The following is a 70559-nucleotide window of genomic DNA, read 5'->3' on the forward strand; positions in this document are numbered from 1 at the left end:
TCAGACTTGTTTTTTAGCCAGATTGTTTCCATTAATTGTCCTTGTGATACTCTATCCTGCAGGAAACCCTTTGGTTGCACTACTCAAAGCTCTCAGTTCATGGCGGATTTGCTCATCCCATGTCCATAACCCACTTAGCACATCTCAGCAGGATGTGCTCCTCCAGCTCCTCTGCAGGAGGAGACCTTCCCTTCTCTGAACACTGGTTGTGTGCTCAAAGTCTGGCAGAGCACAGAGGGAGCTAGCACTGAGCTGCACGCTTGCACCAAGGTGCTCACTAGGACTGGTCCCCTCTGCAGAAGCACATTCCTGTTGAAGGTGGGGGGAAGGCTCTGATTCTGCTGAAACTATCAGCTGGAGGATTTTATTTCATTTGGGTTTGTTATATCTTTACAAGGGAATCCCGAGGATTTGGAGGGAGGAAGCTCAGAAGTCACCCCAAACTTTTGCATCGGGACTCTCATTTCTGCAGCCTAACTGGTATAAGACAAAATTTCCTTGTTCTTGTCTCCAGTAGAGGCTGGGATGCAGTTACGTTGGCTGATGGATTTCCCAGGGCTGCAGGAGGCATTCAGCTGGGTAAGCTGACTGCAGCCCAGTTCTGGCTGGTTCATGCTGCCCTTATCTCCAAGACCATCAGAGGACCTTTCTTTGCTCTTGCCCTAGGGAAAATAAAACACCTCTGAATGTACTTGCTGGCTGGTGGGAAGGATCACAGAATCACAGAATCAGAGGGGTTGGAAGGGACCTCCAGAGATCATCGAGACCAACCCCCTGCCAAAGCAGTTCCCTACAGCAGGTCACACAGGTCGGCATCCAGGCAGGTCTTGAACATCTCCATAGAAGGAGACTCCACCACCTCCCTGGGCAGCCTGTTCCAGTGCTCCGTCACCTCACTGTAAAGAAGTTCCTGCACACATTTGTGTGGAACTTCCTATGCTGCATTTCTGGCCGTTCCCCCTCATCCTGTCTCCACACAAAAAGGATCCCAAAAAGCAAGTATTATATATTTCCCTCTTGTGTGAAAGGGGTAGAGGTTTGGAGACAGAGAATTGCATGGAGCAGCAAGCACTATGTATTGAGCAAATTTCTCCTACTGCATAGAAGCGTTAAAAATAGTGTGAAGGCCACAGAAATTGGATAAATTCTTTTCTTGGTCTCAAGTGTGATTTTCTCTTGGCATCCATTTTTAGTAAATTTCTGACTTTGTTTTCCTCTTTAAGAGTAGCACTGGTGAGCATTGCCAGGGCACTCAGATGCTTCCCTTGGCAGCACAGCACTGGCTCAGACTCAGAAATGCAGAGTTTTTCTGTGGAGTGAGCCGTATTTTCATTTACCTGAACAATGTTATGAACAATGGAAATTAGAAGGGAGAGTTTGGTACAGAGTTTGGTGGAGAGTTTGGACTAGTCCATCTAGACCAGCTCCACTGCAATGAGTAGGGGCATCTACAGCTCAGAGCTTATGGTGCTCAGCGCCTGGTCCAGCCTGATCTTGAATGTCAGCATGGATGGGACATTTGCCATTTGGCAGTGTGGCTGACAGCATTTTACTGACATTAGAGATGGCTATAGAGAGACCAGAGACCTCAAGGCTCTCTGCCAGAGATCTGGGGAAGCCTAAACTGGACTAGACCTGCTTGGGTGTTCATTAATTGCATAAAACACTTCCTTTTTTTTTTTTTTTTTTTTTTTTTTTTTCTGTGAGGGTCATTAGACATTGAAACATGCCTCCTCTCAAGGTGGTTGATGCCCCAAGCCTGTCAGTGCTCAGGAGGTTTTTGGATGATGTTCTGAGTAACATGCTTTAATTTTTGATTAGCCCTGAAGTGGTCGGGCACTTGGACTATCTTTGAAGGCCCACAACAAACTAAGTTTATTCTACTCTGTTGAGTTCTGTTCTGTCCTATTCTGTCTTGTCCTTGATCCTACTCATTTTGTTCCACACTACAGGAACAAGAGGGGAGATTTGGAATTTCTCATGGCCAGGTCAGAGCTAGATCTCCTCTCCTTGTGTTATCTCATGGCCTTCAGGCTCGGCACCTCAGCAGCTGGTGCTCTATCAAGCTTCTGCAACAAGCGATACCCATGCTGCTCTATCTTGGCAGCCAGAACACACGGCTCCCAGCAGGTGCTATCTCCTCTCCCCACTCACGCGTGCCTCCCAGAGATGGTTGCCCAGCTCTGCAGACAGAAAATGTCCTGAAGTTCTGGACCTGAAACTGCCAGGGCTTTGAGTTTTGCTGGTGCATGTCAGTGTCCCTCATCCCTCAGCACCTTTGCTCTTCCAGCTCTTTATAGAGCATCTCTCTCTGTCTGCATGCTCTTTTTATTTGGGAAGGCTTCACCTGATTGTGCTCTGATCCCAGCAGGCTCTGTGCCTCAGTTCTGGGCTAAGCTCCAAGACTGCATCCACACAGCTGGATAACAAACTTATCATGACCAATGTGGTGTTTCAGTATTGGGAAACTGGGACCACTTTACTGCCTGTGGTTAACTGATCCCATCTCCTCTTACAGCACAAAGAGGGATTTGCAATGGTGAGTGCAGAGAAAAGGAAATCACAACCAGTCCTGGAACATCTTCCTTTTATTGAATGCTGAAATAGTCTGTCAAACCCAGTGCCTCTCTTTGTGAAAGTCCACCTTTTGACAACTATGAAAGGATGTTAGAAGATGTGATGCTTCTCTCCCTGAGTCATGTATGTCCTTGTATGTAAAAGTCTTTAGTAGATTTTTTCTGCCAGGAATTTGTATGGTTATTTTTGAAGCTGGGTAAATTTTAAGCATTTGCAACATCCTGTGGCAAATAGCTGACCAGTCTAATGACCTGTTTGGGTGCAGAATCATTTCCTTTGGTTTGTTTTGATCCTGCCACCTTTTTGATGCCCTCATCCTTACGTTGGAGGAGATGATGACCAGCCCTGTACTACACAACTGTTTTCTGCCCCTCAGTATTTTACAGACTCTTCCATAACCTTTCCCATGCGTATCTTTTGTGAACAGGAGAGTCAGCCTGCACAGCTGATCCTTCTATGGATGCTGAGACCTTAGGGTGTTAAGATCACCTGGAGATGGCTTCTCTTTTGTCTCCATCCCTTTTATAATAAGGATCATGAGTCTTGGGTGCACCCCCCACTCCCACCCTCAGATAGTCTAAAAGACAAATAAAGAGAAAATGTCTCAAAGTAGATGTCACCACCCAGGTAACTTCAAATTATCCCTGCCTTTATTTTCTCCTTTGGATGCTGCTGCCCTAACCCAGACTGTAATACTGGATAATTTGTCTCTTTGTGTTGGCATACAATGGGCACTGGGAAGGCAAGGGAATACTGAAATGACTGGAGAGTACAGAGAACAGTGGTACCTGTTCACTTCTGCAAGATGCTCCTGGGAGGCAGAGCTTTGAGACCTGGTTTCTACTAGCACCCTCTTGTGTATAGTCTCCTGCAGCTGCTAATACAGTTCAGCACACTCCACAAGCTCCCTTGCAGTGGAGTGACTGCCTTAGGTTCTTCTCCTCCCAGCTGAGCTGCTGCTCCCACAGCACATCTCTAAATTGTCTGCACCTGAGGGTGAAGCTGCTCTGTGGATTCAAAGCTCAAAGCAGAGAAGAATCTGGCAGGGATAACAGCATAGCTGTATCATCTCTGTTTCTGTGGGAGGTGAGAGCAGAATGAGAGCTGCAAGTGAGCTGCCTGACCACCTGTGCCAGCCCTGGCTCAGCTCTCCTGCACCCTGGCAATCCCTGCCACTGCTGTTTCTCAGTTTCTCTATCTGGTGAGCAAAAAGGATGGACCACAGTGGTCTTGAAGGACTACAGAGAAATAGGACAGTGATGAAAAGAGCCAGAGCTGTTAAATCTGAACCAAGCATGCTTTCAATGAATCAAGTCATCAGCATCTTCCTCACCCTGTTGATGTTTTTCTGTATTGCTAAGGTGATCCCTTTTCTAGCACCATTCACCCCAGTTCAGCACCATTTGCCCACTCCAGGCCCAAAACATCACCACACAAAATGAGGGAGGGAATGTTGTAGGTGTGCATCACTGAGTGCCCTGGGACTGGCAGGTTTAAGCCATGGTAAATAAGAACTGCATTTCATCTTCCTAATTATCTCCACCATCTCCCAGGAGCTGCCATAGAGATTGAATTATCTCTTTGTTTTGGAAAATGGAGCAATATTCTGCTATAGGGAGATTGCCAAGGGCTGTTTTGATGGTATCATGACAAAAAAAAAAGTGTAACCAACAAAGCTCTGCACTATGGCAAAACCAGAGGGATCAGAGCTCTGCAGGTCCCTTCTGTCCCTTGGTGTGATTTTTGGAGGCTGCAGATTGTTTCTTAGGATCAGGGAAAAAAAAAAAAGAGAAAAGGGTTTTTCCTCCTTGTTGCTATGTGTACAGCCCACAGCAACAGCAGGGAAATCTGTCAGGCTCACTCTCTAGCCTGTCACAGAGAGCAAGCCAAAAGCGGGCAGAAAATAAAAACAAGGACACAAACCCATTTATACAAAAAGCAAACTGGTGATTTAAAAGCAGATAGATGCTGCTGGCGTGCTATGAAATGAGAACTTTCCTTCCGTTCTTTGTGCAATTCTGATCATCCAAGTTTTGTGATAAAGCTGTTGGAGCTGCTGGCTTTGAATAGTCATGATTAGCCTTTCTTTTTCCTCTCCAACAATTATGGATTGGTCGTCTTTGGATTTTTGACCTTTTAGGCTTTTTTGTTGTTTTTATATAGGAGGAACATGTAATGCAGTCTCCTGGAGCATGGTCCACCTCAGGGGGGGCTCTGGATGTTGTGGGATCTCCTGGACCCAGTGCTATGAAGCAGGTCATAGTCCTGCCATGCCATCAGCGGTGGTTGGTGCTGGTGAGACGCAGCAGAGGATCTGCAACTTGTCCTCCTACAGGGACCTGAGTCCTTCAGCCGGACGTGGGTCGTCCTGAGTCGTTCAGCCGTCCTCAGCTCGAGCAGGATGTGGGACTGGGTGACCTGGGCAAAATCTACATCAGAACCAGGAGCCAAACACTACTGTGCTCCGGACTTTTTGACTTCTAGCTTGCATAGATCAGGCATGGGACAGTCACGGCCAGAAGTGCCCAGCCCTTGTGTGGCTGGGTTGTGACTTTCTGTGGCCATGGGGTGATCAAGGGGGCACAAATGGATGCAAAACTCAGGTATGGAGCCGGTTTTGCATGTGGGAAATGTGGGACATCTGCAAGTGATGCTGCCACTGGGTCTCAGCCCATCCAGACACCCTGCTCCCTGCTCAGTACCCCAATGCAGTTTCTATCTGCATGGAACAAAGAGATGAGGTTGCCCCAGGAAGGGTGGTGGCTGTATAATTTCTGGGATTTGGGGTCAGGTCACGTATTTGGGTGACTTGGCCAAGGACAAATGACGGTAGCCAGTGGCTACTAAACCACTGTGTTGTGGTTTCTTTAGTGCCCTCTAGAACTTTTTAAGGAACTACAAACTTTATTTTGTGAAGTTCTGTCATTTGTAAGATGCCATACTGACTACAGCATCTGGATAGCATCTGGATTTCCCTAGGGGTGTGCCGATTCTGGCTCTTTGTCTGCCTGCACCCCTTAGAAAAGCTCAGGGATGCTGTGCCAAGGAGATGCTGGCATCACTCTGGGAATGGCGTCACCTGGGCTGGAAAGCCCTGAGCTCCTGGAGATGAAGCCAGGGGAAGGATCCCTGCCAGTCGTGGTGCTGTCCGGGTGTTGGGCTGCGGCACAGCCTAACATGGGATCCCACGTCTTTTTGGGCTTGGGGTGGTGGTGTGAGGTGAGCAGCACTTGTGAGGGTGGACAGGGGAAGTGGCATACTAGGAAGTAATTTCTTATGATGATTATTAGTATTAGCATGTTAGGATGGGGCATAATTAATGACTTGCTGGTGCTGAAACAGTTTGTTAAATAGCCTGTTGTGGGGAAGGCATCACTGGCACTGCTGTGGGGCCGGCCAGGCCACTCTGGGACAGCATGTGTGTGCACATATGTAAGTGTATACGTGTACATATGTATATGTATGCGCATGTGGCAGTGTGTGTGTCTCCAAAAGGAAGCCCCTAGGGGCTGGGGAATGCCAATGGGCTCGCACCACTGATGCCCATGGGCAACCTTGTTATCCACCTTCCCTGGTGGCTACGTCCCTAGTCTCCTGTTGCTCTTGAGCAGCTTAGGGGTGTGACCTTGTGGGTAGCAATGACCCAACAAGTTCTACTAGCCTTCCTAAAAATCCTGAGCTGGGTTGTAATCACCCTCACCCTGAAGCAGGGGGGAACCTGACCCCATGGGCATACCCATAACAGCTGATGGTGTTGGGCAGTGCTCATGACACTCTGGGGTTGGGACACAGTGAATGGGAAATTTAGGAAAGGAGCTGAGCTGGAGCATGGAACCTTGGCACGTCATGACTGGGAGAGAATGGAGGAAGGAGACTGTTTCTTTCAGGAGTGCTGAGGATGAATTCCTGCTGAGGTAGGAGCTGATGCCATAATTCACACTTGGCAGTCACAGGGCCTGTCCACAATAATTACTTGCAAAATTGGCTTGGAGTCAAACATCCGCTCTAGCTGGAAAGTCGTTCCTTGCAGGTGATGTTGGGATCTGATGGAGTGCAGGGAAACACGTGCACATGGACAAATGGCATTTGTGTCATCAATGCTGAGGGGACAAGCATAACTGAGGCCAATCCAGGGTGATGACACTCAAACTGAGCATCAACTGCATGGCATGAGTGTCACTGCAGAGGGGACATCATTCTGGGGGTGAGGACATGTACCACTGCAGGGATTGGGATGCCAGACCCTTCCACAGAACCACGTGTCTCCATTTCTGAGTGACACAGAAGCTCTTCACAGTGAGTGGCACTCAATTGAGGGCATCAACACCCCTCTGTCACATTGCCACACATTGTCACCCACTGTCACACAACATGTACCCACAATCTGCCATCCCCCCTTTCTCTTTTAGTGCTCTTAATACAGGTGGAAGCACCATATCCCCCCCAGCCACCCATCTCTAGTAGTCCTGAGATGCTGTGGCCACATTAGTGTGGGGGTGGCATCAGGGTGTTCCCGTGTCACCCTCTGCTGGTGGCCCTAGGATCAGAGCCTGGCAATGCGCTGACACTGCTGTCCCGTGGTGGGCTATGGGGCTTGGCTGCATGTGTAATGGGGGTGAGGGCGTCCCCATGGGCTCTCTTTCCTGTCCCCAGCCCTGTCTATGTGCCCACCTCTGTCCCACCCCATCCTTCTGACTGTCCCCAGCCCTGTCTCAAGCTGTCCCCAATCCCACTGTTTGTCCTTCCCCATCCCCACCCACTTCCAATCTCCGTCCCCACTCCCTGTCCCCGACTCTATTATTGGTCCTCAGTCCCTGTCCTATTCCCATCTTTGTCCTTAACCCCATGTTTACTTCCCTACCCCGTCCTCACCCTTTTCTCCAACCTTTCCCACCGCGCACCCCACCCCGTCCCTTCCCGGGCGGCTCACGGCAGGAGGGGCGGCGGCGGGCGGAGTCTGAGTGGGTGGGCGAGGCTTGGGAGGGGCGGGGCATTTACTGGCGGGGGTCCCCAGGCGGCCGTGAGAGGGGCGACAGGATTGTAGGCAGGGTGCGGGCGCTGCAGGAGGCGTGCTTGAGTGAGCGTTGCTCAGGTGACATTCCTGTGGACAAGCATTCAAAGAGCCGGAAACAGAACCAAAATCATCTGAATGCCAGATCTTTGACGTCCCATAAGGGTTTGCACATAGAGTTGGCCTTTAAGTACCCCTACAACTCAGATGAGCCTGGCTGAACCTGAGATCTGGAGTTGCATGCGCAAAGGCGCCATGTTAAAAGGCCCAGAGAGCCAACCTTAGGGTGGTGCATCAGGCCCAGCACTGCCACCAGGTGGAGACACCAGAGCTCTGCTCTACATCCAGCACTGAGCGTAGGTGTGGAAGACACAGTACGTGAAAAAAGAAAAGTTTTACTTTGTGATTGTATGTCAGGCATTCTACAGGCAGGTGTGCACAGCCAAAAACACAGGACAACCTTAGACCCCCTATCCACTGACTCCAAGAATTCCTCCTGTTTCCTCCTTAATTGCGTACTCTAGGTCCACAATCTTCCAGGTGTTTACTCATTTATTGTGTTTGTCCCATCCATTTTCCTAATCTCGACAGTTGAGCCTCTCACTATCTGCTTATCTGTTTATCTAAACATACCCTAGCTGGTATGAGGGGTAGGGAAAAAAAAAACAAAAACAATACAGTTTTAACTCCCACAAGTACAGAAAAATACTAGCATCCAAAGGAGGGTTACAGTAGTGGTGAAGAATCTGGGGGAGTGGCTGAGTGCCCGGAGTGTGCTGGGCCCAGAGCAGAGGAGCTAAGGGGAGCCTGATGGCGTCTGCAGCTCCTCAAGGAGCGGAGGGCAGCACTGAGCTCTGCTCTGAGTGACAGCGACAGGGCCGAGGGAACGGCATGGAGCTGTGTCAGGGGAGGGCCGGGGGTGGGGAAAGGCTCTGCACCAGAGGGCGGTGGGCATGGAACAGCCTGCCCAGGGCAGCGGGCACGGCCCTGAGCTGCTGGAATTTTGGAAAATGCTCTGCTCTAGCCTTATGAAGCTTCATCTGGAGTACTGCATCCAGGTCTGGGGCTTTCCAGTACAGAAAGAACGCAGAGCTGATGGGGTAAGTCCAGGGGTGTGCCATCAGGGCTGGAGCACATCTCCAGGAGCACAAGTTGTGTTCTCCTCTATCCCTCCAGCTATAAGGAATAATGAAGGACTCGATATAATGGGCCAACGGCTTAATACCTGGCTCAGTGCTTGGTGGGCCTGGCAGGGTTTTTTTGACCTCGGTTCTGTTTACATGAGACTGGGTCGGCTAGCAGCTGATAGGAGTGGCTTCTCCCACCGGTCAAGAGGGGTCTTAGGACGGGAGTTGGCTAGGTTCATTCAGAGGACTTTAAAGTAGGTACAAAGGGGGGTGGAGGTGTAACTGGAATAAACTGGGAATATTTTAAGGAAATGGTTTTAAAGGTGCAGAACCTGATCATCCCCATGTCACGGAAGATGCTGATGGGCAAGGAGGCTGGGCTGGCTGAACAGAGACCTTTGGCTTGAACTCAAGAGCAGAAGGAAAGTTTATGGTCTCTGGAAGAGTGGGCAAGCTACTTATGAGAATTACAGGTATGTAGTGAAGCTGTGCAGGGAGAAAATTAGAAAAGCCAAAGTGCAGTTAGAACTGAGTTTGGCCACTAAGGTAAAGGAAAACAGTAAATGCTTTTATAAATACATTAATAGCAAAAGGAAGGCTAGGGAGAATCTCCATCCCTTGTTGCATGCTGAGGGCAACCTGGTCACCAAGGGTAAGGATAAGGCTGAGGTACTTAATGCCTTCTTTGCCTCAGTCTTTAATAGTAAGACTTGTTACTCCCTGGGAACACAGCCCTTCATAATCCATGATGAGATAGTTTTGGACCTGCTGCAAAAGCTGGATGCTTACAAGTCCATGGGACCAGATGGATTGCATCCTAGAGTGCTGAGGGAGTTGGCAGATGTGATTACCAAGCCACTGTCCATCATTTTTCGGCAGTCCTGGCTAACTGGGGATGTCCCGGTGGATTGGAAACTGGCAAATGTGACGCCCATCTTCAAAAAGGGCCAGAAAGATAATCCTGGTAGCTACAGGCCTATCAGTCTCACCTCGGTGTCTGGGAAGGTTATGGAACAAATAATCTCGGGAACCATCATGGACCAATTAAAGGTCAACCAGGGGATCAGGCCCATTAAGTTGCTTCCAACCTGAGCCATTCCATGATTCTGTTTCAGGGTGGGTTGAAGTTTGTTGCAGGCCAGCTTTTGAAAGGAAGGGCTTGGCTTTTCTGCCTGGAAGTTTGGAACAGATCTGTCACATGCCAAGATGATGTCTCAGCATGTCTCATTTCATGCTGAGAAATGGGACAAAACTACAGAAAATCCAGTTCTGAAGTAACTTCAGCTCTGGAGAGGCACGAGGTTTCAGGGCTGCAGACAACCTAGGAGTGCACCCGTCCCTGCCACACTTCTGGTGTACATGTCCCTAGGACTACATGTGTTGGCACGGTGTTTTATTGCAAATTGTACATAAGGCAGTGCAAGCTTTAATTGGGATTATTAACAGTGCATTCATTAGGCAGCACCTCACTTTGTCCGGGCTTCTTCACGCCACGCCTTCTTGTGAACACATCAGACGTCGCTGCCGCAAAGCACTCCCGGCACGACCTGCCGCAAAGCGACAGAAGACTCCTCCCAATCAATCTCGGCGGCCCCGTAGGCGGGGTGAGAAGCGCCACGCAGCCAATCGGAAGCCTTGCGCCGCGGAATGAGAGCCAATAGGAGGGCGGCCTGGCGCCGCCGGCAGAGCGGGTGGTGCTGCACGCGGCTGAGAGGGGGCGGCCATGGCGGTACGCGGGTGCTGGGGAGGCTGCGGGGATTGGTCCCGTCGGTCAGGCCGGGATCCGGCACTTTGAATCATGCTGTTTTCTCTTCACAGGGCTTTAGGGAGCCAGCAGAAGCGGCGGAGGCCGAGGAGGGGGAGCAGGCTCCGCAGCCTCCCGGGCGCGGCGCGGCACGGGGCAAGAAGAGGAAGGCGGCGGCCCCAGCCTCGGTCCCGGCGCTGCAGCCGGTGAAACTGAGCCGGGCCGAACTGTACAAGCCTCCCACCAACGAGGAGTTGAACCAGCTGAAAGAGACGGAGGACCTTTTCCACTCCAGCCTGCTCCGCCTGCAGGTCAGTCCCACGCGTGTTCCCCGAGCGCGGGCAGAGCTGGGGATTGGGAGCAGCGAGGCCTAGGCTCGGGGCTTCTGGACGTGGAGAAGCGGTGATGGCTACAGTCAGGCCCTGGGTCCTCCTGATCTGGTCTCTCCAGCGAGAGCTGTTCTGTTGCTTATTGGGGAAGTAACATTGTCAGGTGCAGCTGATTGCTGTGGACATCATTTTCTGTGTTCTGGGAAGATAGGTAGCCTGTGTTAGGAGGAGCAGGACTTGGAGAGGCTGAGTTGGGCGGAGAGACACCTGATGAGGTTCAACAAGGGCAAGTGTGAAGTCCTATACCTGGTGAGGAATAACGACATGCATTAGTACAGGTTAGGGGTTGACCTGCTGGACAGGAGCTCTGTGGAAGGTGCCTGGGGGTTTGGGTAGATGACAGGTTGACCATGAACCAGCACTGGCCAAGAAGGCCAATGATATCCTGGGTGCATTAAAATACACATGGCCAGCAGGGTGGAGGAGGTTCTTCTCTCCCTCTTCTCTGTCCTGGTGAGTGCTGTGTCCTGTTTGGGCTCCCCAGTTCAAGAAAGGATGGGAACTTCTGGAGAGTGTCCAGCAGACAGCCACAAGGATGAGGGGCTTGGAGTATCTCCCTTATAAGGAATGACTGAGAGACCTGGGGCTTTTCAGCCTGGAGGAGACTGAGAGGGGAATCTCATCAATGCTTAGAAATCTGTAATGTGTGAATGTCAAGTGGATGAGACCAAGTCCTGTCAGGTGTTGTCCAGTGACTGCACAATGGGCACTGGGTACAAGCTGGAAAAAAGAACGTTCTATACTAAAATTAGGGAAAACTCTTGACTTGAGGGTGACAGAGAACTGGAACAGAATGCCATGAGAGGTTGTGGAGTCTCTGTCTCTGGAGATAATGAGAACCCATCTGGATCCTCTCCTGTGCATCTTATTTTAGTGAACCTACTTTAGCACAAGTTGGACTTGATCTCTAGAGGTCTGTTTCAACCTCTTGTGATTCTGTGAGGTAACTAAATAGCTTTTGCTAGTTCTTACCATAGTGATTTTGATGAAGAGCAGCTCTGATCTCCTGATTCTGTGATTCTGTGATTGCTTGTGAGTTCTGTAGCAGGATCTCTAGGACCTTATTCATACTGTGAGCCTACCAAGGTCTTTTCCTGAACTTGAGGCTTTGTCATACAAAAACCCTTCTGAGAGCAAAGCCTGTGAGAATAATTGCACATCTTGTGACTAGACATCACACAGAAGTGAATGGGATGGAGTTGATTTCCATTTGTCACTTCTCCAGAAGTGGTAGGGCTGTGTTATGGGCTGATCACAGTCTTGCAGCTCTGATCAGGGTTTTCAAAGAGACTTGAATATTGCTTTGCTCCTCTGCCACTTTGCTCGCTATCAGTGCCAGAAGCCAAGGTGAAGGGCAGCTGCAGTTTCAGTGTTGCAGCTCTCTTTAATTTTCTCCTTTCCTTTGTAGATTGAAGAACTTCTAAAGGAGGTGATGCTGAAGGAGACGAAGAAGAAGAAGATCGATGCTTTCCTCCATGAAATTAACAGCTTGTTGAGTGCCATCCCAGAGACCCCAGAAACTGATGTAGGTCCTAGAGGGATGGAGGAGGCATCCCTTTGGAGGGAAGAGGGGAATGCTCCATCACCTGAGTGCAGGTGTTTGCCAGCACTGATCTGTACCATGTGAGATGCTGGTCTCTGCTGTTAGTGATGCTTACGTGTGTCTTGTCCTCAGATCACTGACCAGACCTGGCTTCCCAAAGGTGTGAAGGTGCCGTTCCTGCAAGTGCCTTTCAACGTGAAGGGGAAGTTTCACTTCCTTCCCCCAGACGAGCTGAGTGTAGTGGGCAGCTATCTGCTAGGCACCTGCATTAAGCCAGAGATCAATGTGGATGTGGCGGTGACCATGCCACGGGTGAGTCTGGATGTGAAAGTCCCTAAGCAGCTTGGTGCCTATCTGCGCCCCATCCTTTCCTGTTCCCTGTTGTCCTTGCCCTGTGTCTCAATTTGTGAGTGAAGATGAAGTCAGAATGTCAGCTTTCCTGACAAGGACAACTTGTGCTAGATCTAGAGCTTTCAACTGTTTTGGCTTTAGCTCTTCACAATCTTCATTCTTTCTGCGTCAGCTGAAACTTCTATGCTGCTGGTGAAGTAGAATGCAGTTTGGCTTTGTATGAGACTGCACTTTGGCCCTAATCCCAAGTCTATGTTAAAAGGAGAGTAATGTTTGTAGGCTGTTAGCAGAGCTCTGTCCTCTTGCTGTCCATTCTTGTTCTTAACAGCATTTCATATATCATAATGTCCTGTTAGTTTGCATGGCTCTGATCTGTGCTCCTAGAGCCTCCTGTGCCAGCAGCAAAACAGTGTTCCTGACTGACTTGAGGCTCTCTGGGACAGTAGGTGCGCGTCTGAGGTAGGGCTCTGTGGGGCTGTGGAGAGCTGTAGGTGCCATAGTGCCTTAGGCTTAATCAGACTCCAGAGGCAGGAAAGGTGTGATTCCCTTTTTCCTCTCTTTGCAGGAAATCTTCCAGGACAAAGACAACCTGAACCAGCGCTACCACCGCAAGAGAGCTCTATACCTGGCCCACATTGCCCAGCATTTATCGAAGGAGAATCTCTTTGGAACTGTGAAGTTTGCCTACATGAACAGCAACCATCTCAAGCCCATTCTGCTCCTGAGGCCACAAGGTAGTGCTTGTCTCTTGCTCCATCGGGTTGTAATCTGGTGCTGGCACTGGCTGGAGAGTAGTGGTCTTGCACTATGTAAGAGGCTCCTTGAGGAGGGGTCATTTCAGAGTTGTCCCTGCAATTGGTGATAAGTTTTGGAGCTTTGATGCTCCTGGTTCTCTTCTCTCTGCACACACATGTGACTCTTGAAGGTCTCTTTCCCTCTTATGGTTTCTGAGCTGTCTTCTGCAGTTTGGCTGTGCTCCCAGCCTTGCTGGTTAGACCACGCTTTGGGTATTTCATGAAGTGAAGCAGACAGAAGCGTGGCTGTGTCTCGCATTGTTCTTCCTGTCCCTTCTCCTCACCCCTTGTTCACCACTATCCTCTTGCTTTCACAAGGCAGTTATATGCAGTCTGGCACTCTCTAAGGTGATGTGAAATGTGAAGACTACCAGGTGTTGCTTGTGTTTTCCATATGCCCAAAGAGATAGCAGGTGTGAATCTGGCAGGTAGTGGCATGACAAGGCCAGTACAAGCAGGAGGGTCCTGGGGCAATGCATGTGTACCTGGCTGGTCAGCAGGGATGTATGACTGGACTTAAGTTGGCCTCAGGATGTGGTCAGTCAGCTGTGAGATGACTTCCACTACTACTTCATTGGGAAGGAGCTTTCTTTGTTTTCCAAGAGTGGCCTGCTTCCTTTTCTTAAGTTGTAGCCTCTGAGTCTCTGACATCTCTTTCTCCCACATATCCAACATTTAATGCTTACAGGCAAGGATGAAAAGCTGGTTACTGTTCGACTTCACGCCTGTCCTGCCCCGAATTTCTTCAAGCCAAGTCGTTTTTATCCTAGCAAGAACAATGTCCGGACAGCCTGGTTCCTGGAGCAGAGCACACCCAAAGAAGGTAGGGCTTGGAGCTAGGGGAGCACAAGACTGTTCATTTCAGCTGCAGCCTGTACAGAGTGCTAGGAGTTGAGTTCACTGCAGCCCTTTCGTTTGAGTGGGAGATTTGTGGTTGGGTCAACATGTTGTTATCTCCTTGCACAGGAGCTCCTGAGCCTGCCACCCCACACTATAACAACTCCATCCTCTGTGACACAGTGCTGTTGTCCCACCTGCATTTCTTGTCTAGTGTATCCACTGACTTTCCAGGCATGAAGGATGGCCTGGCTCTTCTCAAAGTTTGGCTGAACCAGAGGCAGCTCAGCAAGGTGAGTTTCCTTTCAGGAGACTGGACAGGTTTTGCCCAGTAAATGTGCTTTCAGTGTATTCTATTTTAGGGGTGAAAACTGACGGTTTGGCTATGGTGGGTGGTGATGGTGTTTTGTGATTTGAGCTGTGTTAGTTTCAAGGAACTCCATCCTGCCCTGTGTGTTGCAATGGGTCTATGTGAACCAGAAGTTCATGCTTTGTTGAGATCCTAGAAGTGATGTGGGTTTTTTTTGGATGGGGGGTGGGAGGGCGGGGAGGGAGGGAGTCAGGGAACTTGTCCCACTTCCTGGCATATTGAAGTGTTGCCTTTGTGCAAGGGGATCCACATCTCTGCTTGTTGTACAGGGCTTTTCCACCATGTCTTCTGTGCTGGGGCTGCTTTGCTGATGATGACAGGCAAGGAGCAGATGTGTAAGCTGGGTTCTGCAGCTTGTGGTGCCTCTTTGAGCTCTTGCTGACTCAGCTGTTTGCCTTCACAGGGCTTGGGATGCTTTAGTGGCTTTTTGGCCTCAATGCTTGTTGCCTACCTGGTGGTGAAACGCAAGATTGTCAAAGTGATGAGTGGGTACCAGGTGCTGAGAAATGTCCTTCAGTTCCTAGGTGAGTTTCCAGGGGCTCTCTGGGTAATGGAAGGCTAGTGTCAGTGGAGTCTCTGCATGATGCCTGAACAGGGTGGAGGAGAGGGAAGAGTGGCTTTTCTCCCTCTTTAGGTAGGACAGACAGGAGTGGGATGGATAGATCTGTTTCCCGTGGTGAAGACCAGCATCACATTCCAGCACTGTTTAATGTACTGAGTCTAACTGTAGTTATAGATGGCAAGTGGTTGTACCACCCTGACCAGTGCAGGAGATGTAGATAGCGGTTTGACTTGCTGTTTCCTCTTTTTCTACAGCTACCACTGACCTGTGTGTGACAGGGATCAGCCTTGCAAAGGATACAGATACCTCCCTGGTGAGCAGCTGTCTGACTGTATTTGTTTGGCTGTGCTGTCAGTTTTGCTGTGACAAGCACATGCTCAATATAGGGATGTGGTGGGGCGGTGGTGCCTTGGTACCTACGCAGTGGCAATAAGGACTGTCTGTTGTTTCAGCCTGCCCTGGCTGACTTCCACCATGCATTTGAAGTGGTCTTTGTGGATCCCTCTGGGCTGGTGAACCTCTGTGCGGATATGACTGCCAGCAAATATCACCAGGTACTTATGGCTTGGGAGAACATCTTAAGATGTTAACATCCATCCTTAGCTCTAAAGCTTGGAAGTAAATCTTAAGTCTTGGATTTGCAGCTTACCTATTTTGGTATACCTATGCTTGAGTGATGGAGGAAGATTATTCTATGTGGGCACCTTTGGATGAAGTTAATCATCTGTTTAGCAGAAATAATTGTTTTGGAGCAGAGAGAAATGTACCTTGTTGGTAGAGATACCAAGGAGAGACTGTGTAAAGAGCAGCATATATTATGGTTGCTTGACAGCATGCTAAGGATAGAGGCTCTCTTGATTCAAGCATTCAGGATAGCACTGGTAACTGCTGTTGAAAGGATTTGCTTAACTCCTCACCCTTCATACTATTGCTCTTCCTTTGTTCAGGTTCAGTTTGAAGCCAAATGCTCCATGGAAATTCTGGATAACAGAATGGTGGATGGCTTCCAGGCACTGCTCATGACCTCCAAGCCCATGCTTAGAACCTTTGACCATGTCTTCCAGTGAGTTTCCTCATGCTTGGGTGGTGCTGAGGGAGCCTCTTTGGAGAGGAGTGGGCTACTTCTAGTTTCCAGTCAAGCTGGATTCAGACCTGTCTAGTGGGAGAGGAAGAGGGTAACAGTGTTTCATCCTGGGACATCAAAGTGCCATGTTCCCTTCCTGTAGCTCCCATCCTACACCGGGACCCACTGCTCCTCACTTCACTCAACCTCTAGGGTCTTTCTGTCTCAGGAAGGATTTGGTGGAGGCATCAGAGGGAGGGAATTGACTGGCTTCTCTCCTCCTCCTGCAGCCTTAAACATGTCTCCAAACTGCAAAGTGCCTGCAAGAAGATGCAGCTACTGAATGAGCTGATGGATCGGGGTGGGAACTATGTAGCTGCAGCTCTCCCCTTCATTGTCTCACTGCTGACACGTGGGCTGGCCAGAAGAGCACTGCTTGTGGCTCACTCCTTGCCTGAGACCCCTGAGGTAACACAGTGGGCAGCGACACTGCATCCTTTGCTGACTGTGAGGTCCTTTATATGGCACTGCTGGATGCTGGGGAGGGAATCTTGGGTCACCGGGGAGAAAATGGACACAGGGACTGGAGCCCTTTACTTGGGAATGAGGTACTGCTGGGAAACTTGGTCTAGGCAGAAGTCCTGTCCCAGCAGTGCGGCAGAGTGAAAACAATTGGCTTTCTTATCAGGAAAACGTGTTAAATGTGGCTTCTGTATGTCCTCTGTAGCAGAAGGTGTATCTATCTTGTCATTTCATCTCTCTGTGTGCATTGTATTTTGTTTCTTTTTAGTGGGCAATTGATGCTGAACCCCCAAAACACAAGGATGTTGGATCTCTGATGTTTGGGATCCTGTTTGCCCCAGAGTTTGCTGCTAGCACTCTAGAGAAGGGACCACAGGCTGATCGCCCTGAGGTGAGGCCAGCTCTGTGTGTGTGGAGTGGGATAGCAGTGGATGAGGGGGGACTTGTGGCTTTTGGGATGCTAGGTGTGTTTTTGAGTGCTTGCTTTGGGTGAACTGTTACAGGTCAAGCATGAGAAGACTACTGGGCTGATGGTGCTCTCTAGTGGTCTGAGAGGTATCAGAGAAAGGGAGTGAGGAGGCTCTTTACTGTGGAATGAATGATGATTAGGAAGGGATGGGGACATGGAAGAAACAGTGGGAAGCCCCAGAGCTGATATTTTGCTCCACCCATCCTGAGGCTTCCTTTTGGTTAAGGGAGTTAGGAGGCTGGATCATATCTGGTGCTCTGCTGTAGCTATGGGTAACTGCAGGGGTTGCTGACAGACACAGGAATACTTTTGTCGGTCCCAGTGGTGACCTATGCTCCTGGCCTGTCTTGGCCAATGTTTTCTATCAGGCTACAGATTTCCGGACTTTCTGGGGGGAGAAGTCTGAGCTACGACGATTCCAGGATGGCACTATCTGTGAGGCAGTGGTGTGGGAGGCCAGCACCATCTGCCAGAAACGTCTCATTCCTGAGCAGATTGTCAGGCACCTGCTGAAACTGTAAGTCACGCTGAGCAGCAGCAGAGGCTGAGAAGCTTGTTGCTGTATGTGAGTTCACTGCTGTGCTGCTTGGCTTGAGCCACATCTGTGGTAATGCCACCGTCAGATCTGCACTTTGTGGAAAGTTGTAGGTCATTTCAGATTTGTGAAGTGTAGAAGTCATTTCAGTATTGTGGTCTTGATGCTGCTAGCTGTTTCCTAGGACGAGGTAGTGAGGATAGACACTTAGTGCAGTAGCTGCTACCTGCAGTATGATAAGGGGGAGGGGGAAGCAGTGTTCTTGCCTTAAATGCAGAGAGAATGCTGGGACATCTTTTGATGGCAGAGCTAGGAAGAGGCTCCAACCCTAGGACATTTCCTGAAGTCATGTGAGACCTTGTAATGGTAGAAAAGGCTGGATCTCCCGATAACCTACCTTAGAAGCTTAGACAAGTCTGGAAGTGTATAATTGTCAAAAGTGGGACCATCTTGCATATTAAAAAGAGGTGGCCTAGGTCTCTCATCTCAACTCAGGGTGGAGTTCTGCAGGGAAAGGCTGTGTTGTCAGCTTTGGCTTTGGGTCCTGTGAAGGTGCACAAGTTGTGCTGCTTTGAGTGGATAAACTGAGTATAGGAAGAACTCAGGGATGTTAATCTCTTCATCATGACTTTCCTGTACTGAGGGATTCCTTGGCTTGGACTGACTGTCACCTGTATGCAGCCAGTACAGGGTGGATGGATTGGCAGGCCCTAGCTCTAACGCTCAGTTGTTTCCCTTCACATAGCCATGCGGACATTCCTGAATCGTCCATCTGCTACACAGGAGCGCTGCTGGAGTCTGTGATCAAGAATGGGAAAGAGGTACAGTTGCTCGCCAAATTGGGCTATTGGTTTCTTGGGAGAGGGAGATAATCTGAGAAGAGCTGTAGGGAGCTTTGTGGACCAGACACAGCTGGGGAAGTCTTGAGGTGGTAGTGAGAGTAAGGAAAGTGCCTATCTGCAGGCACTCAGGCAGAGCAATATATCTGCCAAGCCTTTTCTGCTAACCCAAGGCATAGCTGCTGAAGTACTCTGGCTCTGGCAAGCATCCACACCTCATTATCCCTTGCAAGCATCCACTGCAAGCATTAGGAATTGGACTCTGTGATCCTTATGGTCCTTTCCAGCTTGGGATATTCTGTGATTCTAAGCATTCCTCCAGCTTTCCATTTCTGCTTGTGTTTAGTTCATCCATGTAATCTATGGTTACATCATGGTCCTCCTGTGATCCTCTGGCTGCACTTCTTCGTATTCTGCATCCTTCAGGGCATTGGCTGGTTGCTGCTGTGTTTTCATCTTGCAAGTTCACCTGGGAAGCCCAGGAGGAGGGTATTTCCTGTCGCGATGCAAAGTGCTTGATCCTGCATGCCTAGTGCTGCTGCTGAATCTGCACTTGAAGCAAAGAAGTGTCTCTTTGAAACAAAAAAGATGCATCTTGTAGGCTAGGAAATGTCCACATTTGTACTTCAGCTCTTCAACATGTGAAATTAAAGCCTGGAGATGAGACCCAAGTACTTCAGCTCTACTTTACTGATGTTTTAGTAAAAGCTGGGGCTTTTGCTCAACCCAGTCTGGTTGTTGAATGGAAGAGGAAATTTGTTTTTCACCTTTCACCTTTTTAAGAGTAAAGAGTAGCAAATATGACTGAGGAGTCTTCTGCACCAGGACCATTGTTAAAACCAGCTTGGTGATGTGAAATGAGCTTCACTTGCAGTCTGCGCAGAGCCACGTGTCGGTTTTTGGATGAGATGGCAGTTTGTACTGACTGTGTGATAATGCTGCAAAATCTGTGTGCACTTTCTCCCTACAAGCTAGCCTGAGATAAGCAGGGTTGATAGATCCCATTGTGAGAAGGGATGTTTGCCTGAGAGGTGTTCAGAAGTCTGATTATAACCAGTCCTTCAGGAACAAAGGAGAAATTTTATTCCTGTTTATGCAGGTCTGATGGTGGGTTTTACTGTCTCTGCTTTCTAGTTTTCATGTACAGGCAGTCTAGGGAGCTTTTGGTCAGAGTGTATGTGTGAGGGAAGATGGATAGTGCAGTTGGCTCTAGAAACAGGCAGCCTCTCATATCAAGGGGTTGTCATGTCCAGTTCATCCCGAAGAGGGTGCTGCTACTCTGCTATAAAGCCTGGGGAAGCCAAATGCATGTGTCTCGGTTCGGCCAAGTATGATCTGTGCTGTTTTACAATAGCAGTGTTTCCTCTTTTACGTTTTTCTGCTGTGCTTCCAGATGGTAGAAGCTGCAGAGACAGCAGCAGTTCTCCCTTCAGTGCTTCTTATGTACTCTCTCCAGAGTTCATGAGATGAGTATTTTCTGACCTTGTTTTTGCCATGTTTTACAGCTCTGCCTTTTCTAAGGATGTAGTTAGAGCAATGTTCTGCTGCCTCTGGTTGTGATGCAGCAACTGGACAGGAGGCAGCAGCAGAATTCTCACTAGTGTGTGATCTCTTTATCCCCAAATCATTTTAAACTTCTCCCTTTCTAGGGAGAAAACTCATATTGCTGCTTTAGTATCCTGCACAGGAAATAATTTCATTTCTCTCTTGAAATGTGTCTTGTATGCCTGTAGCAGCTGGCAGACAGATTATCCATTGGCTTTCCTCTCCCTTGAATGCACTGTCCAGGAGCAGCTGGCTTGCAGTCCCAGCTCCTCAGGACTTGGCTGTAATGCAGGCCAAGAGTAATGCAAGGTGAGTGCCTGTGCCACAGTAATGGGAGAAGTAAAAGCAAAGATTCTCTGTGTGTCTGTAGGCATTAGGGACGGGTGAGGAGGACATGGTCAGCGTTGTCTGCTCCTATGATGACCTGAGCCGCAAGCTGTGGAACCTGGAGGGGCTGCCACTAACAGTGACAGCTGTACAAGGTGTCCACCCAGCCCTTCGGTACACGGACGTGAGTATGCCTGGGCATGGCACACTGAAGGGATAGTTTGTAAGGAGCTGGGGGGGTACCCTGACAGTTGAGTCTTGGATTGGTGGAGGAACAGAGAGAACTGTTCATTATTTTGTGCCTACTGGGCATGCTTGGGGTGTGCAGCTCTTTGCCATCCAGTCTCTAGGACTGACTGTGCTTAAGTTGCCAAGCCCTTCATACTTGAGCTTTGTAAGAACAGGAGGTTTAGGGGTGAGGGTGTGTCGTGCCACTGTGTTTGTACTATGTATTCTCAGTTGCTGATGGCTGCTTTCTCACAGGTCTTCCCTCCCATTCCCATGAAGCCAATTTACTCCTTCCATAAGCAAGTCAAGATCAGGCACTTGCTGCTTCCTTCAGAGGAGAAGCCTTGTCCTGCTTATATAACCCCTTTGAAAAGTGAGTGTGGAGAGGTGAAAAGAAGATGATTTGGTGGGGGAAAACAGGGAAGTGGTGTTGCTGAGTTTTGTATTTGTGTGCTGCAGGCAGGACCAGAGCCCCAGCTCATCCTGCGTTCCTGCCGTAACCTCTAGTCCCAGACACCCAAATCCAGCACTTCACTTCTACATGAGCCTCACTGGTGTCCTGTTGTCTCTTTGCATCCAGTCATATGCCACATGGAAGGCAGTGGCCAGTGGCCACAGGACAAAGAAGCCATCAAGCGCATCAAGGCAGCTTTCCACCTTCAGCTGGCTGAGCTTCTCCAGCAGCAGCACCAGTTGATCTGCAGACCTGCAGTCACCCACACTGATGTATACAAGGTAGGAGAGGTGGTGGAGACGTTCTCCAGATCCACGGGTGATTTGTAGAGGAGACAAGCAGGGGGTTATGGGGGCAGTCATGGTGAACAAAAACTGGAGTTGGATGCTTGGCTGGTTAGCAGGAAGCATGGAAATATTGCTGTGTTGCTGGGATGCCACTGTTTTCTTGGAGTGTAGCATAAAGCAACATCTGGTTGTAATGGTTCAACTCTTTAAAAGGGTAGATAGCAGCAGGACAAGGGGAAATGGTTTTAAGTTAAGAGAGAGAAGATTTAGGTAGGATGTCAGGGGGAAGTTCTTTACAGAGAGAGTGGTGAGGTGCTGGAACAGGCTGCCCAGAGAGGTTGTGGATGCCTCATCCCTGGAGGTGTTCAAGGCCAGGTTGGATGGAGGCCTGGGCAGCCTGGTCTAGCATTAAATGGGGAGGTTGGTGGCCCTGCCCATGGCAGGGGGGTTGGAGTTTCATGATCCTTGAGGTCCCTTCCCACCCTCGCCATTTTGTGATTCGGTGTAATGCCACCAAGGCTGACTTCACCACCTGTCTTCATCTCAGGATGGCTATGTTTTCCGTCTCCAAGTGGCCTACCATCGTGAGCCCCTAATCTTGAAGGAAGTAGTCACTCCAGAAGGGATGCTGAAGTACCAGGACACAGAGGAGTCTCAGCGGCTGGAACTGGAGACATTGCATCAGCCCTATCTAACCAGCTCCCTGCATGGGTAGGCAAGGCTGGGAGTCTGCAGTGTAGGGTACTGCCAGGAACTATGTAGAGTGGAAGTGCCCTTGCATGGTGGAAGGTGGTGATGTAGAGAGAGCCTTACTGTGGGAAGTGGTTCTTCAACCCTCTTTGTAAGCTGGTGGAATGGGAGAGGGGAACTGGCTGTCCCTTTTGTCACATGGAAGGCCTCTGGTATGGAAAAACAAGTACCAAAGAGTGATGTGGTTAAAGGAGAGCATGTAACAGCATTTCCCCTTTGTTTTCCCAGAATCATAACACCCATAGAGTGCTTCATGCTTGTGATGCTGGACTCATGTTCCTAGTAGTTATTTTTTCTTTTCTGTCCCAAATGCAAAGACAGTGTTTGGAGTCCTGGGATGTATCTATTGAACAGTCATGGGTACTTCTCTGCCTTCTTGCAGGCTCCAGCAGCAGCATCCTGTCTTTGGCAGCACTTGCCGGCTGGCCAAGCGGTGGATCAGTGCCCAGCTCCTGAGTGACAGCGTTTCTGAGGAGTGTGTGGACTTGCTTGTGGCATCTCTCTTCCTCCACCCAGCCCCCTTCACGCCACCCAGGTGAGGATGAGGAGCTCAGAATGGAACAGTGGGCACCCTTTGTGCATGGAGAAGGCAGATAAGGATGAGAGCAAGCATCCTTGTGGCCTCTGGGTGGGTGCTGGCAGTACATCTGCTGCATGTTTTCTGCTTTCTTGAGGACTGGTGGGGCTCCCTGTCCTAGGGGTGACTATTAGGAGAAGCAGGGGTGAACATTCTGTGGTGGCAACCAGAGTGTTGGCTGTCCTTGGTTCTCTGGGAAGGATGTTATAGCAGTGCTCATGGCTGCAGCTTGTGTTTGTCCTGGAAAGAACTCCCAAGGGAAGGGCAGAAGGTCAGCTGCTGGAAGCTGAACAGAGCAGCATTTTGGGAAATAATTCCCTTGGGTCCTATTGCATGCTGTCCTCTGGCAGGTGGAATGTTCAAATATCAAGTTATATTGGTTCTGTGCTTTGTGTGGAGGCAAAAGGTTGTGCTGACCTGTGCTAAAGATCTGTTTTCCTTCCCAAATTAGCAATGTGTCTGGAAAGCTTTCCTGTATCCTAAAATACACTGCTAGCAAGAGCCCCACCTTCCCAGATACTTTGCTCTGTAAGCAGATTGGGTTGCAGGGAGGCAGGTGCGAGGGCTTGGCCAGCATCATTTGGTTTTGTACTGGAGATGGGACAAGCCCTGTCTCTAGTTTACACTTGTTCCATTCCCAAGAGTCTGGGTTTTGGGAGATGCATGGGATGAATCATGGAATGGTTTGGGTTGGAAGGAACCGTTAATATCATTTAGTTCCAACCCCTCTGCTATAGGCAGAGACATCTCTCTCTAGACCAGGTTGCTCACATTCCCATCCTGCCTGACTTTGAATGCCTCCAGAGTGTGGGCATTCACAGCCTCCCTGGGCAATCTGTTTCAGTGTCTCACCACCCTCACAGTAAAGAATTTCTTCCTAATATCTAGTCTAAACCTACCGTCTTCTAGTGTAAGCTATTTTGCATGGGCTCACTGATGTTCTGGAGAAGGGGTAAGTGCCCTATACTCCTGGGCTTTCCCCATTCACTTCGTACATCCCTTTGGGGGCAGTCTGTGGCTTAGGCAGTGCTAGGACACTCCGGAATCCTGTTCCTGAAGCCGGTGCTGGGTTAGGGGAAATAAATGCTGGTGTTGAACTGTTTTGTCTTGCCTTAGCTCTCCCCAGGTTGGGTTCCTGCGCTTCCTCAATCTGCTGGCAACCTACGACTGGAGAAATAGCCCGCTCATCGTCAACCTGAATGCTGGCCTCACAGGTAAGCAGGAAGCACAGAGGCCACAGCTGTGGGAGAGCCACAGTGTGAAGGTCTTGTGCCCTCCTTTGGTCAACCCCAGTTCTAGAGTTCTTGTATATATAGGATTTTACAGCTTCTAGATAGGGCAAGAAGATTTTCCATTCCTTCCCTCTTATCCTGCTGTGTATAACTTGGCTTTGGGATTTGTGTGAGTATGGGTTTTTTTTTTTAAATTGGTTCTTTCTTCCCTGTCCCCAAATATCTGCCTAAAACGAGTTGAATCTTGGTGGTAATGGTCTGCCATTTTGTTCTTGCCGAGATCTGAGTATTGAATGCAGTTGTGTCTCTAAAATCTTCCAATCATCAGTAGCCAGCATTTTGGCTTGAGGCTTTGTCCTGATCCTTTGAGGCCACATCTTTTGTTGTGTAGGAGGAGCCAGTCACCTTTGGGCTGCTAGTGGAGCAGCTGGGCTCTTAAACAGGAAAATTTGAAGCCTCCTGGCTGTCTTGGTTCCTGACCACCACACATCACAGGGTCTGTCCACCAGTCCCCAGCTGTGAAACCTGCCAGGAAGAAGGGCTACAATCCTCCTGTGTTTATTTATGAGCTTTGGGGATTTCCTGGTAGATATGTCTGTTTTCCAAAGGAGCGTATTGATGCATCCAAGCAGACCCATGATCCTGCTCTCTTCCTTGTATTTTGTCTGATCATCTTTTGGGTACCTGCAGTCTTTCTCAGGAGCCAGATTAGTCCGTGTGATTGTCTTGGCTTTACTGAGATGCTGGTGTGGGTGAGATAACAATACCTAGCTTTTAAGGCTAATTTAGAAGAGATGAAGAACCTGTATGGGAGTGCGAGCAAGCTCCTGAAGGGAGCAGCTGTTTCTGTGGGTTTCAGCACTCCCCCAACTTTCTGTTTTTCTTGGGAAAGAGGTGGGTTTTGGAGAATTGTATTTTTCTACGTTCCACTTTTTTTTTTTTTTTTTTTTTTTTTGTCAGTGAACAAACAGGGAAGTCTTCTTGACCAAAGAGCTGTTTTTCCACTTAAAAAACAAGACAGAAGATTCTTTAGGTGTAAACTATTTCATTAGTTTATAGTCTGAGTTCCCAGCCCATCCTAGACCCAGTGACTGCACCTTGGTCTATGCCTGCACCCGTGTGAAAGTGCCTGGATGAGAATCTTTGCCTCAGAGCAAAGATTCACTAAGTTTTGCATCCTGTCACCAAAATTCTTCGTTAGCAAATGCAGAGTGAAGTGCAAGAGCACAGAATTACAGAGGTTGGAGGAACCTTGAGATCATTGAGTCCTAACCCACTGCTAAAGCAGGTATCCTACATGAGGTTGCACAGTTAGTCATCTAGACAGGGTCTTGACTAACTCCACAGAAGGGGACTCCACAGCCTCTCTGGGCAACCTGTTTCAGTACCCTTACTGTAAAGAATTTCAACTGCATGTTGGCATGGAACTTCCTATGTTCAATTTTTGGGCCGTTGCTCCTTGTCTTGTTGCTGTATACCACTGAGAAGAGCCTGCCCCTATCCATTTGCCTCCCATCTCCCTGGATATCCCTAGATACTTGTAGACAGCAGAGCAAGCCCAGACCTACTTACTTGGCTTCTCTCTCAGATGCTTGCAGCGTTTGCTGGTGTTGCTGCTTTGCTGCAGAGGTGTGTCCTTCAGCGTTTGGTAGGTGCTACTGGCTGCTTTCCTAGCAAATCCAGCAGTCAGTCCTTGCTCCAGCATCATCCAGCTTCATGTGGCCACACCAGCAGAGCAGTGCCAAGGCCATGCTTCAGCTGAGGCTCCGTGGGAAAGGGCAAAAGGTAGTTAGTTTCTAATGCTGTTCTTGACATCTCTCAGTGGAGCATCTCACCCATCTGCCTGCCCTTTCTAGATGCTGACTGCACAGAGATCAAGAACAAGTTTGTGGCTGCTCGCTCTCGCCTTCCTGTCATGTTCATCGCCACCCCCAAAGACAAGTGGAACTCAGTATGGACCCAGGAGCGACCCTCAGCACAGGTGAGCTGGGGCCTCCTGTCTGTGCACTGCAGTGCCTGCTGCCTGGGGGTGTTTCTATACTCTCAGTGCTGGTGAGCTCCCCCGGCCCAGTGGGTAAGTGGGATTCCTGCTATGTCCAAGGCATCGTGAGTTTCACCCTACAGCTCTCTTTCCTCCACAGATCCTGCAGCGCCTTCTTGTGTTGGCCTCAGAGTCTGTCCGGGCCCTGGAGGAGCAGCTCATGGATCCGCTCAGCAGCCAGGATGTGAAGGTAATCCCTTGGGGCACAACATGAGGGTTTCCAGGTTCTGGCAAAGCAGAGTGGGAGAGGAGCTGATCATGTAGGAGCTCCTGCCATCCAGATGGAAGCTGGAGGCTGCCCAACCAGTCCTGACCCCATGTGCAGACGGTGTGCGCAACCTGAGCTCCAAAACTTCTGCCCAGTTGCAATTTTACAAATCTTCTCTCTCTCCACATCTCCTGCGATGGAAGAACAGCTCATCTTGGCTCCCTGCTTGCCCTGTGACTTTGCAGACATCAGAAGCCTCTCCTCAGCCCTTCTAGTTTAATCTGAACTGAGCTCAGTGACAAATGCTATTGCAGGACTTCTTCTGATGGTATTTAGTTTTGGGTGACCTTGTTGTTGTCTCGACAGTGAGCATTTGCAGCGAAGCAGCTACAGTTAGAAACTGGTGAGAGGAATGGGGGGTTTTCTGCTTGTTTGAAAAAGGTTAGAGAAGGCTGGAGGAACAAGATGTTTACCTAAATTGGTTTAAAAAGAAGGATGCATGAAATACCTGGCTGAGAAGAGAGGGCTCAACTCTGTATGGTCCCCTGTGTAGCTGAAGCATGGTCCTTCAGCAGAATTAAAATCCAAGTCATTGCATCTTTGCTATGTAGAGATCAAGTTGAAATGTGGAAATAGGGGTTTCTTTCCTTGTCTCTCAGGACCATGAGCAAAATCCTCTGGTCTGTGTTGGTGTCCTCTTCTGTTAAACAGGAGCACCGTTTCTGTCTCTGCCATGGGATAGATGGTTTATTTCTGTGGTTTTATTCTGATCTGTGGTGTGGATGTTTTCAATGCTGGCTTTGTAACCTGTCTCATGACCAGGTCAGTCACCTCGCAAACGCTGGTTTTAGTATACCAGGTTCCTCCATAAAACATGTGCTCTGAGATACCTATCTCCTGCTTTTAGGTCTGCAGCATACACTGCGTAATATTTGTCAAAACACATTTTTCAGTGCAGCATCTAGCACTGTGAGAACCCTTGATTTTGCTTGGGGCTGCCTATAAAACCACAGAGCAGCGCAGCTAAGCTGAGATCTAGACTGGTGGATCTGAGGTGTGAAGGGCTGCTGTGCCAAGTGCTGCTGTTTTTGGCAGCACTGTTCGTGTTTAAGAGTGACATGTGATGGCCAGGAACTGTGAATGGCTGTGATTGTTGTATCTCCTCTCCTGGGCACAGTGCTGTTGCAGTTGGCATTTTCCTCAGAGGATTATGAGAATGATATGGGGGAGGTTGATGCAGTTAGGAGGAGGAGACTTTCATATGTAGCAGTGCTTGGTGTTACATCTTCCTCTCTTCTGCTACATTTTTTTCTTATAATTCCTGCCATACGCTTGGGTGCTGAGAACTGAACCTGATACTGCTCAGAAGGGATGAGGGTATTTTGGCATAGAGGAATGAGAAAAGAGGCAGGGGGCCTGCCTCAGCATACAGATTCATTCCTTGCATCCGAGAGGTATGCTGCTTCCTAGTGAAGAGATGTGTGGAGCAAGGCATGTGCATGGGCCTTGCATACAGATTTTGCACCTTCCCATAGCCAAGTAACCACTACACCCCCTTCTGTTGGGAGGTCTCTGTGGGATGGAGGAAGAGGAAGATGATAACGGGCAGAATAGCCGGTAACTACTCTTCCTTTCTGATTCATGGCCAGACAAATTCTAGATTGAAAGGGATCCAGGATGTTGTGTTATGGAGTGATTATTGGCTGCCTTTGGTGTGAATTTGCAGCTACCTGCCACTTTGCTCCCAGGCAAGGTGGTGATGGGATCTTCTTGTGCTCCTGGATGTCTGGGTAGAAGGGCCACAATTTGCAGTTGATTTGTTCTGTGGGAGATAGCTTGTACTTAAGCTGAAGACTCAGTACAAGGCCTCAAGAAAGGTCAGGGCCGAGGTCACAGGGGTGGGTTGCAGACTCAGTAGATATGTTTCCCGCAATAATTAAAATAGGAAGCAGCAGAGAGGGGACTTATGTTCACCCATATGCTGCTTTCCGCTGAGATTTGCCTGAATCCTCACATTGCTTCTCTTTGTCATCTGGAATTAGCATTGTGGCTAGCTGTAACACTTTGGCCACCCTTGTGTATCATTATGGGCTTTGGATATCTATTTTAGACCTGATCCTAGGGCAGGGGTGAGTGTCTCTGAACAGCCCCTTGAGGGGAAGCCCGTGCTAGTAGCTTTCTGTTCCTTGCATTGTTACTTATTACTGAAGGAAACAAACCTGCTGGCTCCTAATGCCTTTTAAAGGATAAGTTTACCTTCGACACGCCCTGTACTTTAGAAAATGCATGTATGAGTGATGGTGCTAGTGAGGGAAGAAAAGAGGTTTTGGACTTGCTGGTAAGTGATCTTACCCAATGTAGTGTTTCCAGTGATGATGCTGTTGCCCAGTGTCTGACCATGACAGTGATACTTTGGGCTTCACGCTTATTTTCTTCTATTTCGGATGTCAGCAGGGTGTTTTGAACCCTGGTGTTTGTAGGATCTGCTTTTGGCCGAGGTTGAGTTACCAGTTCCTGAGAAGAGCTGAAAGGCTTGAGGAAGAAAGATGTCTTTTGGGAGGCTGAGCTTGGGGGTAATTAGGATCAGTTTCTGGCTCTGCCACAGACTTGTGCTGCTGCAATGGTAAAATCTCTGAATCGCTCTATGAGATGAGGTTACCTGCTCTTTTCTTGAGCTGCTTGCTTGGGAAGAGAAGTGATCTGCAAACTGGCTTTGTGAAGTGAATCAAATGACAAAACCCAGAAAGCTTCCTCAGTCTTCATCTGTGAGCTTGTGTGTAGGGGAGTGACCTGGAAGAATGAGCAAATGTATTCCACCTTCCCTCTGCTATCTGTAGCCATATGTCTGAAAAGTTACTTTAAAGAAAAAAAAGTATTTGAACTATAATGCTTCATGCTTAGTTAAACTGCCGAGGATAAAGAGGCATCTTCTGTGCCTGTGAGTCAGAGGTGCTGTTGTTGATCAAGGAAGCTGCAGCCATTTCAACTCCCTTTGTTAGATCCTCTGTAGCTGCCAGCTCTTCTGCTCCAGAATAGGAGTCTGGTCTGTGGTAAGCTGAGCTGCAATCATAGTCTGAGGGAGGAAATAGATTGGTCACTATATCAAAAAAAAAAAAAAAAAAAAAAAAAAAACCAAAAAAAAAAAAAAGAAAAAAATTGGTCTTCTAGTGATGATCGTTGAGAAGCATTTGGTGGGATTCACCCTGTGCCTCATGCACTTGTGTTGGGACAAAAAGCAGTGATGGTGGGAGCACAGAGACTGGTGCCTTGGCTTCTGGCTGACCTGCTTGTGCACAGCAGCTCTGTCCTAACTGATGATGTTTAATCCAAACTTACTTACCCTGAAGCTTTTTGTATTCTCTGATTGTCGTGGGTGTGAGCAAGCACATGATGTTTGTGTGCCGAACTGGTCACATCTCCATGGGGGAAACAGTACCTCTGAGACTGCCTCAGCATAGCTGTGCAACTTTGACTTGTGTGCTCAAGTCTGTCCCAGGCTGGTGAGATTTTGCTAGTACATTCTCAGAAGGCTTTATTGTAGTTTGAGCACTGGAGAAAGGCTGTATGTATTTTATCCCTATTTGCTTTCTCACTGATTTTTTTTTTAACATGATTTTTTGTTTTCAATCCATTACTCAAATGGGTATGGGAGATTAAGATACGTTTATTTCTTCATTGAAAAGAGATAAAGTCAGTCTTGGATGGGAGCTTGTCTTGATGTACTAAGTAGTAGGCAGTTAAAGCTGAGAGGACTTGGAGAGCCAAACAGTATCTGGACATTAGAGGTACTTGGTTTAGAATGGCTTTTCTTCTGCTTAAGCAGTGAATAATGGACTTGCTGATACTGCTTTCACTTCTGCTTTGTCCTTTGCTTGAAATACTAGTGGGGTGAAATTTACCTGAAGTGGGAGCATTGTCTGTTATGAGCTGTAAAGAAACTTATTTATTTTTTTCTGAACTCATTGCTTTGTTTTGTGACTGCTCATAGGCACTGGAGCTGAAAATAGCACATTAACTTAGGTAATTTCATGTATGGTGGAGCAAAGCAGTGCTGCTGTTGGGATGAATTTCCCTTTTAAAGCATCATTTGTTTGGAGGTTGGGAAGTGGTTCTGGAAAAGGCTTCAGGAGTGTTTTCTTAGTTCTCTGGGCCCCATTTGTTCCAGCCACCCACTGCTTGTCAGGAGCCTTTGACTCAGCCGAGGTAAGGAAGAGAAACAACCCAGAGTTAGGGAGGAGATGTCACTGCAGCTGCTGGTCTGGTATAAAACTCTTACTTGGGTGCCAGCTTTTTGCAGTTGACCTCGCATTACAACTGCGTTGTGCTGAGATGAGGCTGAGTTGCCCCAGGGTCTGGTCTTTGTCAGGACTTCAGACTTGATGTCTGAACCCCGCTGCGGGGAGGAGTATGTATGGACTTGGCTGTGTGTGTGAGAAATGCCTGGTTCACAATTACACAGTTACAGCAGAGAGACGAGACCAAAGCTATGTATTTGAGCTGGGCTTGTAGGGCTTTGGTTCCTGAAACAGCCTGTTGCCTGACCATAGCATTCTCCCCAATCCTTGACTTGGTGTCCTCAGATTTTAATCCCGTTCCCTTCCTCTTGGCCACTGCAGTGAAATGCCTCCTCATCTCTCTAGTCTGTACCACTGTCCACCCAGGTCTGTCATGTTCCCTGGGGATAACTTGGGATTTCCAGAGCTGCTAATCTGTTTTTAAGCAAAGCATGAGCCTGGGACAGAGGGAGAAGACTTTCCAAGGCAACTTGGAGATGCTTCTTATATGTCTAATGGGGTCCTCCAAGGCTTTTGAATTTTATTTTTATTTTATTTTTTGCCCCTTATGTTTGGGTCACTTAAGGATGTGCCAGTTTTCACGTGGATGCAGAAATGGGTTTGTGAGCTCCATTTCTTTGCTTTCACAAGGAATGCAGTAAAGCTACAGACTTAAAAAGAGTGAGAGAGCAACTCCTGGTGGGCCACCATTGAGATTTGGTGCTGGTCAGTGTTCTTTGTGTGTGTTCTCCAGCCTGGCTAGAAACCAACTCATGCTGAGCAATGTCCAGTGGCTCTGTCCGTGTCCCCACATCATTTCTATGAAAATTTACAGATAATTTTAAGATTTCTGTTTTAATACAGCTGTATATAGAATTCCACATTCCTTCTATCCAAATATTTGTTTCTGGAATTGCTCTCTTCTATTAGCAGGGCTTGTGTTCTCATCCTGTCTTTACTTGCTGGAAGATGCTACTGCCATTTGGGGTGATGCCTGTTGGACAGATGGGACTGTCCTGTTGTTAGATGTCTCTTTATGTCCTCTGAAGTTTAGCTTGGTTCCTGTAATCCTTTCGGTTCCCTTCTCTTATTTTGGGAAACTGCATCAATGTGGTTACCTTTTTTAGCTTGTTGAATTTCCCACTCCACTGTTGTGCTCTCATGTGATTTTCCTGGAGACTTGGGTCAGAACTGAAGAGGACCAGCTTGGCCTTTTGGAACGTTCTTCTCTAGGGACTGTTCTGTAATCCTGGGATAGTGGTTACCTCTTTCTGCAGATCTGGGAGACTGGTGGAGTAGAAGCTGTAGCCCTTCTGTCTAAATGTCTGGTTTGGGTAGGGAGCAGCTCCCTTGTTAAAGGGTTTAGCTTGCTGGACAGCTGAACTGCAGGAGTAAAGTGAAACCTTCCCAGCGTGTTTTTCTGGTCCAAGAAACATTCAGCCTGTATTCCAGGAGAGGGCTGTAGGTGATACTGCCTTTCTATTGACCGTGTCTTGATTACACATGGGGTGTAGGGGAGTGAAGGTCACATCCGTCTGGTGTAAGCAGAGCTTGTGCTGGGACAGGGATGTGTTTTAGCCTGGATTGGAGCTCCACATCAGTCCACTACAGACATGTTTTCTTGAGGATGTTCTGGCAATCTTCTGACATGCTCTTGCAAAAACTCAGCTTTGATTTTACTGCTTTCTAGGGAGAAGGGAATAAAATACAAACAGTAACTTGGCATATCTCTCTCATTGCTCCTGCTTGCTTGCGTCCTCTATTAAGTGGCACTTGTCTTTTTTTTTTCCTGCAGATTGTCTTCCGCCCTCCTTTGGACCTCTATGATGTCCTCATCCATTTGAACTCAAATCAGATCCCTCGACATCTGGAGAGTGTGGACCGGCCAGTGAAGTCATTTTCCCGGGGAGTGGTGAAGAACAGTGCTGGAGCAAGGGTCCTCTTTCCTGTGGTGGACTATGACCCTGTACAGTGCTACCTCCAGGACCTGAGAGTAAGCATAGCTCCTTAGGACTGTACATGGGCTGCCTAAGGGAGAGCTGTGTTTTGCAATTTAGGGCATTAGGGCATTGCTTGCCCTTTCCGGTGAGGCTAGACTAAATCAGACACTAGGAAGAAGTTCTTTACACAGAGCTTGGTGAGGTGCTGGCACAGGCTGAACAGAGAAACTGTGGGTGCCCCATCCCTGGAGGTCTTCTGGGCAGGGTTGGGTGGGGCTTTGGGAAACCTGGTCAGTGGAAGGTGTCATTAGCCATGGTGACTTTAAGGTTCTTTCCAAACAATACCATTTCATGATTCTTTGTATTTTGCTTGTGATGGTTACTCTTTATACACTGCAATCAGTTCTTCATCAGAAAACCTGGTGAGTGTATCACTTGTTCCTTAGGAATAGGAGTGTTGCTGCTGTGAGAATGACTTCGGATGTAAGGCATCTGGAGCTTTTTTGAAGAATATGACATTTCAGTGCATAAGTATCTTGTAAGCCATTTCTTTCTATTCAGTTTATTGATTCTTGCTGGCTTCTTGCTCCAGCTGGAGTGCACTGCAGACAGAACTAGCCATGTTTTCTAGAGTGATGTACAAGGCAGTGTCTGCCATAGATAATCGTGGTATGGTAACAGTAAGTCTACTGCTGTAAATCCAGTGGTTGCATGAACCATAAAGGGTGAATACTGATCACAGGTTGCTTTGACCAGGCTTCGTTATGTGTGTGATGGCAGAGGAAGTTGGTGAAAGGAGTAAACTGAGAACATCTGTGTCTGAAAGTCATCAATCCAGCACTTTTCTACCACATGGCCACAGCAGATGTGCAAGATGCTGAGTAACAGTGGTGATCTCCAAGCCAGTGCTCTGCAAATGTACACCCTGTGGCTTTTTGGCATTTATTTCTTTACTTGCAGAGCTAAGTGTTAACATGTGGATAGGTGAGGCTGTGATTCAAAAGTTGTCTAGACTTTCAACTGCTGTTGTCTCCTATGACAGTGTTGTGAGTGTTCTAAGCAGCATTAGAACACAAGAACCATAAGCTATTCTGGCAGGAAGGTACTGCAGAGGTCTCCAGTCCTGTTTCCCACCGAAAGCAGATTGAGCTTTGCCATCAGGGAAGCCTAGTCCTGTTGAGTGCTGAATATCTCCAGGTCTGGAAACTTCCCACTCCCATGAGTTTTTTGTTCCAATATTTAGTCAGCAGTATTCTGAAAATTAGTTTCTTAGTATCTAATTAGGATTTCCTTTCTTGCAGTGCACATTGCTTCCTGAAATTCATCACAACAACTGGGCCGTACTTCTCTGGGGGTGGCTTTTTGCAAGGCAAAACTAGGTCTGTGAGCCCCGCGGACTTGAGCTGTGCTCTTGCAGCTCCTGGCAGGTTTGAGGGTTTACAGGGGCTCTTGCCCCTCTCCGAGCTAACATGCTGGGAGGGATTTGTCTGCCTTCCCATGTGCTTTACTTGCCTGAAGATTCTGTATCAGTTTCTCTCCACGCTCATGTCAGAGCAGGAAGTGTGCCCACAAAAGAGAACAGATCTTGGGTACTGTTGTAGTTTTTCTGGACCTGCAGGGTTCGGCATTTGCTTGTTCCAGGCTGCCTCATGCTGCACAGCCACTGCATGTTTCACTGCTGCTGCTACCAGGTTTGATAGTGGCAGCAGCTGCAGAAAGAGGTGGGAGGAAGGGCCGGCAGGTCCAAGAGAGGGAACTGCAGAGCTGCTTCACTTTAAACTCCTGTTGAAGTTGGAAAATGCTGGGCCCTTCTCATGCGAACTCCCTCTTCGCCTTAAATCAGATAGCTTAGGAGATGACCAGAGAAAACTGGAAAGGATTCTTTGTAGGTTTCCTCACTCTGGGCACAGCCTCTTTACCTCCCAAGCTGTCAGCCAACCATATTGTGTACGGATTTCTGCCCTGTCCATGTGAGTATGTTTTGGCTTCACTAGAACTGTCAGACACAACAGTGTGCATACTGTCACCCACAGCAGACTGAGGCTGTCTGGGAGGGAGGAGGGAAAAGACAGGAATGTAATCAAGGTGTCTTTAAGTTGAGGAAAACATCATAATTGTCCGTTAATGTCCCTGCAAGTGGCACTGCTTGTTTCTGTGGAATGATGTGGAGGAGAAAGGAAAGCAGGTGTCCAGAGCTGGATAGGAAGTCTCTTGCCCACAAGAAGGAAGGTGGTTGGGAAGCTCAGATTGTAGAGACTGCTGGGGGATTTCCTGGGGTCCGAGATATACAAGAAGAGGAAGAAATATTTTGTACAGTACTTCTGAAATGGAGCAGGAAGCCCAGTGACTGGGAGCTGTTTGTTATTTCACCCACTACCGATGTCTGGATGTGAGAGTATCTGAGTATCAGTCCAGGCTCCCCTTTTTGTTCTCCGTGTAATTAGTTTCCCTTACCACCGTGAAACTTGGACAAGGAGGCATGAATCTGGGTAGAAGGTGAAGTTTCTTAATCCTGACATCTGTCTCCATCCCGTACTCAAAGGGTTAGAGTTGAGTGGAGTCTTTCAGCAGCTGCCAAGGTGCACAGGGCCAGAGCTACTGCATCTTCGGAGAGGTCCAGGGCTAAGTGATTTTTATGGAAACCTGGCAGGAGGCTGACATCTTACTTAGAGAGGAATTGGTAACTACTGGAAAAGCTGATGAGGAAAGCAGGCTCCTTGAGGGGGATTTTAATAGGCTTGCAGCAAATCTGGCTTTACAAAGAGACTTGACAGAAAACTCGTCAGGGTGTGTTACAGTGCTTCTGTGCTTCTAGTCAACCTGCTGTCTTCAAGGAAGTGTCAGTAATGGTTCCAGAAAGAGAAAAGTGCAGAAAAAACTTCCTTGGAAAGCAGTTTTAATTATCCTGTTAAAAACAAAACTACTTAGTTGAACCAGTCAAATATGGCATCCAAACAGTGAATTTTTACTGCCTTTTATTACCTATACAGGTGATAACAGTAGGGCTTGGAGTAGGGCTTGATTTTTTTTATTACAAATTATAGCTGGCCCTAATGTACTAACATCCCAGTGAAGAAACATGGATAAAAGCTACGGTTATGTTGCATTACTGGAAGAAGTGTTCCATTCCCAAAGAGGAGCATGCATTCTCTTGTCTTTAGCTTGAGAGTGCTTGGGAGGAACAGAGCAGGAATTGGTCACTGATTTTGCAGAATACCAGGCTGTGTTTCTCTGTGGCCATTTTAGTGGAGGTATCCTGCAATACCAGTTTACTTTGCTCCTGTAGCATCCAGGTCAGCAGCAGGCAGACCTGATCAGGCTGATGAATATCTTTGTCTGGGCAAACTGGTATTTTTTCTGGAAAATTCAAAGGTAACAGCTGCACATGAAGGAGTTGCTGTTGGACACCTTTGCTCTCAGATTACTCAGCCGTGCTTATCTGTATCAGAGTGCTCCAAAAGCTGATTTTGCTCTGTGCAGACACCAACAGGCAGCTGATGGGGAGCAGCTGGTAGACACTACCTGTCAGAAATCATCCAGCCCCATGTCTCAGGGTCCTGATGTTGCTTAGAAGCAAGGCCTTTGTCATAGCTTTGTGCTTTTTCTTGTGTTTTTCCTTCCCTGTTTTTTACTGCTCAAAGCAGTTGAGCTTCTCCTTCTCCTGAGGCTGGGAGCCCTGGGGCTGATATGAACGCAGCAAGATGCAGATACTGAAAAGGGTTGTGAGAACAGCTCAGTGACAACAGTGAATCTTTACAAGGGACTTTGGGTGAGAAGGCATTTGGACACAGAAGTCTGAGGCTGGCTTTGCCTCAGAGTAATTTGCTTTGCCTTAATAGCACAAACCACAGAATTGAGCAATGGGGTTTAGTAGTGTCTGACAGTGTAGCTATAGTGGTTTTATAACAACAGAGGGAGATATTTGCTATGCATCAATTCTATGGGATTGTGTTCTCTTTTATGAGTGGAAAAGAAACATCTGTCCTTTTCAGAGAGCCACATGAAAAGGTTTTCAAATGCCTGGACACGTTAAGCTGAAAGGAGCAAGGAGGAGGCAGCATCCTTTCTCCAGTAACCAGGAGACTCATGTCTGCCCTCTCTGTTTGCACACCACAGGTGCCCTGTTTTTCTCACATCAAAGGGATAGGCTAAAGAGGAGTGCTCTGGAGCTGGAGGATTGCTGCATACTTTTCCCAAGCAGTCTAAGAGGAAGAAATAAAAGGAGGGGAGGCGTTAAACCCTGACTGTTTCAATTCGTTCTTCTTCAAGAGATGTGCTACAGGAGATGGTCTGATCAAGTTGCACTCATGCCTGAGAGACTCTGAGTAAAGATGAAAGGCCTGTCATGGCATTCAGATAGCAAATGCTTAAATTCCAAGGCAGATGTAATGGAAAAGGTGATCTTTCTGGGAGTTGGTCCAGATGAGAAGGCTCTGCAGACGTGCTTTTGAAGGAAAGCAGGTGTCAAACATCCCACAAAGAGGGTTTCCTGGAACTTTGTCCCATAACCAGACTACCCAATGCCTATAGTCCTGACAGGTTTGGTGATCAAACACCTACAGTCATGTCCTGACAGGGATTCTCCAGCAAAATTATGTTTTTAGGTGACTCAGCCAATGTTCCCCCTGTTGTCACTGTAGGTTTGTCGTGGCTGCTGTCAAGCTGCAGAACTGTGAGTTGCCTCTGTGTCTGCTGAGTTTGTTACAGATGTAGTATAGGAAGAATCAGTAAGCACAGCTCTTGCTCAAGGATGGCTTGGATGTTCTCTGTTCTTCAAGATAAAATCTTTCTGCCTGCATCCAGCGAGTTTGTGGATGCAGTTATCATGTCTGTCTGCATGCTTTTGGGAGCTCACAAAGCCCAAAGTCTCTTACTGTCTCACAAAGATCCCGAGCTGTTCTGTCATCAACAGGAAAGCTGGATGAAGCTGCTTGAGTCCTGTCAGTCTCTGTACCTGCAGTAGCTGTTAAAATAATTGTTTTTTCTCTTTTTACCAGGTCATTGGTGTTAGGAGATCAGTGGATGTGAAGCACTCTTTCATTGAGATTTAGCTTGCTGTGGCTGCACCTGCCTGTCAAAGAGCTCATGGCAAAGGAGCTGCCCATCTTGTAATAGAGGAGATTTTTTTCTGCATGGATGAGCAGGAGTATATTTCCTGCTTTACAGTAAACATCCTTTCCTCTAAGGCAATGTTTTGTACTTCTAACGTCTTCAGACAAGACCTGTTTGGAAGACTTACAGTCCTTTCCTTTATTCCTCCCACAGTGTAGGAATGTATATCTTGCTAGTGCTTGTTAGGAATGAATTAATGATGTTAGAAGCTCTGCGTTGTGTTCAGTGTAGAAGCTGTGGCTATGGGATGTAGCTGGAACCGGTGAAATCATTTCAGGTCAGACTGCTCCCTTACTGTTTTGACTGACAAGCATGATTCCTTCCATAGCGTCTTTCCAAAGAGCAAGGGCAAAATTTAAAAGCTCTGTTGGCTTTTATGGCATGGAGTAAATCTTTGTGTTTGAATGTCTGCCCTCAAAGGGGCAGAGGTGGCAGGAAATTCTCTGCTTCTACAGCTGCAAAGCAGCTATCAGCCTTACCACAGTGCCTATAGTCAGAAGTGTGTGCACATGAGTGTGCAGATGTGTATTGAAGCATCTACTCCTCTGCTGCTTGGGTGAGATCAGGAGGTAGTTCTGCTTGCATTTCTGTCTTGGTAATGCCTTACTTCATCCCTTAGAAAAAAACTGAAGACTTCTGTCTCATGTATTTTTGGACAAGGCGTATTTACTGACAGAACTAGGAGATCATAGGTGTAGGGTTGCTTTTCTCACTTTCTTTACCTTTTTTTTTCTTGGTGGTTTATTTTCCCCTCCTTTCTTATCATACTAGTTTTTCACTAAAATGAATCCTTAGTAGCAGGATTCTTGTGTGGCTCTGGTGAGCCAGTAAGAGGTAGAACAGTTTGGATGGGCTGAATAAACCAAGAACTTGTAAGTGTTAACCACGTGTGTGGTTGTTTGCTGGAAGTAAGTAACTTTTAATAGTTTTATACTGTCAGGTGTCTGATTGAGAGCACTTAAAATGCCCTGAGCCCTGAGGAAATGTTGATGAATATGTTTGCTTTTAGAATTGTCTTGCACCAACAAGAACAGCCAGACCCATTTCTGAGGTCTCTCCAGACAGTTCCTGTTCCTGTAACAGATGTGGTGCAATAAGAGCTCAATTTCCAGGTTTAAGTAGGAACAGTGAAAAAATGAATGGATAAATGATTAGCTGGAAAAAAAAAAGCCCACTCGCCTCTAAACAACAGTAATGTAGTTGCTTAACTGGTATAAGTTCTTAACTCGTTGTAAAATCCATGCTTCAGCCTGAAAGGCTAAATTCAATAATCCCATTTTAGGTGGGGATATTGTTTTACTCGCCACCTTTCTTTGTCCCTTCAGTCCTTCTGCCCAGGTAGCTCCCTGCAGAGTGCAGGGAGTTTAATCTTCTAGGCACTGCTTGCCTTTTCCCAGATGGTGAGGCTCCTTCTTACCTCTGCAAGTAGGAAACTGGCTGTAGGGTTTGATGGTAGGGATCTCTCTAAGCAGGGCCATTAAAACTGAACTGTAACCGAAGATAGAGCAGCTTGGGAAGGAACCATGGGTTTAGATGTGTTCCCTACCATTTTCTGGCTGTTTTGTTTGGATTTTTTTATTATTTTTTATTTTTTATTTTTTTTTAAAACTTTTGCTTGAGAAAGGTGTTTGGAAGCAGAAGTAAGCCTAGTGGCACCGGGCATAGAGCATGGGAAATGGAAAAGAAGCGAATTCTGTTTGCTTTTATTCCTCAAGCCTCTGAACAAACAGAAATGTGTTGACTTGTTGACTAATACACCAGATCTTAATGCTGCAGTTTTCCAGGAGTTCGGTTGCATCTCTGCAGTTTGGTGAAGCTGACTTGAAGTACTGTCTTGTGGACAGTGCTGGCAGGGACAGAAGTGCAGGAGCTTGCTTTCTGCTGGATTTTGAATTGTTCTCATGTCTGTCCTCTGCTCCCTCCTGTTTATATGAAAGGTGCTGAGCATCAGGCAGAGGAACAGTTTTACCGGGAAATGAGCTGAGCCTGGGAGGGTTCCCTTCCTGCAAGTGCTCCTGGCTTCTCTCCAACAAGATATGCTTGTAAAAATATCTTTCTCATAGCAACATGTGGCACTTGAGACCTCACATGGTAGATTAATGGTCCTTTTTAAGGTTCTCACATGCTCTGGTCCCTTCTGATGAAGAAACCTTCATGATGGCAGTCTTTGTGCCCAGTGATTTGCTTTTGCTGCGCTTTCCTTCGCTCTTGCCATTGCTTTTTGCCATAACTAGGAATTTGTCAGCTGGGAAAGGAGTTTTCAGACTAGGTGTTGAGCACTGCCCATTAGTCTCAGGTGAGAAACACCAGGGCAGGTTTGCCTCATTGTCAATGTATTTATAGACAGTGGTTTTTCATGCTGGTTTGGTCATTAATGCTCTGACCAGCTTTGCCTCCATGAAAATCCTGTGGAGTAGGATGAGCTGGCAGCTCTCTAGATCATCCCAGCCTGCTGACCTAATCATATTGCCCTCATCATATTTTCCATTCTTTACTTGATGTAGTGGGGAATGTGACCACTGAGAATAAGGAAAAGGCTGGGGTCCTCAACGCCTTCTTTACATCTGCCTTTAATAGGCAGGTCATTTATCCTTGAGGCACTTTACGCCTTGATCTGGAAGTCTGGAATGCTACGCAGAATACACCCCTGATGATTCATGTGGAGACAGAGAGCTCCTTCTCCATCTGGACTGTCACAAGTCCACGGGACTGGATGGGCTTCATGCTAGATTGCCGAGAGAGCTGTTGGGAGTGATTGCTGAGCTGCTCTCAGCCATCTACTAGCACTCTTGGTTATCTGGAGACGTCCCAGGATTCTTCTGGGGAAACTGGTTGTCCATGGCCTGGACAGATATACCCTTCTTTGGGTAAGGAACTGGCTAGAGGGCCATGCCAAACGGATAGTGGTTAATGGTGTGAAGTCCAGCTGGCGACCCGTTTCAAGTGGTGTCCCCCTGGGCTCGGTACTGGGGCCCATCTTGTTTAATATCTTTATTGATGACCTGGACGAGGGCATTGAGTGCACCCTCAGTAAGTTTGCAGACGGCACCAACTTGGGAGGTGGTGTTGATCTGCCTGAGGTTAGGGAGGCCCTTCAGAGGGATCTGGATAAGCTGGATCGCTGGGATGAAGTTCAACAAGGCCAAGTGCTGGGTGCTGCACTTTGGCCACAACAACCCCATGCAGCGCTGTAGGCTTGGGGGTGAGTGGCTGGATGACTGTGAAGAGCAAAGGGATCTGGGGGTGTTGGTTGATGCTCAGCTGAACATGAGCTGACAGTGTGCCTAAGTGGCCAAGAGGGCCAACAGCATCCTGGCCTGCATTGGAAATGGTGTGGCCAGCAGGAGCAGGGAAGTGATCATCCCCCTGTACTCAGCACTGGTGAGGCTGCACCTCAACTACTGTGTTCAGTTTTGGGCCCTTCACTGCAAGAAAGACACTGAGGCCTTGGAATGTGTCCAGAGAAGGGCAGTGAAACTGGTGAGGGGTCTGGAAAGACAAGCTGAGGGAGCTGGGCTTGTTCAGCCTGGAGAAAAGAAGGCTGGGGGTGACCTCATTGTAGCCTTTCAGTACCTTAAGGAGCCTACAAACAGGAGGGGAATCAACTCTTTGAAAGGGGAGATAACTGCAGGACAAGGGGAAATGGTTTTAAGTTGAAGGAGGGAAGTTGGATGCCAGAGAGAAGTTCTTTACAGAAAGAGTGGTGAGGTGCTGGAACAGGCTGCCCAGAGAGATTGTGGATGCTTCATCCCTGGAGGTGTTCAGGGTCAGATTGGATGGGGCCCTGGGCAGCCTGGTCTAGCATTAAATGGGGAGGTTGGTGGCACTGCCTGCGGCAGGGGGTTGAAGCTTGGTGATCCTTGAGATCCCTACCAACTTAGGCCATTCTGTGTGATTCGTGTGAAGATTTGTGGCTGTTTTGGTCAGCTGTGATTGCAGTGTGTATCTCCTGGTACCAGCACGTTGAGTGCTGAGCTGTTGAGCAAGCCTTTTGGATTTGAAGTTGCTTTCAAATGGTTTTGGTTAATTCTGGTGTAATGCTCATCCTCTAGCTCTTTGCAGCGCTGGAAATCCAGCCTGTGTGGGCTAGAGGGAAACAAGACTGTGGGCTTTCTGAGCTCTCCCACTGAGCACCATCATAACAGGTTACTCACTGACACAGCTACTGAAACACAGGGGCAAGAAGAGCAGGTTCCTGCAGTGCCTCCATTGAGTGTTTATTGTTTTTCATAGAATCATTAAGGTTAGAAAAGACCTATAAGATCATTTAGTCCAACCATCTACCTATTACCAATATTGCCTACTAAATCATGTCTGTAAGTATTACATCTGTCTTTTCTTTAAATGCCTCTTGGGGCAGTGATTCCACTACTTCCCTAGACAACCTGTTTCAATGCCTAGCCACTCTTTCTGAGAAGAAATTCTATCTAATATACAATCTGCACTTCTGCTGATGCAACTTGAGGCTGTTCTGGCTTGTCTTATTGCTTGTTACTTGGAAGACCCCATCTTGCCACGTTTGCAGCTCTTGGGGCTTTGAATTACTTCAGGTTTCTGCTATTAAATATTCTTTGGGATGCTAGGTGTTGACAGCACATGTGGGATTTGTCCTGTAGATGGATTTTTGATGTCCATCTTTAATTGCACAGATTGCAGAACTCTAGATTTTGCCCTTTGGTGATAAGTCCTTGGTTTGTCTGGGGTATATCTTTGCTGCCTTCTAGTAGCAAAGACCTTCTAGTGGAACTTACTGTGTGTGTCCGGGTTGCCTGCTGGACAGGATCTGCCCCATACCATCTGATGTACTGTGATGTCTCGGACACAGCAATTGGACCTCAGGACTGGAAGGCTTAATAGTGCCAAATCTAGCTGACAAGGGGATACTGATGAAGAATGTGTTCTGCCAAAGTGATCCAACTTTCTAGGTTTGGTTCCATTTTCTGAGTGTTCTTGCAGACCTATGGGAGGTGGTGGCCGTCTGGGACAGCAAGAGGTAGTCAGCAGTCAGATCCTCATGCAAAACTTGGAGGCTCTGAACATCAAGACAGGGGGAATAGAGGCACAGGAGCCATTTACGTTTTGTCATTATGCTGTTTTGCTTCTTGTTAATCCACTGGAAATGTTGTTTCCGTGGTCCTGGCTCAAGCAGAGGTTCTGTGGGCTATCTGACACAACCTTTTTGTTTTCACCCCAGGAAGCCTTCAGTGATCTCGCCTTATTCTTCTATGACAAGCATGGTGGGGAAGTGATTGCAGTTTTGTGGAAACCTTTGAGCTTTCAGCCTCAGCCTTTTAAGGTAAGTTTTTGATTCTGCTAAAGGCACGTTGCCTTCATACCCTGAAAGCTTGAGTCGCTTTTTCCTGCAGTTACTGTGTAATTCTCATCAGTCCCAAAGCCATTTTAGAAATACAACAAATACTTCTGTCCATGCCTTAGGAAAAGTGAAACCAGGACAGGGATGTGGCCACAGCTTCCCCACAATCATCAACAGAGTCAAAGGGGAACAAATTTATATTCTTGGACAAGCCCTAGCACTGTGATCACTGTGTCAAAACAGAACGCACTGTCCCAGGTGCTCTTCTCTGGTCTCCTTCTGGGAGATGGGCAATGCATTGTTTGCTAAAAATGTTTGCTCTGTGTAGCAGGCTGACCCGTTCTCATGGTTGTGGATGTCTCTTAATAGAAATATCTGGTCTGCAAGATGTTAAGGCATCAAGTCCAGCTTTAAAGTGCTCAAGTCCTGTAAATCTACGGAGATGCATTCCATCCATGCTGTGTGGGTTGGTGATCTCTAGAGGGTAATTAAACTAGGTGTGAGACATGTTGAAGTGATTCATGGTGCTTTCTATGAAAGAAAGACGCAAAGAAACTGAGTAGTGATTCACAGTATGGAGTTGGCAGCCCAGTTCTGCTGTTAGTTTCTGGATGATTTATCTCCCCTCTTCATGGCTAGGGGGCATTGGCCATTCAGCCTAGCTGGAGTTGTGAAACCTGGTTGTTCATGGTGGTGAAATAATAGGAGGAGATGCTGGCATCTGTGTTGAGTATAGCTTGGTTAGACCTGAGGTGTGTTTTTTCATTTTTTTTCTTCTTTTTCCTTATCCTAGTGGGGCTGGCAATCCCTTTGAAGTCAAGGTTTTGACATCCAGCTACAGAGCAGAGCCCAGCCAGCTCCTAATCCTTGGTCACGGTCTGGTGCCTGGCCTTTGCTGTTCTCTGTCCTGTTTACACAGGCTTCTCCATGTGCCTGTGTACTTTTTTCCCATCTTCATCATGCTCTGGCAGTTGTTTCTCTTCTTCCCTTGCAGTCTTTGCACTGCAGCTCCAATGGCACTGAGCAGTGACGGTATCAAGTGGTAAAGAGGTGTGGTGGGGGTTGTATGTAACAAGGCAGAAGAGCAATTTACATCAGTTGTTTTGGGCTTGTAAAGGTTGCAAAGCAGCTCTGAACTGGTGTTGCCATTTATATAATGTTTGTTTATGCCCTGCAGGTCTCCAATATGAAAGGACGAACAGTGACAACTCTGAACAATGAGCTGGTTTGTGTTCCCAACGTAGAAGCAATTCTGGAGGACTTTGAGGTTTTGGGAGAAGGCCTGGTCAAAAGAGTGGAAGCGCATACAGAGAAATGGACTGTCTGAGGCCATTAAGAAGCATGAGAAGGACTTGTCCTGAAGCAGATTTTGTTCACTCTAGAGCCATTTGATTTTATATGTCAGTCCCAGGAAAGGCTTTTGGCTTTTCAAATCCCAGAATTGTGTATCTGACTGTATTTAACTTAGTATGCCTTGTCCAGAAAAGTGATGGGACCTTTATTGTTTTTAAGAATGCAATTATCTTTTTATTTTGAAGAAAATATAAAGATGGAATAAGTTTTTTGAAAGTGTTTCTTTTCATAACGGGAAACTGTGTTAATAACTGTGTTCGTAAGAATACATCAAGGCCTGAAAATTCTGGCTGTAGTGTGCAATAGAACGGCAGCTTCCTAGATCATAGCATCTTCTGTTGCGCAAATAGCTAGCAAATCTAAAGAAGCCAACACTAAAAACTAAGCAGGTTATTCCCTTCTACTCAGCTCTGATGACAGTCAACTGGTGTGCTGTGTCCAGTGCTGGGCACCCCAGTAAAAAGAGATGGAAATGCTGGGGTGGGTCCTGGGAAGACTTCCAGCCACCCAGGTGGCTTCCAGTGAAGATAATAAAGGAGTTGAAATGTCAGTTATACAAGGAAGCTGTATGAACTGGGACTGTCCAGACTGGACAAGAGAGCTCAGGGGTATCTTACCAATACATATAAGTATCTGATGAAGGAGAAAAGCAGGTGGAGCCCTGAGGAGCAGGGGGTGTTGGACTGGATGATTTCCAGAGGTGCCTTCCAAGCCCCTGGCTGAAATTATCACGTGGACTTCTTATGGGGAAAAATAAATGAGAGAGTGAACTAGTCCCATCTGCCTCTTTTGATTTAGGTAGCACATGCAGTGAACAGAGAAGAGTGATCACATGTGTCAGTTCACATGTATGAGTTAAATGTAGGGTAAAGGAAACTGACTTGGTGATAGCAGATATTGCTGAAACCAAAAATAGATCAAACTGGGAAGCCAAGTGGGTGTTCACGTAGTCTGATAATTGTAGAGAGTTGTTGCTTGATAAAGAAGCATTTGGGTGGGATGCTAAATCTGTTTTTTCAAGACCTACCAGCCTTTCCAGCTACGAGAAGTGAGTCTGAAGCTTTGTGGGGAAGACTTGCAGGTGTTTTTTTTTTTCTTTTTTTGTTTTCCAAGTGCCTTCTCTGATGCGTTTCAAAGCAGGCTATGTTGGGGATGGGATACGGGGCTGATATTGCATAGCTAGCGCCCATTGGCCCAGTGTTTGGTGGCATAGTGTGTCATATGGGACCTAGATACTTACGTGTAGCATCCAAAAAGCATTTTTCTCTCTTCCTTGTGCCAGCAGCTGAGAGAGGCTGTGGGTGAAAACCTTTCGTAGAATCACAGAATTGTAAGGTTGGAAATCTAGTCCAACTGTCTTCCCACTACCATTGCTACCATAGTGCTACCACAAGCACTAAGCCATATCTCATAGCTCCTCATCCTGACACCTTCTGAACACTGCTACAGATGGCAACTCCACCAGCTCCACTGGCAGCCATTCCAGTGCCTTTGTACATCTAATACCTGCAAGATCTTTGTGAGAACATCTAAACTGAAAACACCCAAAGTACTTAGTGTACCAAGCACGCATCAAATCTGAGAACAAAGTGGCACTTTCTGTTGCTACTGTGACCCCTGAAGTTAAGATACTGATGACAAATCCATTAGCAAACATAATCCAGGCAGTGACTTCAACAGGTTTCAGAAGCAGTGAATAACTAATCTCTAAACCTTCTTTATCTTGTTTTATCATCCTCTAGGTGTTTTATTGCCCAGTCTGCCTATAGCAATGGCTAATCTTCCTGAGTACTCAGATTATTTCTACTTTTTGTGCCTGTATGCCTTTGTTCCAAATGTATAGTTTGACACTGTGATCCTGTAAGTTTGCCAACAAAAGTTGGACAGCGCTCAAGTTGTTGCACTGGTTGCGTGTGCTGAAGTTAGCTTCCCTGTGTGCTCTGTTATACTCTTGCTTTTCCACTTACTGTATGTTTTAGATGTGAATAGTCTGGAACTGGGGCACTCTCTTTGCTGAATCTGTTGATGTTTTTCCTTAAGTCCCAAAGGCATGTGGTGTAGACCATGTTCACTTGCAGGGGAGCAGAGTTCCTTCAAACCTTCTGCCCCGACTGGAAATTTCTGCTTCCCTCCTTTCCTGGGGTGTCACAGAATGGGTGTGAGGAAGTGCTGCTGCTTGCTAGCTTATTTCCGTGCCATGAAGAGATGCTTTTAGCTTTTGCAGCTGGACCGTTCTGTAGTCCTCCCTATCCTGGCCTCCCCATCATAGCAGTTTGTGAGATATGTAAAATATATAACCTCTAAAGGAAGCTCTGCAGCACCTCTTCCTTTCATATCCTAGTGTTACCATGTCTGATGTTGTTTTAATACTCCATTCCCTTTTTGCTTTTAGAAAGATGTAAAATCTTTGACTGCATGGCCATATTCTGCCCTCTTTGTTGTTGGATAGAGCATGCTGTTTGCAGCGTGCAGCAAAGGGCTGGGAAATGTCCAGACTAGCCTCCTATAAAAATAATGATGCCAAGTTAACTGATGATGAGTGAACTCACTCGTAACCAATCCCTCATGCAAGTACCAGCGTGCTAGTATTTCACAAGCTTATGCCACAGCAGCCAGCTGTGAGCTGAGGTCAGGCCTGTGCAGATGGCTGCTGCTTTGAATGTCCATTTTGGTGGCTGACATGGGTATTTCAATAGACGCATCAAAACGTTTAAGATAAGCAACACTGGTCACTGCTGGCCCAGCTGTCATTACTTGGATCCATCTTTGAGCAGAAACTACTGAAGTGCATGCATTATCGCAAGTAGCTGTGTTTCTCATGTTGCCAGACCAGTGACTGATCTATGGGCTCCTGCCTCCTCTTTCAGAGGAAGAAGGAAGTCTTCAATGTCCCAAATTCTGCAGTATGCAAGTATTTAAAAGCCATTATCATGTTTGCACAATCAAACATTGCAAATGCTTTGGATCATGTCACCAGCTAGAGTTAGTCTTGTTGGCCAGTGATGGTGGACAGTGACAACCTGGAACACTGTCAAGCTGGAGTGCTTAGATGATCATTGTGTGACAGTAAGGGGGTGATGGTGGCTTTGCTGAACAAACCATTGTTCTGTAAAAAACTCGTATAAGAGAAGTGGGAAGGGAAGAGAGGAATGTGCAAGGTTAAGATGAATCCCCTGCATTGTTGTTATGGCCTCCATGCCCTGATCTGGCACTCTTGCTTCAAGAGCTAGATTTTCATGAGAGGATTTCGATACCAAAACCTGCTGGGTGCAGAAGTGGTTTAGGAGATATGGTGCACTAGATCAGCCTCAGCTTGGGAGATGATGCTGAGAAGCATGTCTTGGGGTAATGGGGTGAGTGAGAGGTTGTTTGCTTGCCAGGGTGGCAGTCTTTCTTGAGGTAGGCTCATTTACTTGACCAAACCAGCTCTGAAGTTTCTGGAAACTCAGATGTTTCCTAAAGGAGATAACCTGGAAGGAACCAGTGAAGCCAAAGGATCTTGAGGCCATGGCATCGTTTTCTGTGGTATTTTTAGGGACTGCAGTTGATGCTCTCTGATCTCTTAGGCAACACAAACATAAGAGAGGACAAGTGAGGTCTCCCAAACTCCTGTTGCCTGATTTACGGCTCTTGGTTTGTCCTGATAAATTGTTGTTGTGAAAGCTGGGGTAGGGCCTGGGTTACTCAGAGTGTGCTTGATGACAAACTGTTCTGGGTTTCCACTTCCAGTGAGTGGGCACTCAATTGCTTGCAAGTTTGTCTGTGTTTGCGTACTTGTGGTCCACTGACAAACAAGAGCTGCATACAGAGCTGCCCTTTGAGAGCCATGGGATGGTGCAAGAGGCAGGACTAGAAGGAGGGAAGTGCTGGAGCTTAAGTTGATGGCAGTGGGTTTTAAGATGTTGTCACTACTCTGGCACTGAGTGTGCAGGCATTGCTGCCATGTTAATTCTGAAAAATGATAGGAAACCTTAGAAGTTCTTCTCTGAGAGTCTTGTGCGTGGTGGCTGAGAACAAAAGGGGACATGCTTCCGAATGCCAGGCTAGGCTGTGATGAGGGGATGTTGGTACGTTTAGCGAGTGGATGAGGTCAGCTGAGACAGGTCTCAGTGGTATCTGCTTTCTAGCATACATTGCCAAAAGCTGATGTATCTTACCTGGCCTCTATCTGAGCTTCAGGCTAAAAGGGTCAACTCATGTTTTGCCAAGTATATGCTACAAAAAAGCAGTTGTTGGGAGGCAACCGGTGTTGGTTTCGATGAGAGGATGAGGGGCAGAACCTTTCTGCTTGCAGCAAGCCCCTGTTTGCCCAGTGTCCCTCATAGCTTTGAGCTGCTATCACAGGATTTTTCAAACAAAACTGGGGAAACAAGCTGACAAGATACAGCTGGAAGTGGGGTGTCTGACTGGAAAGATGATGAGATCATCCAAGCAGTTTGACTGCTTGGATTTGTGGGTCTGCTGTACTGGTCAGCTCTTGCTGGTCTGGGCAGCTGAGATTTTTCTGAAAGTCGTGCAGGTCTCTATGGCTGACTGCAGGACGATGAGAAGCCTTGAAATAAAGGCACTTGCAAGGAACATTTTGCCAAAATCACTGGTTGTTCTTGAAACTACTTAGTCTAAGTTGCCATAGCTGGCTTGGGAAAGAGCGGTTGTCTGGTTTTGGGCATAAGAAATGAAGCAGAAACAGGCCCAGGAGTGCAGCAACCTATAGCAGCTTGGGGCTGGCTTGTTTGATAACATTCCATTCTTAGGAAGATATTCTGAACCTGAACCTTCTTTCCTGGCCCAGGTGGCTGCTTCCTGGGAGTATCATCTCCTCCATACTCCATACTCCTGGGAGTAATAGCCAAGTGGCTCTGGCATGTGGCAGTGGTTAGCAAGCCTATGTGGTTTTGCACAGTGCTGACTGCTACTGCTCTGTCAGTTCCCAGGCACTGTATCAGCTACTGAAGGGCTGTGGTAGATGGGGCCACCCCAGTTTTGAAAATCCAGTGGATTTTACTCCAGGAATGGGGCCAGTCTGTGCACAGATGGCCACGAGGCTGGTTAGAATTTCATGAGCTTTATTGTGGATTGTGGATGAGGAATAGACAAGTGTTTCATCCAGAAGCTGGAGACATCTGGGCAGGGGCTGGCAAAGTAAAGGCAGTTTGGTAGTGGGGGAAGTGATGCTGCTCTCTGGCATCCTGTCTGTATGCTAGAGCAGGATGAAATTGAGTTTCTCAAAACCACTAGAAGCAAAACGACCATGGTGGGGAGGTGCTGTTTGTGGCTGGAGGTACTGCAGTGGGCTCTCACAGAAGAATAACTTGGGATGCTACTTGGCCTGCATCTCCCCTTTGCTCCACTCTCCCACTGAGCATTGTTCTGGGTCTCTTCCCTCCAGAGCACTGGTGACTGCTGTGGCAATGTTACAGGGCACAGCTGGAGGGACACCCTACAGCTTCTCTGTAGTGCCACGAGGCAACTGCAGACCTGGTCCTGAGATAAGGGCACTGCACCAAACACAGGGGATGTAGCAGATCATGCTGGCTTTCTGCACCCAGTGGGATCAGGACTTGTAGAACTGCTGTGAAGGCCATCCTGCAGCACATGGCGAGCCAGCTCTTGTTACATCTTGTCGATGGGGATTAGCTTTCCTAAATGCTTAGCCAGGTGGAATAATGGGCAAATGAATCTCATGCTCTCTCCTGTGTCAACCTGGGGCTCCTGAAGGGATAACCTCCTCCATGTCTTGCAGCTGGTAGCACAGGACCTGGGCCTGGTCCCTTCTTTTCATGGACCTCTCTTTTCTCTGTGCTCTTCAGAATAGAACCGACGTGTCTCTTTCTTCCTCAGGATAAGCCTATGTCTCTTGTACCAAGGTAGGTATGCCTGCACCTTTCCCATCACCATCAGACATGGCAGCTGGAGGGGTGTGAGAAAGGAGTGCCCCCTGGGAGGATTGTGGGGTCTTGGGGGAGAGATTAGGTGGCACTTCCCAGTTCTGCTGTGGTGAAAAGTCCTAGAATGACCCACTGTGGAGTAAACTTGTCACCCAGAGCAGGAGGAGCAGAATCACAGGATGGCTGCTGGCCTTGCCTGTGCTGAGTCACACCAAGAAGACTTGCTGAGTCCTTTTTTCAACCTGTTTGTGACAAGCACCATAAAAATGTAGCATAGCAAGGGTCTAACAGTGCTGGGACACACTTGTCTTTATCTTTCTATCTCAGCTGGTGCTGCGAGGCTTGGGGTGAGCCACATGGCAAGCACCAGGCAGTGGGGAAATGGTTCAAGCCACTTGTCCTCTCTAGAAAAGGATCTGAAGCTGGATGAGAGATTTGCAGTATGTGAAGAACAATGTAGAGTTTCATAAACAGCTCATTCCATGGCATGACAATATTTAACTCACTATCATTGCTGCTGCACACACACAGTGCCATTTGCAGCAGCCACGAGGGCTTTGTTCCTGGGGTGCGGGACTGCTGGTGCTCAGGAGCTCTCTAAGATAAACTATCAGCCAGCAACACACAGACCCTCCTGAGCAGCTGCTGAGGTGGCTTTGTGCAAGTGAGACACCCTAACACCTGCTTTGCTTGCCCCCAAATTGAGTTTACAATATACTGATGCCAAATTACCAAGAAAACTTGAATTCGGGCCAGGCAAGCAGCCACACAGTGGCAGCTGCTTGGTGGACATAGATTAGGTGGGAGAGGAGCAGAGAGCTTGCAATTTCTGCTTTCCTCATACTACTTTCATTGTATCTTCTGTAGCATTTGCCCATCCCCAGTTAAACTCGGGCTCCACAAGGACAGGCTGAGTGTGCGTTACCCACAAAAGTCCTGAAGAGGAGAAACTTACGCACAAGTTGTGCCCATTGAGCTCACACCTTGAACCCTCTGCAGATCAATGTCACCTCAGGTGGTGAAGCAGATGGGTGGGCTGGAGGTCAGCACCTGCCTGTCCCCATCCTTCTGGGGTCTCGGTGAGTGTATCCTGGTCCTGGGGTGTGAGCCCCAGCATGTGTTGGTCAGGCAGAACTGGTCTCAGTGCACTGCACGCCATGTTAGCTGGCGGCAACCTCCATGTCCAGCACAGCCATGGGAGATGTGGCCTTTCAAACAAGGTCTCTTGTTGGTCTGAAAGCAAGTAAGACCCTCTTGGCCAAGCAGAAAGTAGAGGCTTGGGCAGGAAATGCTGGGTGTACAGCTTTTTGATCTAGATGATGCTGGAGGTCAGCGCTGATGGTTCTAGACAGATCTCTGTGTGACAGTGTTTGCTCTGCAGGGGTCAGTGACAGTAATGCCAGGAATTGGATGTCTCTGGGTCCCCTAGGCTGGACTGAGGAATCTGGCCCTTGAGCAGGTTTTCCTGCTCATGCCTTGTGCTGCCCACATCATTGCTTCATCTTGCTGCCTCATTGCCACACTGCTTCTCCCCAGGTGATCCAAAAGACGTTCCTTTCTTCAGCAGTGTGGTTGGTGGAAGAAAGACATGAGACCACCAACTTCACCGGGCACCCTCCCCACCTCGGCACTTCCCATGGGGTTCAGGTGACTCTCCTTGACTCACAGAATCATGGACTGCTGCAAGTTGGAGGGGGCCTACAAGGCTCATTGAGTCCGATTCCTGGCTACACACAGGACCAAAAAAATTTCAAACTCTGTCTTGGAGTGTTGTCCAAATGCTCCTTGAACTCATTCTTCCCCCAGTTTTCTTGCTGTAATCTTCCCTGCCATGCTGGACTAAAGAGGAGAGAGACCTGATACTGCCACTCTCCCCAATTTGAGAACTCCTCATGGCCCATGAGAGATCTGGGCTATGTGTGATGGATTGGCAGATAGCAGCATTCATACCCAGCTATGCAGAAGGTGGTTTTGGCCAGGGCAACGTGCTTGTTATATGTAGGCTTAAACATTGCAGGAGGATCTCTTTTCAGTTCCTCCTTGCAGGTTACAAGATGCATCTGGATGAGTAGAGAGTGTTTGTACTTAGTGAGATGAGCTGATCTTTCGTAAGTTATTGTAGCTATTTATTCCCCTCTTTGATCATTTTGATGTGAGAAGCACCCAAGCCCACAAGCAGAGCCAGGAGGGTGCACATCAAATTGAGGGTGCAAAGAATGCCTGGCTGACCTGAAGAAGGGGGGGTGAGTGTTCCCACATTATATCTGTGATCTGCCTACTCTGTCCGTGGCTGCCTATGTCTGATGCCTCCAAGAAGGCATTACCCTCACTTGCCTTGCAGCACCTCATTAACTTTGACTGAAGAGGACCCTTGCAGAAGAGCAGCAAGACCAGTGGTGCAGCCTTTCCTGCCTGACTCCAGCCCCACAGCTGGGCATCACCAGACTTGTTCAGCAGTGCTCCTTGCCTCTGCTCAGCAGTAGATGCTTCTGCTCTGGTCAAAACCTGGCACGTGATTTATTTTGTGAAGAGTGTCCTCCATTTTCTCAGCACCAGGTGTGGTGTTAAAACCAGAGGTCTGTTGGAGGAGTTGGACCAGCCAAGCTCATGGACTCCGCTGTTATGCAGCATGGACCATTTCCATAACGGCTTCATCATGTGTGTGAACTTGTGTCTGAACGTCAGAGCCCTGCGAACACCCTAACATTTGTAGTAACTAATAGAGATAATGGAAAATACTTTATTGTGGCAACAGTAAGTGTGAATGTCACAGAATCATAGAATGTTATTGCTACATTCACCCAGATATACACACATATCGCTTTTTGTTGCCATGCCTTAGTTAGACTGCTATGCCTTAGTCAGTTCCTGGGGTACGGGAGGGAAAAGCAGTTTATTCTGGCAGGGTCTTTGGATGGAGGGAAGCTGTTTCCATGCAGAAAGCAATTTTGGCCTCACAGCATGGACTGGCCTCCAAGATCTTCCCATGCTTTACCCTGACTCCAGTGGGCAACTTGAGGCATATCTGGGCCCAGAGGAAGTTGGGTGACTCCAGTGTAGCTGTACCTCCATCCTGCTGCTGTGATTCTCTTCGGTCAGCCCATGGCACAGTTCCATCCTGGCAATACTTCCAAGGCACAAAGATACTGTGGGGAAGGGGACTGCTTGTGACAGGCCAACCTCCAGTCCCAGTGACCTTCTCCATCTAGGAAAAACAGTATTAGCTGCCCTGGTCTTTGTGCAGTGCACAGCAGGGGATCCATGTTACCCAAATTCACAAGGTTCTCCAGTCAGAGCATGGAGGCGTTTGAGCCAAATGCCTGCCATCTCCATCCTCCTTAACTCCATTGAGGGAGGGACCCCTGCCGTGTACAGCATGGCCATTGCGAGCTGCCAATAGTGCCAAAAAGCCCTGCAAGGCATCACCCTGTGTGTCAGATGGGGAATCTGGGTTACTCAACTTTCCCTAAGGCTTGCCAGGACCAACTGTGAGACCATTTTGCCCAAATCTCTTGTCTTTTGTTTTTTTTCTTAGAGATTTGTGTTAGTAAGAGCTTCGTGCCTGATATTCATGAGAATAGTGTGACCTGTGACTACCTACCTGCCCTTGTGCAGGTCTCAGAGCAAAGCCTGTTTGCGTTGGTAATTAGTGGGGATCTCCTGAACACAGGATTTGTCTGAGAGGTGTGGGTGGTAAATCTGTCTTTTTTGGGAAAGCATGAGCAAAGGTGGCTGTTCAACAGTGCTCCATGCAAAAGGAGCATTTGTTGTGAGCACTGCCACTGCCCGATTTCCATGGTCCTGCTTCAGAACCAGTTTGCCAGCTGGAGGAGCTGGAGGAGAAGTCAACAAGAGCATCTCACAGGCATGTCTCATCTCCTCCAAGGGATTTTCATTTCGAGTACAAAAGCTGGCAGCTTTCTGCCAGTCATCATTGGGAAACGCACACCTTATGCAAGAGCTTGCAGCTCAGTCCCTTATCTCTTGCTGCCACAGATTTGCTTTCCATCCAATGACTCAGTGAACTAATGTTGGCCCAGAAGGGCCTTTGTGTACTGAATAACCCCTTGCTAAAACCATTCTTTGAAGAAAAGGAGGGTGGGTGTAATGAAATGCAATGGCCACCAAGCTCAGCAGGCATCACCTTTATGAGTTTTGCCTTGCTCTGTAGCCAGATGCTGGGATGTAGACGTGCTCATGGTGTCTGCACTCCTGAGGACTTGTTTGACCCAGACTAGGGAGATCTTGGCTGTAATGAGGCCTCCTAAATAACGTTCACCATTCCCATTGCCCAAGAATAGCAGCTGGGATCCCTGCTTAGCCTGTGCATGTTTGCATGCACAAACTCTTGACTTATTCACTTCTGCAGGAGACCCTTGGGAACTCCCCAGGGAGGGAGGGCTCATTATGAGGAATAGGGGAATCGCTCTGGGTCCCCTTCCAGCTTTCCAGCTCTCAAAATTTCAAGCTGGGAATGGATTTTAATTTTTCTTTTCTTTTTCTTTTAAACCCCAGATCTGTTGCTAGTGATGCTGGGAGGTCCCGCAGAGGTAAAACACCACTCCACTTTTTGGCCATCTTAATGTTCCCATGTATAAATCTGATGCAAGAACCCCAGGCTTTCCTCATGGTCTTCCTCATGGGAAGAGCTGCTAGATGTCACCTGCCTCCAAGGCTCAGGAATCCCCTGCGCCATCCATACTATTCCGTACAATTCCCTCTTGCTTTTCAGAAAATCACCTTCCATTTAGAAGCCCATCCCAGCAGCAAAACCAGTCCTCAGGGAGGATATTTTTCATCTCCTGACACCTTTCAGTCTCCCTGTTGGCATAGGAAGCTTCTCTGTAAATCTGACACAATGGATCAAGCAGTTCCCAGCTTTTCTTTGCCTCTGGGCCTTTCCATGGTACTTCAAAGCACTACTGTTTAATTTAAGTGTATCTCCTCTCCTATAGATTTATTGCTTTTCCTTTGTACTGTACGCTGTTATCACTAAAAGCAACAGCAACAAGTTAACTGCCCTGAGATCCATGCTCATTTGGTCTGGTGCTGCTAAGGCACATTGGAATCTTTTGCAGATATTTCCTGCCATGAAGTGCTTTCAAGTGCAAAATCCCATCCAAAACCAGTCAAAGCTACCAAAAAAATGATACTTAAACCACATGTAGCTTTATGATCTCCAGAAGAAGGAGAGGGTCTCTCCTACTATCCCAGTGGTGGAGTGGATTGATTGGAAGTTCCAGGTCTAATTTTATAAGGTTCTTTGGCTTTAAAATCTACAAATCCCAACTAATTTTTCTGGAGAAATCTAAATACTAGAGCATACAAACAAGTCTTTGGCTTTCATTGCACATCTTGTGGGTACCTCTGCAACTAGACTGAATAGAGCATTCCCACTTGGTTTTGATTTCCATCTGTCGGTACAAAATTTGCTCTGTTGCTGTCAGAATCCAAGTGTTCCCCACGGTTACTACCTGCTGGTTTGAAATCAGGAAGTTGCAGAAAAGCAAACCAGAACATTTTGAACAAAACCATCCCTGCAGCTCAGATATCCTGCAGGCAGGCTTGGAGACAGAAGCTGGGGTTTGGCTGGGTGGTGCCCTTCTTGGGCACTTGGTGGGCCCATTTGCCATGTGTGTGCCACATAGCTGCTTCAGAAAACAGCATCCTCCTTCTACTGTTCCCCTCACTGCTGCTCCTCGGATTATTTGTTCTCAGTGTAACGGAGCTGAGTGTGGTTGACTGGGACGTGATCTGAGCTTTATATAATGCATTGTGCAATGCACTTTATGTAATCACAGTTTTCTTATGTAATTTATTTGCAGGGCATTCACTGAATCAAAGACCAATTCCTTGTATGTGGGAGAAAGCTAAGTGGATGGCCAGTGTTTGTCATTTCTGGTCTGCACACTGCCCGAGAGAGTATACAAGAGTAGTGAGGCATTGGAACAGGCTGCCCAGGGTGGTAAGTGGTGGAGTCACCATCCCGGGAGTTATTAAAGAAGTATGGAGATGTGTTACTGAGGGACAGGGTTTAGTGGGCAACATTGGTGGTAGGTGGACAGTTGGACTAGATGATCTTAGAGGTCTTTTCCAATCTTAATGACTTTATGATTCTGTGGAATCAAATTAATCTAGCCATGGGTTCATGGACTCTTGGTCCACATCCATCTCCAGAAAGTTCTCCTCAGGAGGCAGTAAATCTCTTTTCCAGGATGCAGAGCAGATGCTGGGCTGGGAGGACTTGTGTTGGTCCTTCTGAGGGCCAAGCCTGGAGGAGACCCAGCTGTTACCACTGCTTATAGAGGGAAGCTCAGGCACAGTCTTCCTCCTGGCAGCATCAGAGAGGCATTCGGAGTCAGCCCCCACCTCTTCCTCCCTAAGAGGGCTGCAAGTGTAACAGAATTGGATCAGGACTGCGAGGTGGGAGAATGAGGATATGATTCAGGCTGTGAGCTGAGGATATGACCCCTGTGGAATGGGATTAAAATGCAGTCCCTCCTGGCGGCTATAGCCTGACTGCACAAATCGTGTCTGCTGTTCACGTTGCCCACTGAGGTGGTTAATCCATGAATGGGGCCTCATCCTTGCCTGAGGAGTGGAAGCATCCACGCCCATGCAGTGGCAGAACAGCTAATGGGCTGGAAACAGCAAACGTAGATGCCAAATGAAAAAAAAATAGCTATGGGGCCCCTGGGCTCCTCTCATTAAACATGCTCTGGCTCAGCAGCACTGCTGGGCCTTCATGCAGATGTGCACGAGCTGTCCCAGGGCTGAGGAGAGCAGTGATAAAACGGGGCAGTGCAGAATCCCACAGCTTCCCAGAGCTGCTAGCAGTGCTCTGCAGCCTTCCTCTCTTCCTCTCCCCGGTGGAAGAGGTCAGGTCCTGCTGAGATCGCTGGGGATGTGTTGAAAGTGTGGCCTTGAAGTGGGGTGGGTTGCACAGCTTCATGGTGCCCCGGGGCCCTCATCATTCTCCTTCATGTTGCAGAAGCTGTATGTGGAGGAAAATGGGGCATGTCATATTCTTTTGTACGCCCTGAAATAAGAAGTATTTCACAATGATGTGGAAGGAAAACCTGACACCTGGCCCTGTGTTAGCTGGGAGGTTGGCGGAGTTTCAGGTGGGCGAGAAGTGTTCTGTACAAAAAACAACAGTGAGGAGGGCTGCAGGGCTTTTAGGTGCTAAAGTACTCACCCCACAGTAGCTGAAGCCTAATTAGTAAAGAAGATCCTAGTGATTATGAGAAGCAAAGAAGATACATTGATAATTAGACGGGCTTTTGCTTTACCTTAATCTGTGACCTGAAATGTCTGAGAAGCTTGATGCAAGTTAAAATATTCTTCAACGTAAAAAGAAATCAAAGAGGGAAATTTCATGAGATGGGCATTACCAGATGCTTCATGGATCTGCTTGGCCTCCTCCTCTGCAGGAGATGGTGTGTCCAGGGCCCATGTGGGAGCATGACGTGTGCAGGATATCCCACGTGAGACACCGCACGTAGCTGTTGGCCATTTGGCATTTCAGGTGCATAGTCAAAAGTCTCCAGATTTTATTTTTTTGATGAAGCTGGACAATTTCTGTGACTTCCCCTTCATCCATCCTCCTGTTTTCTTGCTTCTCTTTTGTTTGGAATTTCAGCTGCAGCTGAATCATAGAATCGCAGAATAGCTTCAGTTGGAAGGAACTGTTAAAGGTAATCTGGACATGAGCAGGGACACCTACAGCTCTGTCAGGTGCTCAGAGCTCCATACAACCTAGCCTCTCCAGGGACGGGGTATCCTCCACCTCTCTGAGCAATCTGTTCCTGTGCTTCACTACCCTGAAGCATAACCTTTTTCCTTATGTCCAGTCTAAATCTCTCTCCTTTTATTTTGAAACCATTTCCCCTTGTCCTATCACAGCAGACCCTACTAAAGAGTCTGTCCCCTTCTTTCTTACAGCTCCTCTTAGATACTGAAAGGCCACTCTCAGGTCTCCCTGGAGCCTTCTCTTCTCCAGCTGAACAACGAGGTGTTCCATCCTTCAGATCATTTTTATGGTCCTGCACTGGACATGCTCCAGCAAGTCTATGTCTCTCCTGTACTGAGTAGTCCTCATCTGGGTGCAGTACTCCAGATGAGGTCTCACAGAGCAGAGCACAGAGGCAGAAGATCTGAAATACATATGAAGTGCCAGGATGACCCTCTGAAGGTTTCCTGGTTGTGTACTAAGAAACACCATTGCTTTTTTAACCACCTTACCCACGAAGACACAGAGCCTCAGAAAGGTGTTGAAGCTCCGTCTTTCTGGGAGCTTGCAGGGTCACTACCCTTGTACAGGTGAAAAAAAAGGTTATGTCAAAGCCAGATTTCTTTGTTGAGTATTGCAATCGGGCAGGTTGTGCTGAGTAATGGCTCAGGCATTAGGCTTTACTCATCTGCTTCTGGGAATCTCTGCATGAACTTCTATGTTCCCCAAAGATAGCCTGAGCTGTGTAATGCCAGCATCACAAAAACAAGTTTACTTAGTTTACTTGTGCAGGTTGTTATGAAACATGCATTCTTTGGCCATCATAAACCAAAAACGAAAGAATCAAAAGGTGTTGAGAGAATATCCAGCTTAGAAGTAAAGATTGAAATGAAAAATAAGCAGTGTGACTCACTGCAGATGGAACAGTGTTTGTCAGTGCCTACTGCACTGGTCGGGTCTCTCCGTAGAGTGATTAAAGTAAGCAGAGTTCTGAATAAATCAAAAGCTGTTTTTTTTCCTTGTGGATGTAATTACAGAGTTCCATCTGTTGGTGTTATAGGAGAAATCATTGTACAGTTGCTGTACCCAGCATTGTCAGTGATTTGCTCACTATTTGAAGCATGTCCTAAGAAGGAAAAAAAAGCTGCAAAAGGTCTGGAGCACAAATCTTACAGGGAGCAGCTGAGGGTACTGGAATTGTTCAGTCTGGAGAAGAAGAGGCTCAGGGGAGACACCATTGCCTTCTATAACGACCTGAAGGGTGTTGTGTGAGACGGGGGTTGGCTGCCTCTTCCGTGTAGCAGTGACAGGACAGAAAGTGATGGCCTCATCTTGCTCCAGAGGAAGTTCAGGTTGGATATCAGGAAAATGTCAGAAATTGCAGAGGCATTGGCACAGTTAGTCCAGGGAGCTGGGGGAGTTACCATCCCTGGAGGTATCCAATAAACGTGGAGATGTGGCACTGAAGAATGTGTTTAGTAGGCATGGTGGGGATGGGTTGTGGTTGGACTTGGTGATCTTAGAGGTCTTTTCCAACCTTAATGATTCTATGGCTCAGCATTCAGCATGGATGCAGGAACTGTCCCTTTTACAAACGGGGAAAGGAAGGCAAGCAGTTTGGAAGACTGCAGCTACGTCAAAAAGGCTTTGCAAGTGCTACAATAATTATCTGATGACCATAAGTCAACAGTGTCACGGCGTTGCAAAAAAGAAAGGAAAAGTTAAACATCCCTGGGAAGTGTAAACAGCAGCATTGTTCACAGGACACCTGAAAGGGCTCCAACAGCCTGTTGTTGTAGACAATGCCTACATTTTAATAATGTGCCCAGCTCTGGGCACTGCCCAGAGTACAGGAAAGATGTGTACCATTAGGAGAGTGTCCAGAGGAATGTGACTCAAGTAACTGGAGGGTGTGAAACATGACGCATGAAGGGGGACTGAAGAGGATGGGGTTGTTTAGTCTAGAGCGGAGATTTTTCGATCTCTAGTCTGTTGTCTTCTGGTCTATTTTTAAAGGGTCTGGGAGAGGTAACTCAGAACAGCATGTTACTATATGCTATTGATCTGTCTACAAATACAATATCTATAAAATGGTCTGTACTTGCAGAAAAGCTTCTTTTTGGTCTAACGTTGAGCTCAGAGATTGCAAACCATTGCTGTTGTGGAGGTGGCTTCAAGTGCAAAATAGTGCCTGTTTTTGAATACATGGAATGTGATTGATGGAAGAAGCTGTCCTCCTGGTGAGAGGGTCAGAAAGTTAGGAGAGTGCATTACAGAACCACAGAACCACAGAACTGCAGGGGTTGGAAGGGGCCTCAAAAGATCACTGAGTCCAACTCCTCTGCTAAAGCAAGCTTCTACAATAGGTCACGCAGGTAGGCATCTGGATGGATCTTGAATATCTCCATAGAAGGAGACTCCACAACCTCTCTGGGAAACCTGTTCCAGTGCTCTGTCACCCTTACTGTAAAGAAGTTCTTCTGCATGTTGGTAGGGAACTTCCTACATTCAAGTTTTAGGCCACTGCTTCTTGTCCTATCACTACACACCACAGAGAAGAACCTGGCCTCACCCATTAGCCTCCCACCTCCCCTTAGATAAACTTTTATCAGATCCCCTTTCAGTCTACTTTTCCAGAGGCTGAACAGACCCATGTTACTCAGCCTTTCCTCATGTAGGAGATGCTCCAGACCCTTTATCATGATTATGGCCCTCCGCTGGACTCTGACTAGGATACCCCTACCCTCTTCGAACTGGAGAGCCCAGAACTGAATACAGCATACATTTGGCCTCACCAGGGTAGAGTAGAGGGGGAAGGTCACCTCCCTTGACATGCTGGCCATGCTTTTTTTAATGAACAAGATATTACTGACCTTCTTGGCCTCAAGGGCACACTGCTGGCTGAAGGCATACCTGCTGTCTAACAGGACCCACAGGTCCTCCAGAATTCATCTCCAGCAGGTCAGCCCCTAACCTGTACTGATGCATGCAGTTATTCCTTCCCAGGTGCAAGACTCTATACTTGCTCTTGCTAGCCCTCATCAGGTTCCTCCCTGCCCAAGTCTCCAGTCTGACCAGGACTTGCTGAATGGTAGCAGTGTTCTGGTGTGTAGCCACTTCTCTCACCTTTGTATCATCACCAAACTTGTTGAAGGTGGACTCTAACATTTCATTCAGGTCACTGATGAAGATGTTGAACAAGACTGAACCCAGCACTGACCGACCCCACTGTAGCGGAAGAGAAGCAGGGAGGAAAAAGTTAAAGACAGCAGGACTACTAAGTGCTGGAATTCGTTAGCAGGGCAGTCTGGAGATTTGTGGTATAGGGATCTCAAAGAAAAGGGATAAATATCTCTCACTAATCTGGCTTTCAGTGTTATCCTGCATCTTAGTTCTCTATTATTTTATAACTAGTGCTAATTTGCAGTTTCTGATATTCAATATATTCATAAATGTTCTTGAGAAGGAAGTGAGCAATGATCAAGTAATCACCTAACTGCTTGCTTCCTTTTCTGGATTAGCAAAAATGTATTGAGCAACACTAACCCACTAATCCAACCCCAAGTATCAACAAATTGCTGGGCAGACCTCCCTGTGTCTATTATTCTATGATTTTGCATCACAAGACTGGCATGTTGATCCTGAGAGTTAAATAGAACGACCTCATATTCTCTTTGTTTGCAGCATCTGATCTGAGGCTAATTTCTCATAGTGCTGGCAAAAAAAAACCTGGAGCATTATCCACCTCTCCTCTGCTTCATGCTGTCTTGAATTTGACCTGGAAGCAACAAGAGAAAATGTGATTAAAGGAAGGGCAGGCAGAAACTTTGGCTGTGATGCTTTTGGTGCTGTTAGATTAAGATCCAATTCCCCACAAAAACATTTGCTGTGGTTTGAAGAAAGCAAAAGCTGCAATTGTTCACAACAATATCGGTACTTGATAGTGAGGAGAGAGAGCTGAAAGAGAGTAAAAGCCTTGTTGTGCATGTAGCTTTGTTAGAAAGGCAGTGCACTGTGTGAGTGACCTTACCAAGAGGCAGGAGAAAGAATGGATGAGCTGATGGACCTGGAAGGTAGTTTGAGGACAGAGTATCAAATGAGAATGAGGCAGATGAGGTGAGACCCTGGCACATTGCAGGAACAGGTTCAAGAGCTCTGAACAGTGCAGGGGCTGGTGCTTGCTTGCACTGCTTTTTTGATTCAGATACATTCGCTGCAGTTCACCTGCTTCTTTTCTTGCTCACTTCTTGTCTGTGCAGTCCTTGACAGCTGTGTCTGAAAGACTTTGAAAAGTTGTAGCACAGTTTAGCAGTGGGGCAGGTGTTACATTTTCATCATGCAATAACTCACTGCCTCACACTGACTTAATGGTGCTGGCGCACGTGGATCTTACCTCAGTGCAGACACCACTGGAGGCAGTTCTATGTGCTGCCTGATGTTTCTTAACAGAGTCTCTTTTAACCCTGATTCACGCAGAGGGTTTTCCAATCCAGAGTGTTTCACTCGTATTCCTGACCAGGACTTCTGTGATCCAAGACAAAGATATTTTGTAGGGTGATTTGTTGTTAAAGCAGACAGAAAGCAGTGTTTCGCGCTAGCTGCTAAAGTGTGGCTCCAAAAAGACTGCAGGGATTATGGCTCTGAGCAGTCTCACCTTTTAGCCCAAATCAGTAGCAGATGCAGCATGGTATCATCAGAAGCTAAAAGGGTTCTCAGACAGCAGTATCATTTCCTTGTTGGAGAATCCTTGTTCATGTCAAGGACCCTTGGGCATGTCAAGGATAAACTCTTAGTTTCAATGGAGAAGCATGAGTGCTGTTAATCATTGTCATGAAATCAAAGAACTTGTCCTACCCTGTTATTGAGAAAAAAGTCATCTAAAAATTTATCTTACAATGGCAAATCTCAGTAACTAGCCAAACTAACCAAAGCCTACTGGTTTTCCTTCTCACTGAAGTTTTGTTTGTTTCATCTCAAGGAAAACATATCACGTACAATCAGGAGATTAGCAGGAAGGCACTGAATTAGATAGAATGTTTTAAAAACTCATTAACATCTATCAAGATGTCAATCTGATTCTTGGGCAGAGTTTAACATCTCTGACCCACCCGTACTGGAGAAGTCTCCAATACATCATTTTGCTGAAACTTTGCTGAGTCTCACAGTTATGCTATGAGATAAACCCATTTATTTCAGTTGTTCCTCCTGCCATGGTTGTTTGCAGAGAGGGTGTGTTGAGTGCTGAGGGATGAGGATTGAGGACACACACGTTCAGTTCAGAGAGCTTTTTACAATCACTTTTCAAGGACCCACAGAAGAAAGAAAATACAGTTCTTTTCTGCTTGTCTGGATCTGAAGCAAACTGTTGTGTTGCTTCAGTGTCCTTACGATGACTCAGTGTTCTCATGGGATTAAGTTGAAATTTTCAGCCCATGGCTTTTTGGACTCTTTCATTCTTGCAGAAACAATTTTTGTTTCCCTTTCTTCTTGAGCAGAGAAATCATGAGAAAGGATTTCAATTGGTGAGGTGTAATTCTGGACCTCTTAGAGTCTCACAGGTGTGGAAATTTTACTCCAGATAAACTGGAAGGACAATATTATTTGTATAAAAATCCTCCAGCATGCATATTTTCTTTTTAATGACATTAGTTGGAGAAGGTCTTGATACCAAAATCCTTCTTAAAAATTCCATTATTTTTGTTCTCCTGAAGTCCTTCAGATTTTTCTGAATTTTCTAAGGAAGTTGTCTGCACTCCGCCAAGCAAACAATTTCCTGATTCATACAAATTCTCTGTATTCTGTTAGTGATCATGCTAACAATTGTTCTTCTAGGGAGTTTGCCATATGCAATATAAAGCTTTCCAGATTTACATAGTCAAGCAATGAAAGGGTAATTACATGAATGTATTTGCATCAGGTAAAAAAAAATCCACACTAAACTTCTACAAAGGGTTTTGTCATCATGGTCAATTAAGGAATAACCAAGGGCAAATAGAATCTTGAATCAGAGAGGTAACAAAATTCTGTAGAGAGTTTTCCGACCCCTCCTAGTTTTTAGATATTTCAAGGCTACAGGGCTCCTCTGGCAGAATATATTTTTCATACAATATGTGTTTCCTTTCTTAAACTACTGTTTTTCTCTAACCAGCATCTTCCTCAAGAAGAATGTGGGCTTGTGTTTTTTCTGACAAAGGTAATGACTCTAATAACACCTTCCTACATCTTTGCTCCCAGCCAGCAAGACATGTAATATTTCTTGCACAATAGGATCTCATATCTGACAAAGCTTGTTTTCTGTATGTAGATGTTGTGTCTTTACTAAATCTGATGTCTGTGTAGGAGTTATCATTCCATAAGATGACATTAATTAATTGTTTCCTTGTCTTTTGGACAAAAGTGTCCCTGGTTTTAAAATCTGCTATGTTTACCAGTTGCATGTAAAGGTTATTTTTTGACTTGCAACCACATCCAGGTTAATGTCTTGATCTTTTTCTTGCTCTGCATGCCTATCAATACACACTCCAGCTCCATGTCTTGACTAGGAGGTAGCAACTAATTTAATGCTTCCCAAACTACATCACAAGTCACCTGGGGTCATTTGTGTTTCTTTTGCTATCTGGATACAAAAGCTTGAATTTTTCATGGTTTCCAAAATCACCTATACAGAAGCAGTGAGATTTCAAGCCTCTCCTAAACATTCCCTTGTTTGCATAAATGCCCTGCCTCTTTATGGGATTTGGAGAAAAAGGTTGGACTGAGCAAGAAGAATTGCTAGGGAAAAAAGGAGGAACTGACCTTGGCCATCTTGTACTTGAGAGAAATTTCAGCAGCCCAGCTAGCTGTGTGAGTAGGACTGAAATTTATTTTCCAGGCTAATGACTAAATCCATCAACTTTTGGACAAGAATGAGCAAGAAAGGTCCACATTCAGGACAAAGGAACTGTGGGTGTGATGGTGAAGGATGTTCCACAGACTGCCTGTAAATTCAGGAATGACTTTGAGAATAATTGGATAACTACTTCCACCTCATAAATAGGGGTACGGCAAACCATGCTGAGTGCGCTGAGGGGTCTGTTGTGGTTTTGAAAGGTGGTCTGAAAGATGGTCTGAAAGATGGGCATGCCCACGGAAAGTCTCGTTGATGAACCTCTTCAGACTATTACAGCAGCAGCCTGACATGACTCCTTCAGCCGCAAGAAGACGCAAATCTTGCCTAAGAGTCCCATCTCATGCATCTCATTGCCAATCTCCCCGGAGGAGGGAACAGCACCAAAAAAAATCACTGTGAAAGTAAAACCTCATTTCCTTTCTCTCAGCTGGCAAAGAATAATTCTCTTGCATCCTGAGATGATGGGGTTCTTTTGGCATGGGGTGGCTGAGGATGAAGCGGGTGGGTACAGTGCTGGGGGATGGGTGCGTGGAGGCAGGGCCTGGCAATGAAAAGGGGATGGAGTCCCTGTGCTGGGACTCAAGCAGAAGGATGCTTTTAACAGCCCAGTAATGTTGGTACTGTTCTCACTGAATCACCTATGTTGTATCAGCCAGGGCATTAGTCAGAGAGCAGGACTGAGGGGCAATGGTGACTCCTTGCTCCTTCCTTTTACCACACTTTCCTCACTCTCACTGGCATTCTGTTGCCCTGTATTGCCCCAGCCAAGTGCAGGCTGTTGAACACATGCATGTTTCTGGTTCCCAGTGAGGAGATAATGCCTTTGGGTTTATATGAGGAGGCAGGTCTGTGTTTCTGTTGGGTCTGGACTGGTGGAAACCACAGCGCCTATGTCTACCTGAGCAAAGACCTCTCCCATGCAAAGCCCTTGTACGCCCAGTGCTGATTCCCCCTACATTTGCAGCAACTTGCAGCAACTTTCATCTGTGAAAACAACACCAGCACATGCTAGAGCTGGCCGACCACAAATACCAGCATTAGCACCTTGGTGCTCTCCCTGAGAAGCATTGAATATGCTGAGTTGGAAGGGACTTATACCTGTCACTGAGCCTCCCTACTTCTGTAGGTTTCCCATCCCTGTCTGCATGTCCATCCTCAATTCCCCCAGCTTGTCTGGAGTTGTAGAACATGCAGTGGAACACTGCAATACAGCTGCAGCCTCATCAGTGACAGGCACAGCAAAACAGTGACTTCCTGTGCCCCAGATCCTAGGCTCTCAGATCCATATTACCCACAGAAATGTTACCTTTCTTTGTGCACCACAGCCTTGTAGTTTGCGAGCAAGCTCACTCTGTCTCCAGATGCTGCTTTTGCTATCTTGCATCTGGGTCATCCTCTCCAACTGTGAAATCTGACTTTCCTGAATTTCCTTTGGTATAAGAAGGTCATTTTTATCTTACCCAAACCTGTTCTGCAGATTCCCTTGTAAGCATCCTATTTTTCCGCCTGTGAATTAATAAAAGCACAGACCAGACGGCTACTCCCATCTCAGCCTTTGTTCGAGGCATTCCCGATTTGAGAATGCATTGTACATCGATATTTCTGAGCGCAGACTTTTTTAACCAGAATTGCAGCTGTGCTCTGTTGATTTTCTATTAGAATTTCATGCAGGACAGTGCCAAGAGTGGTATCTCATCTCCAGATTCCTTCCAGAACACAGGGTAATCTGCCAGGAAACAGGTTTGATTGCATGTGATTTCTTCTCGGCAAACCCATGTTGGTGCAGCTATCACCTCATTGCTTTCCCGGCACTTACAAATGGAGCACATAATAATGCAGCTGGGGATCCTTCCAGGTATAGAGGGTAGCTTGACTGAGCTGGGTCTGCTGATGTCCTCCCGGGCCTGTTTTTTAAAGATAGATATTGTGTTTACCTTGCAGCAGTCTGATGGGAATGCCAAGAGATTTCAGAGATAATCACTAATGGGTCCAAAGTGTCTCCGGGTGTTTCCTTAAGTACCCTCAGTTTATTAGACTCTGCACACTGGGATTCGACCTGTGTTTTTCCTGCTCTGGACCATTCTCCAATCCCTTATTAACAATTTCAGTTGCTAGCAGCTTGCCCCAGTTAACCTTTTCCTATGTGTGAAGAACAGTGTCAGCTGTGCTGGCTTTCTCTCACTTCTTTACTATTCTATTCTATTTTTTTTTTTTTTTTTGTAAATAATGGGTCTGTATTAATTCATCTTCTATTTATTCCAGTGTAATTGAAGAATCTTTTCTATGCAGCCCACCATATGTCTCACTAGTTTATAACCTTTGTCATGCATTTCAGCCTATCTGAATTTATCCTTGCCTGCCTGGGCTTTTTCTTTGTGCTCATCACTATGTATATGATAGCATTTCCATCTGCTGTACAATTTGCTTTGTGATTCCCATGTCATCAAGTGGCATCTGATGCAGTCACTGTAAACTCTTCATGTACTTCCTCTGTTCCCTGTGCATCAGGACAGTTTGTTTTTGTGCTTAACTAAGGGCATATTCATGTGATTGCAAGGGAATTAAGTCAACACATCATAAGAAATTATTACCTGTCAGCTGAAATATAGTAATTGACTCTTACCCTGTGTTTGAGCCTGTCCTGGTTGTGAAATTAAATGGGCTAGTTTAAGCACCTCTGTGTCTGGGTTAAGCAAACCCATTTCATTTCATTTACAATGGACTAATCTTTTGCATATAGTCAATTGTCACACCAGATCATTGTCTGTAATGACTCCTGATGCACTAATTGTGATGATGTACAACAGTTCATAACATCTTTCGGTAGCACACAGGCTCTCTTGCACTTGCTTTATTGACATAGGCTTTTTTTCCCTAGGATAAATTCCACAACTTTGTTCATAGCTCCTTTAAAAAAAACCCAAACATTATCTATGTTTGGATATCTTTATCCAAACTTATCCACTCTTTGGAGTCTCTGTCCTTATTCTGCTACTGCCACATGAGACCCAACTGCACAAGTAATGCAGGTAGGCTGGCAGAGGGCAGTTCAATTTGACCCGGCAGAAAAGCAGAGAACTCACTGTCTTTTCTGTCATTGCCTCCTCTGGCTTGCAGAGCGTGCAAGAGTTTCTGCCTGACATGCTGCAGGCAGCTGTCAGTCCCATCTGTTTCGACAGAGGCATCTTCCAATGCGAACTTATTAGGAGAGTCACTTGAGATGTCTTAGAAGAGGAAACTGTGGGATCCGATAGATGGTGGAAGATGAGGATTAAGTGGCCTCACCTTCACAAGGCAGCATTGGTATTTCCTTTCACCTCCTTTCCTCTCTGCATATGTGTTTTAACTTTCACCACGGCACAAAAGACAGCTAGAGCAGAGTTTGGATATTTGCATGTTCCTGACAAGGGTCCAGAACAATTTGCAGGTGTTCTTTTCTAAAATATGACTAGATCTAGCATGCCTTCATCAGTAGGTTTGAGTTGAACACAAAAACACTAAAAAGAGGTCCACTTTTAGGGCTCAATGTGTAGCACTGCTGAGATATTTCTATTGGGATCTCCTTACAAGGGGTACCGGGGGGGTTCAGCTTCTCTGAAATGAACTGAGGTCACCTGTTTGGAAAACAGGGATACAGGGAACAAGATGAGATGCAGTGGGTTGTGTGAGAGCACGTAAAAGAAGTATGGGAGCCAGGGTAAAAGAGACAATAGATAGACGGGGTGGAGTTGTTCAGATGGAAATCTACCTCTTCTTAGCTGGAGAAATATAAACAGGAAGATGCTGTGACTCATCATTTATTTACTTTTGCTTATTGTTGGACAGTAAGAGATAGATTGGATGTCTGCAATTTACGTTTTGACTCTGCATTCACTGGGGGACCAGGCAAGTTCACTCTTTAATGATCTTTGCTGTAATCTCAAGATCCACACCCTAGAGTCAGAAGTGTTTGTGGCCACTGGTATGTCTCCTGTCAGGACCTCCAGGCAGAACAGACAGAAGAGGATCAGACTGCAGGTCCAGAGTTGAGTGCAATGCCTACCTTTTAATCCATTCATTTCTCTTTAACACACTTTGGTCTTATTTATACTGAAGTCATTAAAGCTGTTGGCCTAGATTTCGTGATTGAACAAGTGTTAAAGCATGGACATGACCCAGATTCATTCATGGCTACAAAACAGATCTTGCAGGAGGCTGCTAGAATAAACTCTGCTTATTAAGACTTAGATTTTCTGTCAAAACAGGTAAGGGCACTCAGGTTGAAAGTAAGCAACTGGTTTTCATGAGAAGGCAACCAATAAACTTCAGTCCTTAATGGAGATCATTGGGGCATGATTGTCAAGACCTTAAAAGCTTGTTTATTGAGGTGTTTTGGAAGTATATGGTTCCAAGTGCTTTAAACAGATGAGTGAAAAAAAACTGTAGCCATGTAAAATATGCCTGGAAAGTCAAGCCATCTTCAAAACATTTGTTCTCTGAATAATTAAGTTCATCTCAAACCTTCAGTGGGATCATGGGAGTGCAAGAGACCTGGTGGAATGTCAAGGGGATTATGGAGAGATGGAGGTTTGATAGCCATAAGTAACAAGGAACAATATTGCTCCTAAAAGCAGCATTGCAACTGAGAGCAAACAGTGATTCTGAAAGCACCAAAGTCACCAGCAGAATATTTACCTAAACATCTGGTATACTCAGGATGCTCAAAATTATTTCACTATAGCCAGTAACACCAGGGAGAAATATGTACAATAGGCTGAAAAAGCAGCAGTGTGCTGGTTCAGGTTTCAGACAAAAGATATGCGTGTGCCCAACATTGACTAGCTTTGGACAGGTGCTGTGTTTTGTCTGCAATATAAGAAGACTTCCCAATCAGAATGGGGCCTTCCAGACTGATCGTATCTCCTACACTCCCTGAAGTGTAAGTGTATTTCCTTAGGCTCTTGTTGGAGGTGGGGGTAGAATCAGGAACTGGATCCTGACATCGCTAAGATATGTTCTTGTATTGTTGTGTCTCAGAGAGCAACAGTGATTTCCTGATGGGAACTATTTGTTAGTTCTACATTTCTCCTGAGGAGCCAATTTCAAAAACAAGATGCAAAAAAAAAATAACAAAACCCCCCCCCCCCAAAATACGAAAAATTATTACTATTGCTTTGGCAATCATTCTCATTAGTTCTCCACCATGGCTGAATGATGGATGAGATACACAATTGCTCAGAGTATTGCAATGACAGCTGTGTCACCATCTCCAGACCAAAACCCATGGGCTCTAGCATGTCTTCTGGCCTTGATCTCTGGCTGGTAGTATCAGTAGGACACTTCTTAGATTAGGTCTGATTGGTTTGGGGGTTTGAAAGGAAAGGAAGAAACTGCTTGAGGGCCCATGGACTCTTGGCCATGAGGCAGTTTGTGACCTGCTAATACTTCTATACATGAAGAACGCTGATGGCCATTGCCATTGACTTCTAAATATTCCTGCTCTGCATCTGATTTCATGTCTTGTCAGCAGTCTCATCTTTCACATTAAAGAGTAGCACCATCTTGTGTAACTCCTTTGGACCAGTACATTATAGTCATTTATACATACAAAAGACCCCTAACAGCAAATGAGCTTATACGCCTTTACTTGTAGCTTAGAACCATTTCTGTTCTCCTAAGGACCTCTTCAGGGAAGT

The 70559-nt window shown here is 46.9% G+C and overlaps 1 protein-coding gene across 2 annotated transcripts; it reads left to right on the forward strand.

Moving 5' to 3' along the window:
• Window positions 1-8601: 8601 nt before the first annotated feature.
• On the forward strand, window positions 8602-44591 carry NOL6 (nucleolar protein 6). 2 transcript variants are annotated; one of them, XM_042862403.1, is made up of 26 exons: window positions 8602-8688; window positions 10534-10770; window positions 12257-12373; window positions 12524-12703; window positions 13308-13476; window positions 14225-14359; window positions 14503-14666; window positions 15147-15267; window positions 15560-15618; window positions 15758-15859; window positions 16253-16368; window positions 16659-16836; window positions 17159-17281; window positions 17728-17876; window positions 18640-18715; window positions 20649-20789; window positions 21089-21206; window positions 21414-21568; window positions 22122-22285; window positions 22707-22859; window positions 24018-24115; window positions 25990-26114; window positions 26275-26364; window positions 32452-32649; window positions 42903-43004; window positions 44200-44591. In XM_042862403.1, exons 1-26 carry the CDS (start codon window positions 8617-8619, stop codon window positions 44347-44349), a joined length of 3492 nt encoding a protein of 1163 aa, XP_042718337.1. In that variant the 5' UTR covers window positions 8602-8616; the 3' UTR covers window positions 44350-44591. The 2 variants fall into 2 exon arrangements, with proteins under 2 accessions (XP_042718337.1, XP_042718338.1); XM_042862404.1 differs by lacking the exon at window positions 8602-8688 and adding an exon at window positions 10436-10444.
• Window positions 44592-70559: the final 25968 nt, after the last annotated feature.

This window comes from Lagopus leucura, unplaced genomic scaffold (genome assembly GCF_019238085.1).
Source record: "Lagopus leucura isolate 7727_CA_CO unplaced genomic scaffold, USGS_WTPT01 Super-Scaffold_650, whole genome shotgun sequence".
Lineage (NCBI taxonomy): Eukaryota > Metazoa > Chordata > Aves > Galliformes > Phasianidae > Lagopus > Lagopus leucura.

Bases quoted from the DNA above. Each gene is read 5' to 3' on its own strand.
- NOL6 (XM_042862403.1), top strand. From the start codon at position 8,617: ATGAAGCTTCATCTGGAGTACTGCATCCAGGTCTGGGGCTTTCCAGTA. The intron at 18,716-20,648 runs GTACAGTTGCTC...GTGTGTCTGTAG, and splicing joins TGATCAAGAATGGGAAAGAG to GCATTAGGGACGGGTGAGGA. The intron at 43,005-44,199 runs GTAAGTTTTTGA...TATGCCCTGCAG, and splicing joins TTCAGCCTCAGCCTTTTAAG to GTCTCCAATATGAAAGGACG.